This window comes from Lycium barbarum, chromosome 12 (genome assembly GCF_019175385.1).
Source record: "Lycium barbarum isolate Lr01 chromosome 12, ASM1917538v2, whole genome shotgun sequence".
In the NCBI taxonomy this organism is placed as follows: Eukaryota; Viridiplantae; Streptophyta; class Magnoliopsida; order Solanales; family Solanaceae; genus Lycium; species Lycium barbarum.
The window spans coordinates 88,117,192-88,189,280 of NC_083348.1; the positions used below are offsets into that span (position 1 = coordinate 88,117,192).

A 72,089-nucleotide genomic window follows, 5' to 3' on the forward strand; every position below is an offset into this window, starting at 1 on the left:
TTGTAAGAATTCATAAAATTCAAATCGCCTCTAAATTCAAGAAGAAGATAGTACACTAACAAAGATTATTAGTAGTTTAGATCCATCCATAATCCTACACTTGCATAATATCTCATGTACAGCTTATAACACCTACGATTGAAGAAAGAAAGTAAATAACATATTGGTAGTCGGTAGACTAATAGTGATGCAAGGATTAAATAATTAGTCAAAAGATTTGAACTTTCAATTTCAAATTAAGCGAAGGCCAAAAATTACAGACCAACAATTTGAGAGGCAAAAATTAAAGACCAATGCCTTTCAAGGACAATCCGCGCAAAAAATAAAGACCAGTGCCTTTCAAGGACAATCCGCGCAAAAAAAAAAAAAGGACTCTAAATTACCCCCAAATGCGTGTCCATCAAATCATTTCTTTTTCACGGTTTATGTTAAATCTAATAATTAAAGTTTATTAATTATTTAACGGGAGAAAAAAATGCTCACTTTTGATAAATTTAAATGACCAAGTTGCTTAGTGCAATTTTTGTTGTTGAGATTTTGGGACATGACGAAACTTTCTTAGTAAACCAATAAGAAAATAACGCCACATACAGTGGAATAGGGAATATCGACTTTTGACTTGGTCTATATCTTGACTAATTGGCTTTAGAATTTATGGAATTCCACAACTCCAATTTATGGGGTTGATGGAGAAAGCAGTGGATTAAAAAAAACCGCCAAGGTGGGAAAATTGTGGCTGCTACTTGCTCTTCTTTGAAATTTTCAACTTTATATGGTTCAAGAAAATGAAATCCAGCTAATTTCTTACAATTACCTTATTTTCTTTTTTTCCTAAAGTTTGAAATTTCAGTCCATAGTGATTTCTCTTGTATTATGAAGTTAAGTCGAAAAAGAGATTTAAAAGTTAAAAATTATGTTTGGACATGAAAACACAATTGAAAATTTTTGTTTCAAACATCAAATTTCAACTTGAAACAATGGATCAACACTGAAATTTGATTAGCGGTGCAAAAAGAGTTTATTTGCCCATGTCTCCATCTTAAGTTTGCTAAACGGCCTATGTATGTTTCTAACAACCCAATCAAATAAAGCAGAAAGAACATGGATACACCCTCAAAGTAAACTATTTACACAATCATACCTCCTTTACTTTTAATGCCACCTAAAATATTTACCTGGTCACCCTCATTTTCCTTTCATTTTTTTTGGGGCTGATATCATCACGACGTCACTCCGGAATCAAAATGCCCCCAAAAAAATCATTTTGAACCAAAATACCCCAACAAAAAAAAAATTACAAAAATATCTTTAGCGCAGTATTTTACTGTGCTAAAGAATTTTTTTTTTGCATAGCGCAGTATTTTACTGCACTATAGCTAGCACTAAAAAAAAAATTTGGTAAACTTTTTTTTTTGCAACACTTAGTGTGTTTTTTCATACTTTGACCAATGATTAGTCATGTGTCAAGACTTCGAACCGTCAATATTTTATATAGAACCTGATATTTTTTTCTGCGTACAATAATGTAGGTCCAATACATCAAGGATACGTAGGCGTTCGGATAGTCATTTTAGGGGTTGAAAAGGTGCCCGAAGTAAGTTTTGTTTGAAAAAACTTAGTGTTTTTTTCATACTTTGACCAACGATTAGTCGTGTGTCAAGATTCCGAAACGTCAATATTTTATATAGAACCTGATATTGTTTTCTGCATACAATAATGTAGGCCCAATACATCAAGGATACGTAGACGTTCGGATAGTCATTTTAGGGGTTGAAAAGGTGCCCGAAGTAAGTTTTGTTTGAAAAAACATAGTGTTTTTTTCATACTTTGACCAACGATTAGTCGTGTGTGAAGACTTCGAAACGTCAATATTTTATATAGAACCTGATATTTTTTCTGCGTACAATAATGTAGGCTCAATACATCAAGGATACGTAGACGTTCGGATAGTCATTTTAGGGGTTGAAAAGGTACCCGAAGTAAGTTTTGTTTGGAAACTTTAGCGTGTTTTATTTTTTAAGATTTTGATTTAAGCGTGTTATTTTTTAATCAAGACATAATTTTATTTTGAATATAAATCTAATTCAATTTGATAAAAAAGTATTTAAAAAATATAGGGACAAAAGCTAGTTGTAAAGTGGTCAAACTTTAGATGGTCATAACTTTGCGCTCGGACGTCCGATTTACGCGTTTTTTTTTAACTTGCGTATTTTTTCGAGATCTATGCGGACAAACTGCCACAAGGCGGTTTGGCCGAGCCGATTTAAAAAAAAAACACCTTTTATCCTATTCAATTTTAATTTTCTCCCAAATTGGCGTGAAATTTTCAGTTTTATTTACTTATAATATGATGATACGCAATAGATTTCAACGTAAAAATCCCGGAGTAATGTAGCTGTGAATGTCAATTTCACTTCTGTGGTTTATATTTTTGAAAATAAAGCTGACTAATTTTCTCGACATATAAAGTTGACTAAAATAACCTTACAGTCAAACACTAAGTTTTTTCAAACAAAACTTACTTCGGGCACCATTTCAACCCCTAAAATGACGATCCGAACGTCTACGTATTCTTGATGTATTGAGCCTACATTATTGTACGCAGAAAAATATATCAGGTTCTATATAAAATATTGACGTTTCGAAGTCTTGACACACGACTAATCGTTGGTCAAAGTATGAAAAAACACACTAAGTGTTGCAAAAAGAAAAAGTTTACCTAATTTTTTTTTAGTGCTCGCTATAGCGCAGTAAAATACTGCGCTAAAGATAGTTTTATAACTTTTTTTTTATTAGTATTTTGGTTCACTTGATTTTTTATTGAGTCATTTTGGTTCCGGACTCTCACGATGTCAGCGCTGCCGAGTTGCCTTTTCACGTGGCACGTGCAGTGCGTTAGGGATTTGCTTTGTTGCTGTTTTGTCTTTTTCTTCTTCTTTCTGTTTTAATTTCTTTTTTTTTTGGGGGGGGGGGGGGGGGGGGGGTTAATTTTGTCCTTTTTTTTAGATATTTTTATTTTACTTTTCAAAAATAAAAATAAATACAATAAATAACTATTTTTCGACTAATAAAAATATTACATAATTAAACAATAACAAGAAGTAATTAAGAAAAATATTAAAATCATTAGCTTATGTATTAAAACCTAAATTAATAGAAAATCTATTTTATAAATCATTTTTTTCTTTTTCTCCTCTTCTAATTTTATTAATTTTTAAAAAATAAATATTTTTTTCTTTATTTCCTATTTATTTCATAATCTAATTCTACACGTTTTGGCTCCTTTTTATATAAATAAAAAAGATAACTGATAAATTACATTTTTTTAATAATATTATTCTATCTCTCGTAAAACAACTTGTTTTAGCATTTAGTATACCAAATTAGTAGCAGTTGAAGTATACTATTGCAATATACTATGATACCCACATGATATATATGATATATCATATACTGACAGGGTATCATAGAAGATTGAATCATTTTTTTCAAAAAATACTACTCAGTCCTATATGATACCCACAAGGTATTGTAACATCACGTAAATCTGAGTTAGGTGTGAATGTGTAAAAACTAGTATTGAGATGATATTTTAGCTATATGAATCCATTCGGGATGAATTCGGGTGACAAACTGTCGTTTTGAAGTCAAACTAAAAAGTGGAGTTCTTAAAGGCTTCTAGATTCATCTAAATCTAAGACAGTCTGCATTTATGGCCAGTTCTAGGGTATTTCCGTTGGGAATTTGAGAAAACTTAAAACATGAAAGTTGTAGGTCTCTCAAATACCTTTCCAACCATATAAAGTGGGGCTCAAACGGAGCTACGTGCAGGGATTTATGATTATTTTACTGAGCAAATATCGATTGTCGGAAAAATGTGTTGGGCGTGCATCGCGGACCCAACATGCAAAAATACAGCTGCAGACCGAAAAGAAATATGATCAAGTGCTGGAGCCGCGTTGTGTGGCCAACATGGATCCATGATCAAGTGCTGAGCCCGCAATCTGAGTTAGGTGTGAATGTGTAAAAACTAGTATTGAGATGATATTTTAGCTATATGAATCCATTCGGATGAATTCGGGTGATAATCTGTCGTTTTAAAGTCAAAGTAAAAAGTGGAGTTCTTAAGGGCTTCTAGATTCATCTAAATCTGAGACAGTCTGCATTTATGGCCAGTTCTAGGGTATTTGCGATGGGAACTTTAGAAAACTTAAAACATGAAAATTGTAGGTCTCTCAAATACCTTTCCAACCATATAATGTGGGGCTCAAACAAAGCTACGTACAGGGATTTATGATTAGTTTACTGAGCAAATATCGATTGTCGAAAAATGTGTTGGGCGTGCGTCGCGGACCCAACATGCAAAAATACAGCTGCAGACCAAAAAAAAAAAATATGATCAAGTGCTAGAGCCGCATTGCGTGGCCAACATGGATCCATGATCAGGTGTTGAACCCGCGATGCGGGCTCAGCACGGAATAGAGAATATTTTCTGGTTCCGAATTTTCTTTAAGTCCTACTTTGTTGTGTTATTTCCCACTTCGTTTCAAATCAATATTTTTGAGGAAAAGAACCCTAGAAAATTCTCTCTAACCCTAAGGCGAGTTTTCACTCAATCTTGATCATTCCTACACCATATCCATCCCCTCTTGATAGTAAATCGTCTCTCTGAAACCATAAGTTCTTGAATTCTCAAGAAGAAGAAGATAGGGGTGTGTGGAATTCGTCTAAGAGGTAAAGTTTCTGAATTTAATAAAGTAATGGGTTAGAGTAGAAAGTTCTACAAGGTTGAAATCCATTAGTGATTCAAGAACTCGTTTTTAAGGGTTACGAAAAACCCTAGTTTTCAAAATTCTAAGAAAACTTCAAGAAACTATTCAAGTTCTAATATTTATCATCTAAAACCATTGTATGTGATTGTTGAATCTTGGGAATTCCGTTTGGTAGCATTTTAGCGGGATTTGAGGTATGTCTCTTTCAAAAATCCTTTTTGACTATCAAGGTGATTTGTATGTCTCTTTTGAACATACTCTATTGACCGGGTTTTACGAAGTCTTTGGTTGTGGTCTGTGTGCGTGAGGGACAAGTCCACACTAAACCTTGTTTGTACTATATTAAATATATGTATTCATGATTGTTTTCCTATCTAAAGGATTATTGAAAATTGAGATATAAAGCTTTGGTACTCAAACTTGAATTACCCCTTAAGGGATGTTTGAACTTGATAATTGGAAAGCTTGCCTATTCATGTGAATGCTCTTTAATGGATTGTGTTGAAACTTGAAACTTGTTTGTGAACCCGATTTCTAAAACTAAAATGGCTTGATGTACCCCTATAATGGGATGATGAACATAATCCTTAATGAATAATGTGATTATCATTATATGACTTGTGATTCGGCTTCTATGCAATGATTGGAGTGATTCGGCTTCTATGTTAGGATTGTGATTCGGCTCTTTTGTCATGATTTATATAGTTTGTGTTTGGCCTAGCTACTCAGGAGGAAGGGTAGTCACTATGGATCCTAGTGGGGTTAGCCTAGCCATTCGAGAGGAAGAGTGGTTATTGAGGGTTACACACCCCGGTGTGGTACTTTTATGCTATTGAGGGAGCCTTACATAGTCATCCCTTCTTTCTATTGTCTTGGGCTTGTATTGGCATGTGTTATACTTTGGTTGCCTGTGGGTGGCTTGTTTCGTATCTTTATTGCCTGTGATGGCTTGTTGACTATAATGAACTTGTTTGCCTGTGAGTGGCTTGTTGATGATATTGAACTCCAAATGGAAAGACTCAAATTGTAATTTACGGCTTGATGGATTGGAAAAGATATATACATCTGTCTTAATGGTTTCTTTTGATGGTTATAAAGTTAATGGTTTATCTTGTCTCTGGATTTCAGACTGTTTTTATTGAAATTATTTTACTAATTTTATTACATTATTTTGCCATTAATTATTATCCCCGAGACACTCACTGAGTACCCAATACTCAGGCATACAATTGTTGTTTTTTATGGTATGTTAGGTAACGAAAAAGAGCAGGTTCATGATACGCATACGGAGTAGGAGAACTTGCTACTTTCCAGACTTATTGGTGAGCCCACACCTTTGTTCGTGGGACATCGTTCCATCGTTATTTATTTATTTTAGTTTTTGGGTTGCGTCCTGGAGTTAGATACTCATTTATTCATCATAAAACCTCCATAGATAGTTGTCAGAATTGTGGGTAGATGTTAAAGTCTCCTATGACTTTTGAGGCGTTTGCCACATTCATAACTAATCATTTATATTAGACTTCCGCTGATTTTGTTTCGTAATTATGATCTTAATTATATTTAGTTATTTATAACTTGTTTAGTTAATTAATGAAAGATTGTCGAAAAAAGACTTGACGTTATTAAATTATAAGGTACTTCCGATGTTGTTCATGACATCGGATGCCAGTCACGTCTAGGGTGGGTTTTGAGGCATGATACGTATATCATATACTAACTGGGTATCATACAAGACATGCCAGTTCAGTTCTTAAAATAATTCATGATACCCACATGGTATATATCATATACTGACAGAGTATCATAGAAGATTGGATCTTTCCTTCAAAAAAAATACTACTCGATCCTCTATGATACCCACATGGTATATCATATATTGACAGGGCATCATAAAGGGCTGACAGTTCATTCCTTCAAAAAAAATTCAATCCTCTATGATATTCGCATGGTATATATCATATACTGACAGAGTATCATGGAAGATTGGATCTTTCCTTCAAAAAAATACTACTCGATCCTCTATGATACCCACATGGTATATCATATATTGATAGGGCATCATAAAGGGCTGGCAGTTCATTCCTTCAAAAAAAACATTCAATCCTCTATGATACTCGCATGGTATATATCATATACTAACATAATATCATAGAAGGAATCATTTCTTCAAAAAATACTACTCAGTCCTCTATAATACCCACATGGTATATCATATACTGATGGGATATCATAGAGGACTGATAGTTCATTCATTCAGGAAACGTACTCAGTTCTCTATGATACCAGCCTGGTATATACCATATATTAAAAGGGTATCATAAATAGCAGATTCATTTCAACATTACTCAGTCCTCTATGATGCCCACACGGTATATACCATATATTGACAAGGTATCATAGAGGACGTTTATTTCTTCAACAAAAACACTCTTCACTCCTCTATGATACCTACATGGTATATATCGTATACTATACTGAAAGAGTATCATAAAGGACTGGTTCATTCCTTCAAGAAAAACACAACTCAAGCCTCCATGATACCCATAATGGTTATACTGATAGGGTATATGGATGACTGAGTACCCCATGATATATCATCTACTCAAAAGATATCATAGAGGACTGAGTGTTTTTTAAGGAATGAACTATTAGTCCTTTATGATACTATGTCAGTATATGATATACCGTATAAGTATCATAGAGGATTGAGTAGTTTGATATTTTCATTTTTATATCATTTTTAGGGAGTTATATTTTGTAAAAAAGATTAATTTTTATATTATTTTTAGTAACTTTTACTTGTGTTAAAAATAAAAAAATAGAGTCATATTTTAGATAAAAACATATTTTCTATTATTTTATATTTTAATAAATAAGTAATTGATTTTAGTATTTTTTTAATCTTCTTGTTAAAGTCTTATTTAATTTTTATATTTTTATTAGTCTAAAAAGAGTTAGTTAATATTTTTATCTTTGTATCTTATGTTTATCTTAAAAAAAACAGAGAAAAAACTAAAGTAAGAAAAAGATAAAAAGCAAAAGACAGAAAGATAAAAAAATTTAGGGGACTAGCAGTTCATTCTTTCAAAAAAAACATTCAGTCCTCTATGATACCGACAAGGTATATATCATATGTTGATAGAGTATCATAAAAGATTGTAGCGTTTCTTCAAGAAAAACACTCATCGGTCCTCTATGATACCCACATGGTATATACCATATGTTATATACTAACAAGGTATCATAGAGGACATGTTCATTCTTTCAAGAAAAACATAACTCTCCTTGATACCCACATGGTATATATTATATCCTATATACTAACATGGTATCATAGAGGACAAATTCATTCCTGCAAGAAAAAACATAATTCAATCATTTATGATACCCACATGGTACATCCTATACTGAAAGGGCATCATAGACGACAGACCCATCCCAATATTACTTAGTCCTTCCCCTATGATGCTCACACGATATATATCATATACTAACAGGGTACCAAGATGACTTATTCATTTTTTTCAAGAAAACCATGCCGCAGTCCCCTATGATACCCACATGGTATATCATATACTAATACTAACAGGGTATCACAGAGGACAAGTTCATTCCTTCAAGAAAAACACAATTCAATCATCTATGATACCCAAATGATATATCATATAGTAACAAGATGTCATAGCGGATTGATTCATTCCTTCGACACACAAACACTTCTCCGTCCTCTATGTTACCCACATGACATACATCGACAAGGTATCATAAAGGATTGATCCTTTTTTTTTTTTTTAAATCTCAGTCTTTTATGATAAGGCAGTATACCATATACCAATAGAATATCATAGAGGATATGTTTATTCCTTCAAAAGAAAAAAAAATTATTAAAAAAAAAATAACAAACAAAATAGAGATTAAACTTGATTTTTATATTTTAATTTTTTATATCATTTTTAGCAAGTACATGTGAATTTGTTTTTTAAAATAGTCATATTTTAGATATAATTTTTTTTATTTTTCTAATATATATATATATATTCTATTAGTTTAGTTTTTAATAACTAAGCTAGTGACATTTATATTTTACTTAATTATTTCTTGTTATAATCTAATTACATAATTTTCATATATTTTTTATTAGTCTAATAATAGTTAGCTAATATTTTTATCTTTAAAGAAAAAGACAAAAAGAAAAGAAGGAGAAAAACAAAATCAAAAGAAGACGAAAATTGAAGAAAGAAAAAAAAAACATAAAGCAAAATAAAGAAACTGACTAATTGAAAGCATTAATTATTGGGAACTACCCAAACCGACGAAGGGGCTTGTCGGCCCATATGTTATTGTGAGGCAAATGGTGCACTCGGGTAATTTGTTTTAGTTGCACAGGTAATTACGTGATTAGAATAGTGGGGGGGGGGGGGGGGGGGGATTGCCCTTCTTTTGGGTGATCTTTAAATTTTACTCCTCATATTTGTGATCTTTAAATTTTGTCTTTCGATTAAAATTTATGGGTTCCGGGTTCGAATTTTCAATCAATCAAAAATTTAATAAAATTTTGCAAGGCGGAGTTTAAATTTCGCTCCAGCTTTAACTAAAAGTCTGCCGGAGGGGGCAGACTTTGCCTTGAGGGATATATATATATATATATTTTACATTTTAAGGTAAACTTTTAGTTATGTCTTAACTAAAAGTGTGCCCCATAAGACATAACTAAAAGTATGCTCCATAAGACGGAACTTTTTCTTAAGGCATAACTAAAAGTCTGCTTTATAAGGCAAAGTTTAAATTTCGCTATGCCCCCTCCTGCAGACTTTTAGTTATGTTTAACTAAAATTCTGTAGGAGGGAGCAGACTTTGCCTTGAGACATATATATATATAAACTTTTCAAGGTAAACTTTTAGTTATGCATTAACTAAAAGTGTGCCTCATAAGACATAACTAAAAGTATGTTCATAAGGCGGAATTTTTTTCCTTAAGGCATAACTAAAAGTTTGCCTTATAAGGCAAAGTCTATGCCTTAAGGAAAAGTTCTTGTCTTATGTGACATATTTTTTGTTATGCCTTAACTAAAAGTATGCCCCATAAGGCATAACTAAATTATGTTTAAGGAAAAGCTCTGCCTTATGAGGCAAACTTTTAGCTATGTCGGATCCGGCATAACTTTAGTTTTTCCTTAAGGATTGTATGCCGGATCCGGCATACACGCCCCCAACCCTGTCTTGCGTTTTTTTTTATATTTTATGTCTGAGCGGGGATTGGAACCCAGAACCTCAAATATTCGCCAACCTTTTCAAACGAAGGGCAAAATTTAAAGACCACAAATATGAGAGGTAAAATTTAAAGACCACCCAAAAAAAGGGCAATCCGTGCAAAAAAAAAAAAAGGGGGTATATCCGGGTAAATATTTTGCTCTTCGTGGGTAGTTTATGTTGTTTTCCCTCAAATAAAAGCAAAAACAAAAGAGCAACAAAAATTGCCTTGAGCCCGAATTCTCTAACTAGCTGTATAATTTAGCCCAGAAACGCAACTGCTCTCTCTGCTTTTGAACACATAACTTCTAATTTTCTCGATCTATCTTAAAAATCACCATCACTATAATGAATAACAAATAAAACAGATTTTAAACACAATAGCACTACATTTTAGGATGCCTTATCCATGAAAACAAAGGACAAACAATTCAGGAATAGAATCAATTTGAGAACCTCATTTCAAATTTCAACAAATCCTTACACACATTTATGCTCATATAGGAGAATAGGGACCTCATAGGGAGTGCGGAGTGCTTTAAACTGCAAAACTTATGACTGAACAGGAACTTTGACCTGAAACTTCTATCAACAATCCCGAACATGTCTCTTTAAATTTTCGAGCCCTGACGTCTGCTCCTTGAAGTTATTGGATTTTCTTTCAGTTATGCATTTGGAGTATTTTGTTTGCCTTTACTTGATTTATTGTGGAAGCTGGACTATGACGGTTCTGCATTTGTTAAGATGTCCGTGAAGGACTATTGTAAGGACGAAGAAAATGGTGAATATTTGGTGTTTGTGAAAAAGACCAGAGTGAGGAAGAAGTGAGAGTAGTGACGGAGGTGACTGACGGCTTCAGAAGATGGAGTAGGGAGACAAAGGTGAAAACGGGAAGGAATTTTACATGGCTAAACGTTTAAAAGTGGGGGAGAGTTGTTGTTCGGATTCAAAGTTTGAAGTTTATGAATTCTTATAATAATTTCAAATTAATTTAGCACGATAACTGAGTTCACAATTGAATATTTACAAAGTTTTAATGAAATTTTCCGTGCATGTACGGAATATGAACAAAAGTTATTGGGTCCCAGAAGCCCGTACATAAAGCTTTGGATCCGACCCTCATGCTCTTGTAATGTAGAAGAAGATGGCCATGGGTGGTAGAGAATAAAACAGAGAGATGGTGATTTCAGGTGTGAGATGGTGGAATAGGGGTGGTTAATGGTGGTGCTTGGAACGATAGTGATGAGGTGGTGTTCCGAGATATATAGTGTCGTTGGATGGAGATGAAGGGGAATGCACCGGGTTAGCGAGTGAGGCGGCTGTCTAGTCGTCCAAACATTTGACTGAATTTGTGCAAGACTGTAAGTGGTCGTTTGGTTTGAGGTATAAAATGGGTTATACCGGTACTAATTTTTATACCACGTTTGGTATAAGGTATAGATTTATCCCGGGATTATTTTATACCTTGCATCAAACGTGGTATAAAAATTAGTGCTGGAATAACTCAACTTATACCTTCTTAACCCACTTATACTGAGATTATTTTATACCATCTTTCAGATGGTATAAAATAATACCAATTGATGGGATAAATTAGTCCCGGGATTATAATCCCGGGACTATTTTGACTAGCAACCAAACAACCACTTAGGTATTTGTGTGTGTGTGTGTGCACGTATTGTGAAATTGCAGAGAGAAAAAAAAAAGGATTAGTAATCATGAAACAAATAAGTCCGAAACACAAAATTATTAATTAATCAATTGCAATATTCCCTTACTAATTTGGTGGTTTGAACAACTAGCAAAGTAATAGGAAAGCACAGAAAAACGCTATTATGTTTAAGGATGTTATCGGGGATATAACTCAGTTATTGACGCCTCATTTCGCGATAAACCAATTGATTCACTTTTAGCTAATTTGCTTGTCTCTGACATCCTTGAATTGGATTCTTCAATAAGTGGAAGACTCAAAGAATGGCTATTGAGCATGAGCAATGTGGATGTATCTCATTACGTCACGAACTGATCCTGAGCTTCTTGTCAGCATGGGGTCAATCAAATTTGAAGCTGTTCCTTCACGCCAGTTTGACCAAACCTGTGATAGTTCAATTCTAGAGTCGGACAAAATCATAGATCACACTACTCTAATCCATATTATACATTTCTTGAAAAAAATTCATTCCTCTTGAGAACGACATTTGAAAGCCTTAATTATGCTAATATTTGTCTACAATTAATTTCTCTCTTAAATGTTTCAATTAATTAAAGCTGCACTAATTAGAGTAGTAAGGTTGAATTTGGAAACAAAAAAGGCGATGCCTTCTTCTTAATTTCCTAAAGGTTAAAATTTTGGAATAAATTTAGTTTACCAAAAGACTAATATTTGAGAGGCGGAGGGAGTAACATATTTCATATAATACATGTTGCAGGTCTCCATTAGTTTGGTATTGAGTTGCACTTGATTGAATTGACACGGTTACTTACATAGCTCAGAAGGTCTTTCATAAATTCTCCATTTCTGAAACAAGTGTTTCTTTGGCAACTTACAATTTCTAGAACTAGAACTCCAAAGCTAAAAACATCTGACTTAACTGAAAATTGCCCGTGCATTGCATACTCTGGTGCCATATATCCACTGCAAAACCAAAACAAAAATTGCAAAACATTGATCTCTAAAAATTCCGCAACTTAAACTGTGTTAAGTTTTTCTTGTACACATGTTAAGCACTTCCATCAGCATACTAAGGTAAAAAGGCCAAAAATTCGATTTTGTCGCTTAGTAGTCCAAAGTCCAAACCGGGTGGTCAACAAGACAATTAATATGCTGCAAAATCGGCAGCTTAGGAAGTAGTACAACGTGAGTAGCAATTTACCAAATTGGGTAGTTAAGGGCTCCTGTAAATAATGCCTGTTTTAAAAAAAAAATTGTTTTTTGTCGTTTCTTAGTGAGAATGTATCTCACTGCAGTGTGAAGACCATACTTGAAATAAGCTTCATTTTCATCATCAGATATTTGCAGCTTTAGTGGTGAGCGATGACTAAAAGTTATGAAATTTGTTTACTATGTGCCTAACACAACTGACATTAGTTGTGTGAGGTACCTTTTTGTGAGACAAAAAATAGACCCACATCTTACACTAATGGATTCACAACTTTAGGTTAATTTCCTCACGTAACTAATGTCAGTTGTGTGAGGTACATATTAAAAATTTTCGAAAGTTACACATATTTTTAGTACATATATTGCTCTCCAACCTTCACCCACCACCGGCAGTCAACCTTCACCGCAACACCACCACATAACCTTCTTCTTCGCAATAATCCAATCCATTTGAATGCTTTTTAATGAAATTTAAATGACGAAGAATGAATTAAACACTCATAATCCAAGACTTAAGATTTTCAATTTCAGATGTATCTTCGAGTTGGGGAAGAAGCTCTCATGGAATCAAGTAACTGAGTAATCACATTACATCAGTTACTTGATTCATCAGTTAACAACTTATTTTTTTGTTTAAGTAAGTGCATCACGTAATCAAAATGCTGTGTATTAGATACAGTCGAAAATTGTTTGGGGTGTCAGAGGTAAAAACGTATTAAGACAAAGTTATATGACCATGCATCTCGAATTATACTAATTCTTAGGAACAATCAAACTCCTAGTTCAAGAAAATTGAGATAACCATTTTGTAAGAAATTACCATAACAGTATTCATCTTGAAAATCCTGGTAACATTTCAAGGGAAGATTTGTTTTTAGCTCGAGGTTTTTATTTGCAAAATTGTTAAAGAATGCTTCCTGACGATAGGAAAAATGACAGTCCATCTAATGAGAGATGTAAAACTTACTAGGTCCCAACAATTCTATTTGTGTTGCCTTGAGTTTCATCCAATGTAACTAGCCTTGCCATGCCAAAGTCTGCAATTTTGGGATACATTTCTACATCAATTAGAATATTACTAGCTTTGAGATCACGATGAATAATACGAAGTCTAGAATCCTCGTGAAGGTAAAGAATTCCACTAGCAATGCCTCCTATGATTTTGGATCGCCTTTCCCAATCCAGTTGGCTACGTTTAACTCGATCCGGGGATAACATGAAATTATATAACTTAAAAGTTAAACTTCTATACATTAATACTATAAAAAAAATTACTTCATCAAATAAATTAAAAAATTACCACAAGTAATTTCCATAATAGGTACAATTAGTTTACTGAAAAATAAGATAGACATGAGACAACATATATGAGATAGAAATGTCAAATTAAGCTGACAAAATAGATATTATTTAAATCATACGTGTATCTATGTTAAATTCACAATTGTTGATGCTGAAGCTCCATAGTTGATAAAAGGTTAAGCAATATATATCGAATAAAAAGTGGTCAAGGCTCGCATTGGGAACAAATTCATAGACGAGAAATCTCTCTGTTCCATCTGGGCAAAATCCCAGCAACCTAAGCAAATTCCTATGTTGAAGCTTGGCAACCAAAAAGACCTCGTTTTTGAATTCTAGATCACCTTGGCCTGAATCTGCTGACAATCTTTTCACTGCTACTTCTTGTCCATTTGGAAGTTCGCCCTGAAACAGAAGAGCACAAATTGAAAAATCAACAACAAAGCCTCAGTCCCAAGCAAGTTGGGGTCTTTTGTATGAATCCTCACGTCTTGTTATGCATCAAGTAGGCCTAATCACCTTGTACATAGGACCAAATCCGCCATGTCCCAATTTATTCACATTTGAGAAGTTATTTACTGCTGCTCTAATTGTAGAAAAATCATATTGCAAGGACTCTACTTTGCTAATGTCATCACCGAGTGTACCTTCACCAAAGTAGTAATAAAAATTTACAACAAATATTTAGTGAAACATGGTCCAAAAAACAAAACAAAAAAAAAAAAAGTGAAACATGGTCCTAAAAGTTTAACTTTCCTTAATCATATTGTCTAATAATATTCTATGTTGTCTTACCTTGAATTTTGTCCGCCAGCTTCCTCTTTCGTTTCTTCATTAAGATGACAAAAATACATACATTAAGAATAACAATCGTAACAGTTGGCACAATGATAGCAATGAGGGGTCGAGCTGTTTTATCATCCTTCGCTATTGGAGTTGTTTTATCATCATTCCCTGTCGGAGTTATTTTATTATCATTCCCTACAAAGACACTTCAAGTTAATATCATAGGAGTATCTGATAAGTTGGTATTTTACCAACTTATTTCTTCTTTAAGCTTAGACTTTTGCAATGTTTGATTGAAAAAATAATGCATTTAATATCGTTTACTTCTATTTTATAGGTTTATGTGATTTAGAAGTGATCGGAATAAACCAAGCGAAAACAAAGTCAAAAAGAGGCCAAATTGAACAAAAACTGCACAGTTTTGCAAAACTGTCAAAAGTGAACAGTTTTGCAAAAACGGGACAGAACTGCAAAAAACGGGCAGAACTGCAAAAACGGAAATCTGGGGCATATTTTGTCATTTTTGAACTTGGAAAAATTAGGGCAGCTACAAAAGAGAGAATTGGGGCATATCATTATCATCTTTGGCACAACACACAAGTTCTTGGAGGCTAGGGTTTCATCTACACCATTGGAGGGGAAGATTGGAAGCACTTTAATGAGATATTTCTTAATCCTTTCTTCAATTCCTTGTTTTGTATTGTATATCTAAGTGTGTAGTATTTATTCCATTACTTGAATCTTGTTTATGAAAATATTCTTGATTAAAGTTTGGTTTGAAACTCTTGTTATGCTTATGTATTGAATGATTTTTATTCCTAATGAAGTGGGTTATTGTTTCTTTAATTAATCTCGCTCTTGAATGTTTCCAAAGGGATTAGCTAACCCTAGGACTCACCCATTTACTTTGATTGAGCTCGGAAGAGGAAATATAGGTTGAGAAAGATTAATTAACAAGAATTTGGGTCATTAAACCCATCTAATAACTTGAGCTCGAAAGAGGATAGTTACTTGAGGTTAAATTGATTGTGCCCAATATCACACTCTAAGGCTTGGAAAAGCTTAGAGTGAAATTCATTGATTTGGTTGGAAGACTTTCAATGAGATTTAGAAATCATTATCTATTAACATAAACCCGATCTTAGTTGTAAAATTGTAAAATACATTGGATCGTTACTTGAGAGTAATTTCCCTTGTATCCATGCTTGTGGTCATTGATCATTTTACTTGCTTTCTTGGTTAGTTTACATTTTTGCATTAGTTATAATTTTCCAAAAACCAAAATATCATCTATCATTTGGCTTTAGCTTAGTTGCTGAAAGTTCCTTACTTTCTTAATCGCCTAGCATATTGTTCCCTGTGGGATCGACCCCGACTCATAGTTGGGTAAATTATATTGCATACGACCGTGTACACTTCTCTTTGAGGAGTGGATTTGGACGTTATCAGTATCGGTTTTTAACTACTCCTCAAATGGAAAACTATTATCTTCTCTTCTCAATTTGACTTGTCCTACTACCCTTTTCGGGATATCTATCTATCTATCTATCTATCTATCTATATATATATATATATATATATATATAGATATATATACACACACACTCTGAAACTACGAATAGAAAAGATGAGAAAAGATGGCGGTACCTCTCTTTGGTCAGTGATTCTATTTAGGCTAAATACCTAGATAGCCCCTTAAACTTGAAACGTTTGACAAAAGTGTATCTTTTAAACACCCATATATAAAGTCAAGTGTGTGAAATACACTTGCTCATGGTGTGTTAAGTGCACCAATTATTGTATGACACATGTGAATTCAAAAGGAAACAAAAAAACAAATATAACTAAAAAATGCATTTTTAAAAAACTAAATAAAAGTATGTAAAAGAAAAATAATAACTAAAAAGGAAAAAATAGTTTAAAAAAGGAAAACAAGAAACTTCCAGCCACTAACCCACTCAGTTGCGTTGCCCTCACCCCACCATCCACCACTTTTCCATCTTCTTCCCCAAAAAAGATCTCGGCTCTCCCGTTAACTTCAGTGAATCAGATCACACCCTCAGACCTTCCCCACTGTTTAGTACAAGATTTCATATTTTGAAATATCCATTTGTTGGGTGTAATGCTTAATTTACAATATGCACATTTAAAAGATTAAAATATTTATTTGTAGTATCATATTTTATTGGGTTTTCTTCTATAAAATTATGTTTTTTGGTGATATAGTAATAATATAATTACCAAAAAAAAAAAGGTCTTGTGAAGCTAATAGTGAATCTGAAGACATCGGTGAAGAAAGAGTAGTAGAAATAATGAGACCCACATGGAATAATTTTTTGAAATGTGAAAAATGAACTAACATAGGTAAAGAAATTTGAGTAAAATTTAACGAGAAAAAAATCAGAATTCAAGTCACTCGCTCGCTCACCTTTAGGTGTAAAACATGTGTTTTGCCGTGTCACTGTGATTTGTTTACGAGACACACTTTTGTCAAGTTCTAATGTCTATTTGGTCACTTGTTGAGTTTGAGTGTCTATCTTATAAAATGTAAGTATAAGAAGAAAAAATTTACGATGGGTGAGGTACAACCAACAATAGTTGTGTGAGGACACCTTTATTTTTTGACAAGTGTTTTTGTGGGTCCCCCTTTGTTAGCACAGTTTCTCTCCCCCTCATTTCCTCTTATTGCCTTCCGTTCATATATACTAGTATACGTACCCGCGCGGTCCGCGGTAATTTAAAGAAAAATAATCATAAAAAATGCTAATATAAAAAATGCTAAGTTATTCATTTGAAATAATAAAATTGATCAATTTTTATTGTATCACATTAACATATTTAAATTGACTATGAAATATTAAAAAAATTGTTAATAAATAACTTTTTAGTAGTGAAATTACAATTAGTACATAATATCTTATCACAGTTGCAATTATTTTAGATGTTTTGATATGAAAAGAATAATATTACTTTTATCATATTCCATTGACTGATTTTGAAAAATAATCAAATATGAGATGAAAAATAATTGTATTGTAGTTGGACTTTGCCGGACATATCAAAAAAGTTGTGTTTGGACGTGTTTGAATTATAAGAAATTTCGAGATTCTTATTTACTTGAAAGGGTAATCTAGAAATAAATGACTCACTTTTATTTTCATAATTAATCGATTTAAATGATATTTAACTTTATATTTTTAATCAATTAAAACATGCGACTATAGTTCTTATCTTTCATTTCAAATTTCATCTTTTTGTATATCAATTCAATTTTAACAAATAACTACACTCAATTTTAAAAAAAAAAACTTTTCTTCCAATTCCAATTCGAACACTAAAAATACTCAATTGTATCAATTCCAAAAGTTCTTATTCCAAATTTTAAAATTAACCACAGTCAATTCAAAAACTAAGCACATGCAATTTTATTATATTGCTTATTAATTTTATCAAAAATTATCATGTGACTCATGTATGATATTTTTTACCGCAAACACGCGCAGGAATGGATTTATATTATATGGCCAACTCCCCAATTTAAAATAGATGTATACACGTTTCCTTTAAAAAATATAAACGGTTAATTGAATTTAAATTTAAATTCAAAACAACAACTAATTATCATTAACCTAACTAATTCTATTATATTGGTATTCTTCACAATTGCATTCAATAATATTTTTGGTGCAGAACAAAAACGGGAATGAAATATAGATAATAGAATTGTAATATTATTCATATACCAGGCTATCCTTCATGGAATTCACGCATTCATATACCAGGCTATCCTTCATGGAATTCACATCTTATTGGAAATTGGTTCCTTTCAAATCAAAGTGATCTAGAGACTACAATAGTTCGTACTTAAACATTACACAAACTAAATCTATCCCTTCTTTTAATTTGAACTTCATCTCTCTCACTTCTCTTCTTTATTATACTGATCTCCGATATATAAAATTAGTGATGTCAACAACTTTTCGTAGCATAGCCTGATCACACCCACTCTTTTGTTCTGTTTGAAAAATAAATAGATCATTTGCTCAGGCCCAAGTACTGATCCAACTTCAAGTTTTTCGCCAACATCCTCGGCCTTAAAGTAAGCAATCTGATATTGAATCGCCTTGTACTAATAAATTGTATAATAATCTACATCAACAATATTGAACTGAAATTTTTTAAAAAGGTAATGATATAAACATGTATTTTGTTCTATAAAAATAGTTGAAACTTCTAGCATGACGTACCTATTGATTATACATAGACTTCGAACAAGACTTTAAGAGATCAACATGTTATGCTCATAACTTTGACTTAGATTAAATTTTCAATGATACAAAGAAGTTTTAACTGTATCAACAAAAGGCAAGTAGTAGTTTAAAATTTCTGGACCTCATACGTATAAGTCGAACGGAAAGAGCAATATGGCAATGATATCAAAAGAAGTTGAAATGCACCAGCAAAAACAACAATAATGAATTAAGATAAATTATTGTGATATAGGTACCTCCTGTATTTTTCCCTTGCTTCTGGTGTCCTTTTTTGTTTTGTTCTAATGTAGTTGCTTTCATAATACCCGCAAACACAAACAAATACACAGACAAAAAAAAATGGTGCCTGTTTTGGGGAAACTGAAGGCTAAAAACATGTTGTTTCACCTTTGTTATAAGATCACTATTATTTCCTAATTAGTTTAGAAGAAAAACATAGATGAGAAAGATATAAGCTACTATATGTATATAGTAGCCATAAGCAAATCCAATGTCTAGAAAATTGTTTTGAGAAAATAATTTTTTTATCTGACAGTATTCTTGGTTGTGGGGATGATAAATGATTGCCCTGCATATTAAACAAATTCTTGTTGCTCTTTCAAAGCATGCAATAAGAAAAGAAAATAAGAACAAAGATGTGAACAAAAACTGATAGCACTGTTTGAATTATACTTAATTATAGTTTTCAGTACTGTTTGTAATATTTGATATGGGTAAGCATCTATCCTGAAAAACCTCTAAAGACGAAAGGTGCAACAAATCAAACAAATACGTGGTGCAAAAATATGACAGAGAGAAGCAACAAACATTTGTATCCCGAAAAGAACAATAAATATAATGTTCTCCAACATTATTCGACTTGTCAAAACTGCAAAAGCACAAATAATAAAATAGACTAAAGACAATTGAAGACCTCTATATTGTCACACAATCTGACTGACATTTCTATAACTAAATAAATGTTATGCAAATTCCAAGTAAAAGATGATTAAGAGAAAAAGAAGGGGTTATGAATTCTTGCAGCCACACCAAATATTTTACACTTTTCACTGAAAAGTGGAGTATATGTTATGCCCTCATGGGTGTGTAATATATATGTGTGCGCATGTGTAACCGTGTGTTGGGTTATGGGAGAGATTATGTGATAAGGCATGCGGGAAATGGGGAAGTTAAGCAGACGTGAGTGAGGCTTTGGGTTTATTTAGGTTAGTTACTTTTTTTATTTTGGTATTTTCCTTATTTTATCTATTAATTAGATAAGATTAATTGGATTAGACAAAGTGGAGGAGTTGTAATCTCCAAAATTATCAGTTTAAATTCAAATTTTAAACCTTTTATCTTCCTATTAATTTTTAGTTATCTTCGAATTTGATTAAAATAATTAACTCTTGTAAAAATGATATATTTGAATTCGAAAATACTATAATTACGATATACTCCTAAAAATACTAACTTTTGACAAATCATTCATAGTATTCCAGTCCTCACAACTGCTCCGTGTGGTTTCTCCTACAAAATGTAGTCATTCTAATTAGTACGTGTAGATAATCTATACATGTAAAAATTGGAAATCTAATTTATAAAATTCCTATTTTAAAATTTTGAATGAAACATAGTAAGAAAAATTACAGAATTGAAAATCTAATATATAAAAATTTTATTTTAAAATTTTGAAGGAAACATAGTAAAAAAAAATACAGCGAAAAAACATGACTCCCCTATATATATTAAAAAAAAAGTAAAATAAGCTTAAATTTAGGAATCGGTTGAGAGTTTAGTTAATAATAATTAAAAAAAATTACATTCAAATTATACAAAGTTGTGGATAATATCTAACGTAACTTGAAAAGAAAAGAAAAACCATCCTATAATTTTTTTTTCAAGTAAACAAATAATAAAGTAAATACACAGTAGCAACATGTATTTGGAAAAGAAAAAAAAAAGAAGAAGAACATTAGAGACATAGAACGTGCTCACCCCCATTATAGGATGATTGTGGGTTTGCTTGGCACTAATATTTTGGAGCACGTCATTTTTAATCTAATTTTGTATTTCTTAATTGTAAATCAGTACATTTAAGTTCAAATGCAAAAAATAACTAATATTAACTAATTAACTAATTTTTATCCTTAAACTAAACTAATTTTTATCCTTAAACTAACACATGGTATTCTCCTGCACTGCCACTTGTCCTAATTCTATTGCAAACTATTCTCTTTTTAATAATATATAGTATACGTACCCCGCGCGATACGGAAAAGTGTTTGAGGAAAAAAAAATCATAAGAAATTATTATATTTATTTTCTTCACCATATTAAAAATTATATTATTATTTTTTTTGGCAATAAAAATGTGAATTATTACCATACCAACAAACCAACCATTACACCTAAGAGAGCACTCATAATCTCAACCACCTACTATGTAGGGTGCTGAGAATTGGTGAGCCTCTGAAGAAACTAAGTACATAATGAGTCAATCAAATGAACAAACTTCCTACCCTTCTTGGTATTCCTATACATGTTAAGCCTTTCCCTAATTAAATTTTGTATCTGCTGTAATAAGTAATTGCACTGTACACTTTGTGATTTCTAGCAATCCAAATGTTGCAGATAGTGGCACCATATATTACAGCTAGCACTTCCTTTCGAAATCCGCTCCAGTGTTTACCTCTTATTCCCGTCAAAGTTGCTTTGAAAAAAAAAAAACTGTCTAAACACTGCCTTCATAAACTTGTAAATAAGAATTGCCCTGGTGCAGTCTTCTCGGCACGAGCAAAAATAAAATTTTCAAATGTCTTTCAACTTAGAACTCCCATAAATTAGAGAGAAAATGACAAATAAATATGGTTTAGTTATGAAATTATAAGTAGTTCATAAATATGATCACATATGAGTACAGATGGCAACAAATACAAAAAAAAAAAAAAAAAAAAAAAGGGAACAATAGCATCGACTTATGTTTGAGAATGAGTTAAGCCCATCCATATCGTGTGCCAGCTGCTTTAAGTGATTCACCAGTCTGGTGCCATAACCTTTCTTGTTCATAACCCTTCCTGTTCATATGTCGTAACTGCACGAAGAGCTCTCCCCCCAAAACTTCTAGCTACAATATGAATAAGAAGAAGTGCACCAACAAATATTAAATAAAATAAAATATCACAACAGCAATTTACACACCTCTACATAGGGGGAACAATTCACTACTTGGAAATATCCTGTATAGAATTGAAATCTGACACATTCACTACTTCAATTTTTTCATAAATACATTAAATATATACTGTCATTATTTTCAATCAGGTTTACCATAGATAATGAGTGTTCTTCCCACAAATGGAATATAACTTCTTTCTAATGTCAGCAAACTGTTATCAGTAAAAGAGCCACGAGAACACAGTAATATTGCATGTAGCTGCACATGAATAGATGCTAGATGGGCTGCAACAACACATAGTAAGCTTATTCACTTAAAAAACTAACTAATCAATATGTTTGAATGAGTTTCTATAGATTGAAGGAGTCATAAGTCCCTAGTTCTTGGTTGTTCTATCCTGGTTCTTGCAAGACCATAGTGGAAAGAAACCTAGCTGATGTCTTCTTCTTTCTGCTTAACTGGCTCATGAAATCTTCTCTGTTATAATCACTTGCTTGTCCTTGTTGGTAGACTGTTGAAAATTGTGTAAATTTGGCCATTTTTCCTTTTTCTCAATTTTGGAATGGATCATTCCAACATTCATTTCCTTGTGGCTTTAAATCACCTTTCCTTAAAAATTCTTTATTTGGATATACTATAGTCTGCTGACCTTCGAAATTCATTAAATATAACATGGTTGAGAGAAAAAAAAATCTGCAGCAAAGTGGTTGTCAAAAATCCATGATTCAATTATCAAAACTCATGTTTGATGTGTTAACTCTTCTATAGCATGCCATTTGCACAAAGCAACCTAAAACAAATGAAATATTTGGGCTTCTGGTAGTGTTGATGGAAAGGGTTGCATGAGAGATGTGCGTCGTTACATTACATATATAACGTTTAATGAGAGAGAATTGAAAATTAGCAGACCTATTATAAAATGAGTTTTCGTAAGAACTATTTTAAGGCCTATGATCCAAAAGTTACTAGTCTTACAATCCTAGGTATTAGGGGTGGTGCTGGGGAACATAGTTTAAACCTCGACCAATTAGATTTTTCGTGCTTCAGGCAGTTATGCATCTGAGACATCCACATGACTCCCGAAAGCGTTGAAAGCAAAAATCACAAACTTATGAAGCCAAATGCACGATACAAATAATGGCATAAGGCTTAAGAGTCAATTATAGACTTAGCATGACTACAATTAATATGTCATCAGCTTTAACTTGCATAGCTGAAGGCATTAGGATACCTCCAAAGAAATCAACACATGCGCAAGACATCACCAAAAGATCTCTCTCTGGCTAAGAGGTTCCAACACAATGTTTAAAGGAAAGAGTTCCAAATTTTTCCACAAGATTTTCTTCTTTAGAGCCAAAACTCTTCCATTTTACACGTTCTTTTTAAAAATAATTCACTTTACACGTTTCCTATCATAAAATTGTGTCTTCATTTAAAAAAGAACCCCAACAGTCAACAATAAAAAGGGTAACTGCTATAGCTTTCCTACTTTCCTCCAATATTGGCCCCAAAGTTAGGCTTTTTCACTCTTTGAAAGTTTTACATGTAATTCTAATGACAGCATTTTCTTAATTTTGAGTGGTTTTCATTTATCTCTTGAAATCTAGTACCCTAGAGTTTGATTTTAATAGTAATATGAGTTTAAAAATAAGTTATTGCCTCAAGAAAGGAAATAGAGTTTTACATTCTGCTACTTTTTAGACATTTCGAATGCACAAAAAAAAAAAAAAAGAAGAAGGAAATACTACTATACAGATAACACTAATGAAAGTAAGAAGGCAATGGAAGTATTACACGACAGTGACTGATGTAGAAATCTCGGGCCAGAAGTAATCAACAAAGGCTTTGAGATTGGAGAGAGCGTGGAGTTTCAATTGGGAGTGACTTTCATTCAGCATAGCCGGTAGACTACCGTTAGTACAGCAGATGCTCCTTTGCTAGCCACTTAACACTTCCATATGAATATTATATTAGGCCACCAACTCTTCCTCATTTATTAGCGAATTTAAAACCTAATTATTGGCAAATAGATTACGATCTGTATATCCATTTCTACTTACTTCACCTAAAAAAGAGATATAAAGGCTTACTACTACACATTGCACTCCTAAAGCTTCAAACTGCAATACACAAAGAAAGCAGTTATACTTTAAATCATTAAAGAGCTTCTACAAAATAAAACCCGCTAATCAGCAGAAGAAGAAGAAGAAGAAAGGAGGAGAAGGAGAAGAAGGAGAAGAAGAAGAAGAAGAAGAAGAAGGAGGAGGAGGAGGAGAAGAAGAAGCATAAATCTCACCAATGCACAATTTATCATTAAAGAGCTTCTACAAAATAAAACCCGCTAATCAGCAGGAGGAGGATAAATCTCACCACTGCACAATTTACTCCAATTCCGGATCCTAAAAGCCTCAAACTGTTCAGCTATTTGAATAGCAAACTCTCTGGAATACATAAAGAAATCAGTTGGAAAACTAACGACAAATTCAATTTACTTTAGCAAACGAACAGAAATGTGGGGAAGAAAAAAAGACAGAGTAAAATGAAGGGCTAGAGTAATTGTCAAGCGAACAACCATTTCACAAACATGTGATTAGTTATGCACCAAAATAGTTTGTTACTTTTTTTAAAAGAAAAAAGAGAAGATATCTACCTTGCCACGGCGTGCGCATGGTATTAGCCAACAAAGTTCCATCCATATGACAATTTATTCACTAAATTGCAGAACACAACTATTGCTAATAGTCACTGTAAACTGGTAGGAACAATGTATTGCTAAACAGGCATCCACACCTAAATGTTGGCTTTTTTTTTTTTAATCACTTAAGTCTGGACAACAAAATACTTATATAGTAAATTATGATTGACAGTTGCGACCAACCACACGACACCCAAAAAAAGGATTCTGAATGAAATTATAATCTCGGCTCTGTGCCTCATACTCTCTGTAATGAGGCATTATAAGAACCGGGCTTGGTCTATCTTTGTTGTAAAGTAAGATGACGTTTTTCTTACTACTGAAAATTCAATGAATTGGAAAAAGGGGAGATTAAACACTTTCTCCGGTGTTATATACAGACGAAGCAGAAATATTATATAAAGTAACTTAAGTAATAACTATTTACTGTGCAAATTCTGCAAATGTAATAACTTGCAAATTCAGCAAATTTCATCAAATTAAGAAGGAAAAAAAAAAGGACTTATAAAGTTAACTACTAAATATGCAATTTTTCACTGTTTGTGCCGTTGAAATTGAGGAGGGAGGGATATAAGTCAGAAGAAAATGAAATGGATGGCCAGAAGAGGATAAAGCACAGAAAAGAAGCAGTGACTGTAAAATTATCTTTCCTTCCTCACAACCTCAAGCACTTAGAGAAAATTCACGAGAAATTCAACCTGGACCATTATAGATCTGATGGTACTCATGTCCCAATTCACATCCTTTAATGCATTATTAGTTAGACATTGCTCCGTAAAAGGAGAACTATGACACTCAAGTATTGGCAGAGATGTAACAAAGAAGAACACATAATAGGTTGCTAATACAATATTCCCCCCTGCAATGTTCAAGTACGTATGATGTCATATGATGCTTCATCAAACTTGTTACAGGTCGCCATTGTAGTTTATTCCAAGTAATTTAAATGTTTAACGAAAAGCATATAGCCTCTGAATGCACCTATTTTAGTATGAGACAATATTTCTTTAACCATTTTCACCATCACCTTGATGGTCTTAATGGAACCACATCTCAGTTATAAGGATATTACCTATTGAAAAAGTTATTTGGTAATTGACACAACTGGCTAGACTAAAAATTCCACCATGTTATAACTGGATTTAAGGTACTACCAGATGAACTATATAAGATTTCTATTACTTCTCAAATAGTACCTTCATAGGCTTAAGAAATTCTGTATTCTTATTTGGTTTTGCCAAACGTTAATGCAAGAAAGTTGATGTTAAAAAATAAGCCTAAGTCATAGAATTTGCAGTGCAGAACTGATGCAAAAAGCTAAACCAATTCTACTCTAAAATTACAACAACATGAACTGCACCTTGAAAGATTTTGAACGACAAATGGACAAATCTAAATCTGAAGCCATGGAGTATGACCTATCGGCTACATCAACTTGGTCCAAATCCATGAAAGCATCACATTGGCAGATATATCCCTATAACAATTAAATCTAATAAATATTGCATGTAGAGATTAGGAGTAGATGAAGTAATTTAATGTTCTCCTAAACGAATTGCAGAAAGAGAGTATTGATATATTGTATCTGCTATATCAAAATGAAGGGGATTGTGACTTCATGTCCAAAAGTGGTCCTTTCCCACTTTGCTAGTCGAAATATCAATCTTACGTTTACAGAATTTTTAAGGACTGTTCATGAATTACAAATCATATCACTCACCTCTTGTAGTCCAGAATTCTTGTAGATTATCATTCCAAACTTGCTTAAAGCAAATCAAATTCCAATCTTGTTGAAAGCGAATCAAATGGCTTTTGTGCAAAAGGACATTTCGAATAAAATTAACCCAAATGATAAAATTTCGATCCTCAAATTAAATCGCAAAAGGTCTCATGGAAAAGAAGCAAAAAACATCTCCAAATCAAAACAGAAATTAGAGAAAATACACAATATAATAGTAACCACTTTCTCTGGATTTCTATTGTGGGAGTTTATGCATTTCACTCTTAGAAGTATGAGAAGACAATTTTCTTTTTTAACTTGTGCAAAAAGGCAAAACGTGGGTGATTGGAAGTTTTAGGTTTTGAGAAGACGTGGGCTACTGGGGTTAGTTTTCCTATTCATATGCTAAAGGGGGTTTAGGGATTTTGTTAGTTACCATATTTAGAGAGAAAAAAATTACCAACAACCCACGTACAAAAAAAGCCTCACTTGAATTAAATATTGATATTTATTTATTTTTAAATTCAAAATAATAACTAATAACTAATTAATAACTAATCTAATCATTTTTTGTCCTAAAACTATCCTGTTTTTAATAATATATATATAGATATAGATTTGCAGTTCATTAGTATTTTGGTTTTTTGTTTCTTTTTCTAACACTGCTTTTTTATTTTATATCTCAGTCCCTTCTCTCTGACTCATATTTTCGCAACTCTTTTTCATACTCTTATGAAGAAGATAGAGCGATACCACCATTAACTACTTTGTACCCTTTTCCATCCATTCATACTCTTTTGTGTTTTTATTAATTAACTTGCTTGGCTCTTTCTTTCATTAATCATTGTGCCCCTCAACTAAATCAATTAAAAAATTAATCCTTGTACCCCTTAGCTAAATCAACTTTAAGAAATTAACCCTTATACCTCCGAAAAAAAAACTTTGAAAATCTTCATTTTACATCTCAAGAAATTGAATCAACCCCAAGAGAACCTCAAAAAAAAAAAAAATCTCAAACAAGGAACTCACACAAAATGTATATTTGCGGTTACATATATTCATGAAAAATTGAACCAAATTAAAGGCTGGATCAAGCCGAAGAAAAAAATCAACACTTTTTAAATTGGTTTGATTTAGTTTTTAATTTCAAAAACTGACATAATTAAGTTTGGTTTTGGTTTTAAGCAAAAATAACATAAAAATTTGAAAACCGACTGTATAGATACTTATTTAATTTTTTAATTTTTATATATAAATCTTTTGCCTTTTGATTTGTAATCTATGTATTTACCTTCATAGTAATTAAAAAATTTATACTGCTGTTGTAGCGGGTTAGCGGGTCTATTTTTTTCGATTCGTATTTGCACTTGTCTCTTTAAAAAGGAAAGTGTCCCAGGAAAGTACGGTTGCCAATCGTACCGGGAAAAAGGAAAAAATATACTTCTACGTAGATGGTTCTCTAAATGGACTTTATTTTAGAGTCGTCACCTAATTTTCAGGAAATTAGGAAAATCAGTTCGAAAAGGGTTCATTCAAAACGGTTAAATTTTAAAAGAATCCTAATCTAATCAAAGTTCGGGTAAGGGTTCTGGTGATCCCCGAGGAAGGTGTTAGGCACCCTGGTATTAAGGATCCGTAAAATACGGTTGACCTACGGGTTCTAATAGTATGTCTTTATATATATAAATTGCTTGTGATAAAAAACTGCTTTTTTTTATATATATTTCTGCAAATCAAGATGTGTCATTTATGCAAAAATACTCACTTTTCAAGAAATGAAAATGGTAGAGTTTTGCCCAAAATTAAGCATTTTGGGTTTCGGACTAGAACAACTAGGTTAAAGCCCGAAGGCGTTAACCTAAGTAGAACACTACGTAAGCCCACCCAAGTTTAGAAAAAGGTTTTTTAGTTTTAAGTTTTATAAAAAAAAATATTTTTTGGCATAATATTATTATCCATATTTTATATTTTTTAGATTTTTATCCTTTTAGTCCAAGCTAATCCAAAAAATAGTTTAAGTCCAATTTTGTCCAAAATGTCCATATCACGGTTCACAATCATTTTTGTCTCTAGTTCGGCAAAATTAATCAAGTCTATTATTTTGTCCCAAAAATTATTTTTATATGCTAATAGTTGTAAAAATTAGTTTTATATTTAAAAAATGGGTTTTTGGCGACTCTAATACATGACAATTTTTAAGGGTTCCAATAAATCACATTTAATCAATTTTGACAAATAAATAGTAAAGAGATAGGGGTTGGGCCGACCAACCCAACAAAAAATGCATAAGTAAATATTTCCGCTCTAAATTATGTTCCCTTCCATGATAGGGGTTGACTCGATCTAGAAATGTTAGTGGCCTTGAAAGACCCACCAACAAGTTTGAGAGGTCACAAAAGATAGGTGTACAAAACATTAGTAATAGGTCGAGGTCAATTATTTAACTTACAAAGCCAAAATGAATTATAATGCTTTTAAGTCAAGCCCATAATTATCATACTTATAAATAAAAGGACAACTTATGCAAAAGGCTTAATAGTTGCTATGAATTAGTAACACAAGAACTAAGTTTTTTTTTTTTTTTTGCATAACTAGAAAATGTTAAATTTGACATTACATAATTTTAGCACAAAATTAAACATATCAGTTTTAGCCAAATAATATCTGACCCCCCCCCCCCCCCCCCCCCCCCCAAAAAAAAAAAAAAAAACATAACCCGTGTCTTGGCAGAATTAATGTAACTTAACAGATTTAAGGATTTATTCCATAATTAAAATAACTTATTACCTTCCATTTAATAAAGACACCAATTAATAATCCCTATAAATAAGCAAAAAGACAAATGCAGAGAGGATAACTTCCTTATATAGTTCATCGAAAAAACTTCCTCTATATATACACATACAAGTATACAAACAATCTATGTTCAGAAAAAGAATGCACACATCTTTTTAAAAATATAAAAAAAAATATTAGATGTATGTTAAATTAGTAACCGTGTATTTTATGTATATATATCTAGAAAATATATGACATATTTTTTATATCCCAAGTATATATTGCTGTAATTAAATTTTAAGTGGTGAATATATCACAAATATGTTATATATGAGCAAATAATTTTTTTTAAGCTTGTCATAATCCTGACATATTTTCTGGTATAAATGTTTAATGTCATAAACATACGAGGAATATACCATAAATTTTGTAATAATTTTATGTATTAATTAAGCATAATTATGCATATTCTCAAAGATCTTACTTATATTGTACTTATACCATCAAAATAAAATAAAAACATGTTTTTTATGATGTTTTATCATCCAACCCCTAATTTAGTGGTATTAGCATTTGTGGAAAATAGAGAAGAGGGAGAGAGAGAGAAAATATTATTCTAGCATTTAATCCGAATTTAGTTTGGGAAGAGAGAAAAGAGGAAAAAAGAATTTCTAGCATTTAATTCCTAATTTAGTGGGAGAAAGAGAGTAACATTCATCCCTTCATTTGGGACATTACCCATGTTTAATTATTGACTAAATCTGTTATATAATATGTTATTTTTGAAATATTTAAAAAGTTCTAATATGAATACAAATAACTTTTATAAAATGAATTGCAATGTATTTTTTTTTATATCAAAAGCTAACAATATTGAATAAATCATACTAAACCTACCAACACAATGTCAAAATTCTAACTTAAGCTACTCTTTTTTTTTAAATCAATTTAACTAACCTAAAATCACTTAACATTGTCTAAATCAAACTTCTAATTTATTTTCATTTTTCAAATAGTAATAAATTCATAGGATACTCATTTAATCATGTAAATAAAGTTAGGCTAGCACATAATCCTTTTCAACTATGCAAGCAGCATAAATAACATATAATCATAGCTAAAAAAAGAAATAAAGGATGGAATAAGAGGTTACTGTTATACCCCATTTTAACCGAAGTCAAAATGGCTTACAACATTCCGGTAATTCCGGGGTTAATTAAAGTTAGGAGAGTCGCCACCTAATTATTTATGGTGAATTAGGACACCTACAGTTCATTAAAGTTATTTTCTAAAGTTAACTCCGTTTTAATGTCTACGAAACCAAAAGATTCTAGGTAAGGGTTCAATTAATCTAAAGGGAAGGTATTAAGCATCCTTTAAGATTCATTAACAATGGTTAACCGATCAAACTTATATTTAATTAGGCTATGTGCTAAGCATAAAATAAATATGTACATATGCTAGATATCAAATTGATGTTTTATTGCGAAAATCCATTTAAGTAAAACCAGATAGTACTGTAATGATTTTATAAACTCAAAAAGCTCCTTTCCCGTTAAAACAAATGCAGCATCGGATTTATAGCCTAAAGGCGATTTGTATTCAAAGAAAGACTAGATTTGTTCGTTAGAATGAGGACTAGTTTGCAACCTAAATTATTTCAGTGAAGACATTTAACCAAATTCCAACCCAAGGGTGAATGAAGATAACTAATTACCTGCCCAATTTCATTTACATTTTAAATGTCTTATTCCAAGTAAAATGCATGTAGTCCATTATTATTAACTACGGCAGAACCTTAAGTGAGACTTGGCTATGAACTATGTAGTGACTCAGGTCTTAATAGTCGGTTACATAAAACACGGAATAAAGGTTGGTCATACGAGAAAAATAACCACACCAACAGATAGACAAAGATGGTATCGTAAAATAATGAAAGCCATTTTCGACTTTCACATGCGATAGGAATGCTCTGCAAAATGCCGCTTAGGCAATGTAAGAGGGAGTTGATGATGAGTGTCGTGCTGACTTCGTAAGAGGTGTCGTTGAGTCTCAAATGAAACTCTTCGGCTCTGGTGTACATGCAAAACAAAGTAAAAAAAAAAAAAGGAAAAAGATTAGAATGAGAACCAGATTTGGATATGAAAAATAAATAGACGAGATGAAACCATTAGAATGTGACCCGCAAAATATCTAACAAGATTCAAAGAGAAACAGGAAATAAGAAATAAAAAAAAAAACTTTGGCTTCAATGAATACTTTTTCCCCCTTTGGCGGTAAATGCTCAAGCAATAGGACCACACGAAGTTAAATATAAACACAACTAGAGGGCGAACTTTTAAATTGTATCTCTTGATAACATCAATAGTACACAACTGATACAATTTGCCAACCCCTCGGGCTCTCATCGACTTACCAGACTTAAAAGGAAATTCTACACTTAAATATTTGTACTAGCTTGAAAAGTTCAATATACTTAAACCCTGCAATTCCTGTGTGTTAAACCAGTTCAGTTAAAATAAGACCTAGATGAATACACAGCTGATCCAGCTCCCTCTTCATCTGACTATGAAACTGACTGTTTCAACATACCAAACTTGAAGAAAATTCTCCAGTTATATTTTTTGGTTCATTTTCAATCATTGAAGCAAGTATTTGTAACTCAGTCTCTAACTCCTGAACACCCATAGTGGTAAATATAGAACACGAACTTAGGTGAATTCCAAAGCCATATTGAACATTACAGATTGTCACATTCAAGATTTAGCCTATGAACACATTGTTAAGAATTTGGTTTAACTTTAGTTTAACTACATTACTTAAATGCTCAAATCATTTTTCTAACTGAACTTAAATATAAAGATCACATCCAAAATATATGAAAGAAAATTCCCGACAAGTATTTAACGCGATATTTCAAAGAGAGAAAACACGTCTCTTATTCAGCAAAGTTCAAACATAGAAGAAGCATTTTGACGCCAAAAAAAAAAAAACGATTACTAAGATGCATACTTATATGAATATTTCAGAACTCATCGAAATTTTGAGTCATGGTCTTCCTTCAACAGAATGCGATGTTTCGACAGAAATGAAAGAAGAGCAAGATCCGATATTACCTCTTGTGGGTGCAGCGAATGGGACGTCGACGGTCTCGAATCTACTCTCTCGTCATGAAACAGATTCGAAACTCGAGTTGGAAAAATTAGAATACCTCTGTTGTGGTTAAAGTTCTTTTGGCCAAGCAGCGATGAGAGTTGATCGAGTCGTCGAAACCTTAACCTTTCACCACAGATATCGTATTTCAACAAAAGTGTTTTCTTATTTAAAGGTTCAAGACCAGATTGAAAAAAGAAAGCTCGAAAGCTTTGTAAACGAACACTTGCGTATCACAAACAAGTATTGAGTGGCGGCTCCCTCTTTTCTCCTTCCCCCGCGGCTAAGAGTATAAGAGAGTATTTATGGAAGAAAAATGTAGGGTTCCTCAAACTCTAAAATTCAAAATTGTAACCTAAGGAGTCACGGATGGCAGCAAAGGGGCAGCTTTGTTGGTGGACGTTAGTTTCACCAAAATGGTGCAACCAATCTGTTGCAATAGAAAGAACGAGAGAAAGTGGTAGAAAGGGGAAAGCCTTTTTATTTTTTCCGTTTCACGTGAAGGAGATGGCTTTAAATGAGGAGAAACTTGTATGAAAATGGCGGGGCAACTTTTGTCCATAGTTGATGGAGCTTTGTCATTTGCTCAAAATGGAAGGGAGGAAGATGAATGACTATGCGGCTGCTGAGGAAAACTGAAAACCTAGTTGCTTATATTCATTTAAGGGTAGTTTGGTTATTTGGGGTGGTTAAAGAAGGGGTAGTGTGGTCTGTTCAAGGACCTGGCGGGTTTGGGCCTATTTGGGCTACTAACTAGACCGAAAGCTGTGTCATCCGAATAGCATTTTAAGCTAAAGTATGGTCTATTGATTGGTCTTGTAATGGCTAAAATGTTAAAGCCTATTTTAGGACTTAAACTCCTTTTTCTTGTATTTCTTTGAGCTTCTTATTATCGATAACTTGGGAGATATATGGAATTAGTAATTAGTAGTAATATTATATAATTCAATATTATTAATTTACTAACAATTGAAAGCTATAAATATATAGGTAATGTAATAATGCAGTAAGAAATACCATCTAACTTAACTTTATGATTGATAGGTAATAAATAAGCAGTAATGTTAATAAATAATAATAACAATATTAATAACATAGTAGTGAATAGAAAATATTTAGTTTATCAATAACCCGAGAAATAAATTGGAATAAAGGAGGGACAAAATCGGGTGTCAACAGTTACCTTTTGATGGGGCAACTTAAAGATCAAAAGGAGGGATTGAGTCCACCAAATTCAAGCACCAACACTTCACAAATCTTTGAAAACCCCTTTGTCTTTTTAAATTTTTTGGATGATATCCATATTCTTCTATGTATATATATCCATCGTATTTATATTTTGTGGATTTTTAGTAAGAGAGTGTATAGGCTACTAAGTTTTTGAATATATAAATCAAACCTTTTTTTTTTTTTTTTGGTTTTGCTAATTTTCGAACTCCTTTCTTTGTTTTCTTTTTTCCTCTCTTATGTGTGGTTTCAATAATGGGTTTTTAGGTGGTGAAAATGGTGAAGGTAAAAAATAAAGTGAAAGAAGGTGGTGATATTTTTTTTATTGCTATGGGTCCCTCTTTTTTTTTTTTCCCTCATCTGATACCATTTTCTAGGAAGATGGTGATGAATATTTTTTGTTTTCTATTGTGTGGTCCCCCTCCCCCAAAATAGAAAGATAAAATTTCCCCTTTTTTTCTCTCTAAAAAAAATGTGACGTCCCCTATTTTTAGTGTCTATCCCTTCTATTTGTAGGCAAGCCAATTTAGAATTTTATGGACAAAAATAGGCCACGTGGTCATAGCTTTTCCCCAAAAAATCCTTATTCAAATTTTCAAAAATCATCCAACTAAGCATTTAGAATTCTATGGATAAAAACAGGCCACTTGGCCGTACCCCCCCCCCCCCCCCAACAAAAAAAAGACCTTATCCAAATAGTACCAACAAAAGTACAAATGGATAAAGTCCCCTGCTTATTTTTTATAAAAATGTAGCATAGTTTTTATATAGTTTTAGGTTAATTAATCTAATACGCCCCTCGTAAAATAATATTTCGACAAAATAAAAATCATAATACGTTGTTTTAAAACACGACCTTCAAAACGAGCCCAATATTGATATACTTCCGAGTAATATTTAAAAATATGAAATATGCGGTAAAAAATGAGCCGTAATTCATACGTCATTTTAATTAACAATTTTCCCGGGTTAGACGGAGTGGGATATGTATCTTCTTTTCAAATCATGTTTGTGAAATTAAATAACTCGTAATTTTTTGTAATCGTTAATTTTTATGGAATAATAATTATATGTCAACTTTTGCAATTTTCTCGGGATTTTTAAATTTTTAATTTTTTTAAGGGCATCTTTACTCCGTCTTGGACTGGAAAATTTGAAAATTAAAATACGCATTTTATGAGGTGAAAACTAGAGATGGATTTTTGACCCTTTACAAACTTCTTTTAGTTTTATGACATTTTTACAAGAGATATTCATTTTTTACACATGAGAGATCTGAAAAAAAACATATAAGAGATCTGAAAAAGACATTTTCTTCTACTTAAATTGTAAAAGGCCAAGAGATCTTATTTCTTCCTAAATTTTCACCGTGTCTTGATCTTGTTCTATTATTTAATTTGTGCAATGGCGAGTAAAAAAATTACTGTAAAAAATAAAAATTACTCTATGTTTTTCAAGCTCAGCCAAATAGAGATGAGTTGTTGGTTGGAGATTTGGTGGGATGTGTGGGAGGGAGGGGGGGGGGGGGGGGGGGGGGTTGGAAGAGAAAAAGAGAAGTTATAATGAAGTGAGACCCATAATGTGCACTTGTCGGAGCTCTCACACAACTATGAATCTATGATATGACATATTTCACCCACCATAAAACTATCTAAGTATTAAGCCTTTATTTATCTTCTTTTTGTTTTTCCTTTTTTTTTTTTTTTGACAATTTTCCTTATTTTTTTTATTTTCTTATTGTACAAGAATAAGTATGGCAATTACTACTTCTCCATTCGTTCATATTCTTTAATGTAATAGTTTAAATTTCTCAAAATTTGCTACTACACTCATTCCTATTCTTTATTGTAGAGATATTCAAAAGCCTCGATATTTACTTCTCAAGTTTTTGCCTTTTCTTTTAACTTGGTTCTCCTTAGATATTTGCTTTCTTCCTTTTGAAAGAATGACTGGATGTATATATGTACTTTCAATTAATGTCGGAGATGAAAAGTATTGTCACAATCAATAAGAAGTTGAATGAAGTCTTTTCATTTATATAATTGCAGACTTTACAATATTGCTCATATAATTTATCTTTAACTCAAGTCAAATTTTGTGTTATGACCGTGATGAATTGTGTGTGATCTTATCTAAAATTTTAAGTTATTAGACGACAACAGTAGCTACGAGCCTCACACAAGTAGAGGGGGAACTTAAGTTGTTACAGATGATATATTTTATTTACTTAATGATGTTTCACTACATCCGTTCACATGCATATCTAATTCTTTTTTATGGTTCAACCACGTAGAAATACTTTTGATGTGTCTACTCTTTTATCATATTTAATACTTTGTAACCATCTCCTCTATAAGTTTAATAAAATTAAATTTTATTGTTAAATAAGGAAAACTTATAATAGTATTTACTTAGATACATATGTCTTCACCAGTGTCATCAAATTGGAAAAATGTAATTCACATGCATGGTGGAGCTTCCCGCGGCCGAAAGAACGTTGAAGATAATAACTCCATTAATGAGCTAGAAGAGAAGAAGAAGAAGCAGCAGTTGTGTTTTGCTGTTTGTATGTCAGCACAAATACAAATGAAGCCTTTAGGCTTTGACCCTCTTTCACGGACTGGGCTTTCAAAAAGTATTGGGCCATTTCACACAACAGACAACACAACTCACAGCAGCCCACTCTCACAAAGCAAGCCTTTATTTTATTCAGATCTTATACCTAGTAAATATGGTACCTAATTTTCCTATTATGCCCTTTTATACATTGTAAGGAATAATTAGTGATAGTGACATAGGACAATGGGATAGTGACATAGGACAGTGGGACAGTCAGTGGGAACAGAAGCATGTTTCTTTTTATTCCTTTTGTCCTTTGGTTTTGTATATGTACCGTAAGATGGATGATAAAATAGACAGAGGAGAATCATTTGTTCTCAATCTCCTTCATGGTATCAGGGCATTAAGGAACATTTTCCTTTGCTTTTTCTCACTATTTTATCACTTGTAATTCTCAGCCTTTACCATGACTGGGAATGCAAATCAAACAAATGAAGGTAACACTTCAGAGCAGTTTGTGACTAATACAGCTGCTGATATTTCAAACCCCTATTACTTACATCCATCTGATTCACCAGGTATGCAATTGGTGAACTCAATTTTTGATGGAAAGGGGTATGCAGGTTGGAGTAGGGCCATCATCATAGCTTTATCAGCCAAGAATAAACTTGGAATGATAGATGGTAACCTCACTGAACCTGATTCATCATCTGCACATCATCAATCTTGGTGTAGGTGCAATGATATGGTCATATCATGGATCCTTAGCTCACTTTCAAAAGACATTGCACAGTCTGTCCTTTATTCCAAAACTGCAAGAGAAATATGGAAAGATCTATCAACTAGGTTTGGACAGTGTAATGGTGCAAAATTATACCAGTTACAAAAAGAACTTAATGATGTTGTCCAAGGTTCTAATGACATAGCTGGTTATTTCACTAAAGTAAAGAAAATATGGGATGAGTTAGATGCACTAAATACTTTTGATCACTGTTCCTGTAAATGTACTTGTGGAGGAAAGGTAAAAACTGTTAAATCTCATCAAGATGGGAGATTAATACAGTTTTTGATGGGTCTTAATGATGCATATTCAGGGGTTAAGAGTAGCATTCTCATGCTAGATCCACTTCCCTCTATTGGACATGCCTACTCTCTGCTCATGCAAGATGAGAAGCAGAGAGAGGTACATGTTGCAGCTCATTCTTCTGAGGCTGCCTTCTTGGTCACAAATCACCAGAAGTTCAACAACAACAATCAAAAACAGAGGTTTGGAACAGCTGCAAAATTCAAACAGAATTTTGACAGGAACTATGATCAACAGAAGGGAGGATTGTTTTGTACTAATTGTAAAATGACAAATCATGTTGAGGAAAATTGTTATAAGCTGGTAGGGTATCCAACAGATTTCAAATTCACAAAATCAAAGAAAAATCAATATCCTACTCAGCATCACAATCAGTACTCTGGTCATAATGCAGCACAAGGAGGGAAGCAATACCACAACAACTATAAGAACAATATGCAAGCTTCGGGATTCAGTGCTATTGAAACATCTAATGCAGAAAATATGAACATGATGGACCAGATTTTTCAACTGCTTCAAGAGGTGAAACTTGGTCAACAGAGCAATCAGAACTCTGATGCCAATACTTCTGCCAACTGTGCTGGTATAATTACACCTCATTTTAACCCTGCCTTTTTTTCCTTTTTATCACAAATAGATTCATCTTCTTGGATATTAGACTCTGGTGCTTCTGAGCACATGACCTATGACTTAAACCTTTTAACAAACATTACCCCTTTGTCTATGGTGTTATATGTTAGTTTGCCTAATTCTCAAAGGTTGAAAGTAACTCATAAAGGGAGTGTTGCCATATTTCCAAATCTGGTCTTGCATAATGTACTCTTTGTACCAGATTTCAGGTTTAACTTACTTTCTGTTCACAAGTTTACCACACAATTTGACTGTTTCTTATTTTTCTTTTCTTGTGGTGCAATTTTCCAGGCCCCTTCAATGAAGAGGCCAGTGGTTCTTGGGGAGGTTAAAGATGGACTTTATCTACTCAAGCCCAATCAAGTCAAGCCTAAATCAGTCAATCCAGTCAAGTCAAGCCAACATAATCAAGTTCCTGAACAGTTTTCCAGGGATAGTATTAAGTCTAGTTCTGTCTCCTTTTCTTGCAACAGTGATGCTCAGTCTGATCCTGTTTTTAGTTTTTCCATTCCCAATGTAAGCCTATGGCATCAGAGGTTGGGACATTTGCCCATTTCTAGTATGAAAAATATGTCTAAATTTTCTTTGACTTCTCTACATACTTTGTTCCCTTGTGATGTGTGTGCAAAAGCAAGACAAGCAAGACTTCCTTTCCCAGACAGCACTATTTCCACCAAAGCTATATTTGACCTAATCCATGTGGACACTTGGGGACCCTATAAAGTGGATACTTATGATGGGAATAGGTATTTTTTGACAATTGTTGATGACTTTAGTAGGAGTACATGGACTTTCCTTCTAAAAACTAAGTGTAATGCCTTTCCTACTTTACAGAAATTCTTAGTTTTTGTTGAAAGACAGTTTAATAAAAAGGTTAAGATCCTTAGAACAGACAATGCCAAAGAACTAGGATCCAGTTTGGTTAATTCAGAATTCCTATCTTCTCAAGGTATTATTCACCAAACTAGTTGTGTAGCCACCCCTCAACAAAATGGAATTGTTGAGAGAAAACACAAACACTTATTAGAAACTTGTAGGGCCCTTCTTTTTCAATCACATTTGCCTATGGCGTATTGGGGGGAGTGTCTTTTGACTGCTACACATCTAATCAACATGCTGCCCTCTAGAATTCTTGGCTTCAAAACTCCTCATGAGATTTTATTTTCCAGAAAGCCAAATTATGACTCCCTAAGGACTTTTGGATGTCTATGTTTTGCTAGCACACCATCTCAATTCCGAACCAAACTTGACTCTAGGGCAATGAAATGCATTTTTCTTGGCTATCCTTTTAATCAAAAGGGATACAAGCTTTTAAATCTCTCTACAAATAAGGTTTTTGTTTCAAGAGATGTAAAATTTCATGAAGGGATTTTCCCTTTTGCAGATTCCCCACCTGATTCACCTTCTATTTTTCCTACTTCTACTCCTTTTGATTATTTCTATTCACCTGATTTAACACCTACTTCACCTGCACCACAGACTGATCCTAGTCCACCTTCCTCTAATGATGCTATTCCCCTTCCTCATCCTGCTCATCTCCTGAACCCTGCTTTTGAGACCAGAACATCTTCTAGAGTGACTAAACAACCTAAGTATTTGGCTGACTATATATGTAATGCTGTTTTTTTAACTGATCTAACTTCTTGCTTTACAGCCCCTATTACCCCTACTAGTTTGCCTTTTTCTGCTCTATCTAAATCAAACAAATCCCTCATCAATTCTGTTTGCCTTACACCACCTGAACCCACTAGTTTCTCTAAAGCATCCTTATACCCCTGTTGGCAAGAAGCTATGGCAAAAGAGTTTGAGGCTTTGGAAGCTAATCACACCTGGGACATTGTTGATCTCCCACCAGAAAAAAAGGCTTTGCCTTCTAAATGGGTTTATAAAATAAAATACAAAGCAGATAGGACAATTGAGAGGTATAAGGCGCGTTTGGTAATCAGGGGTGATGTGCAAAGAGAGGGAATTGTTTATAACGAGACATTCTCACCTGTCGTCAAAATGACCACTGTGCGATGTCTCCTGGCAGTTGCTGTGAAGAAAAATTGGTCCATTTTCCAATTAGACGTTAACAACGCTTTTCTTCACGGGGATTTACAAGAGGAGGTGTATATGCAAGTACCAGCAGGTTTACCTGTTTCTGATTCTAACAAGGTTTGTCGACTAAAAAGGTCTTTATATGGGCTTAAACAAGCCTCGCGATAATGGTATGAAAGGCTAACTGGTGCCTTAACTTTCAAGGGATTCTCTCATTCTTTTAATGATTATTCCCTTTTCTACAAAAGGACTACTAATGGAGTATGCCTCGTTGCGGTTTATGTTGACGATATTCTCATAACAGGTGATGATAAAGATGAGATTGCTTCTGTCAAGATTTTTCTTAACTCTGAATTTCAAATCAAGGATCTAGGTCTGGCTAGTTTTTTCTTGGGTATGGAATTAATCAGAGAAAAACAAGGCCTAATCGTCACACAAAGAAAGTTTACCTTGGAATTACTTTCTGAATTTGACTGCCTTGATAAAAAAATCAGCACCTTCACCTATTGAGCCTTCAACCAAGCTTCGTTCAGATATTGGAAAGCTCCTACCAGATCCTACAATTTATCGCAGATTAATAGGGAAACTAAATTTTCTTACTCACACTCGTCCTGACTTAAATTTTGCTGTGCAACACTTAAGTCAGTATATGCAGACACCAAGAGTACCACATCATCAAGCTGCGGTACATTGTTTACGTTACCTTGTTGGCACTCCTAGTTTGGGGCTTTTCTTCCAATCAGGAACTTCTTTCGACATTGCCGCCTTCTGCGATTCTGATTGGGGATCTTGCCTCGACTCACGACGATCTGTTAGTGGGTTTTTCATCAGTCTCGGTGGTTCTCCGATTTCTTGGAAATCAAAGAAGCAATCTTTGATTTCCCTCTCCAGTGCAGAAGCTGAATATCGGTCTATGTCTCGTGTAGTCGCGGAGTTGACTTGGTTGGTTCGCCTTTTGTCAGATCTCGCCATTACCCCGTCGCTTCCAATACCACTGCACTCCGACAGTCAAGCTGTCTTGCATATCGCCAAGAATCCCGTCTTCCATGAAAGGACGAAGCACGTGGAACTCGATTGCCACTTTGTTCGTGAGCAATTCTTAGCTGGGTTGATTTCTCTCCATTTTGTTCCTTCCTCTTCTCAATTGGCTGATGTTTTCACCAAACCGTTGCCTGGTCTTCCGCATCGTACTTTGATTAACAAGTTGGGGGTTTTATTCCACCCCTCCAACTTGAGGGGGGTGTTGAAGATAATAACTCCATTAATGAGCTAGAAGAGAAGAAGAAGAAGCAGCAGTTGTGTTTTGCTGTTTGTATGTCAGCACAAATACAAATGAAGCCTTTAGGCTTTGACCCTCTTTCACGGACTGGGCTTTCAAAAAGTATTGGGCCATTTCACACAACAGACAACACAACTCACAGCAGCCCACTCTCACAAAGCAAGCCTTTATTTTATTCAGATCTTATACCTAGTAAATATGGTACCTAATTTTCCTATTATGCCCTTTTATACATTGTAAGGAATAATTAGTGATAGTGACATAGGACAGTGGGACAGTCAGTGGGAACAGAAGCATGTTTCTTTTTATTCCTTTTGTCCTTTGGTTTTGTATATGTACCGTAAGATGGATGATAAAATAGACAGAGGAGAATCATTTGTTCTCAATCTCCTTCAAAGAAACGGAAAGTATCATAATGGAAATTGCACCTAGGCCCTATGATTCTTCCACCACTCGTGCCATTGCAGGGACTATTTCCATAACCCTCACTTAAGCAATCCAAGCAATTCTGAGGAGATAAATCAGGAATACACTACACAAGTGCATATATCGCTGAAAATTTGGAGCTGTTGCAATACCAATAGCAAATTTTCGAAAGGAACCACCATTTGCAGCACGATCTATTAAATTTTCCAATAATTTTCTCAGTTCCTGATTAAATTCCTCCGGTTTTGAGGCATTCTCAGTTTTGCACCAGGCATATAGAGTAGAAATTGACTTAGTTTCTATAATAGGTCGAATTGAGTACTGCAACGAACATCCATCATAGCTACCAACAGCTTCTTTTTCGTTAGGACAAAGCTATAAAAGCTTTTGAGCAACGTTTTTCACGCAATTGCCAACGTTTTTCACGCAATTGCGACATTCTTCCGTCTCCAAAAAAATGAAGACTTTTGAAATTTGTGCTCTAAATTAAGCCTCAGATATTTGTGTGGTTGTAAATTATTTGTGGATAACAGCAAGCCACCAAGGTGGGAAATTTTGGCCGCTGCTTGCTCTTCTTTGAACATTTCAATTGTAAACGATTACAGAAAAAGAAATTCAACTAATTATCTAGAAGTACCTTTTGAAGTTAAAATTGTATTTGAACGTTCAAACTTCAAATTTTATATTTCAAGTTTGAACATGAAATATGGATCAATTGAAAAAAAATATTTATTTGAAATAATCGTCAATCATTTTTTTTTAAAATATGTATAAACAAACGGGTGCTTTGCAATGGAAGCTGCCGCATCCTGCACGAGAAAAGGCCATAAATAGTCCCTTATCTATGAAAGTAGGTCTAAAATGGTCCCTTAAATATACATTTACTGGTTTTAGTCCTTTAACTATCCAAAAACTCATCAAATTTGGTTTCCGTCTATTTTTTATACAAACAGTGTACATACCCATAAACCTTCATGAGATTAATCGTTAAATCATTGCTCAAACTTATATTTCTCTCTCCCTGCTTCTTTTTCCTCAAGTTCCTCTTGTTCAAAAAAAAAAAAAAAGCATTCTAGCACTGGTGTCGCTCTCGAGTCTTTGAAATTCGAAAAGACAAACTCAGGCACACATTTCTGTAACCATTCTTCTCAAACACTATTAAAAAACTGGCAAAAACTGACGGATTCCGTCGGTTTTTTCAATAAATTTTTAAAATTTTTTTTTTAAGAAAACTGACGGACTGCGTTGGTTATTTTTTGCGCAAAAATGCGCAAAAAAATATAATTATTTTCTAAAATAAACCGGTGGAGTCCGTCGGTTTTTTATTTTTATTTTTAATTTTTTAATTATTTTTATAAATTAAATCAATGTAAGTATATAAACAAAGAATACCAGTGGTCTAGTGGTAAAGCCCTTTAATGCCAAGGAATATACTCGGGTTCGATTCCAAGTTCCTACATTTCATTTTTTAATTAAAAAAAAAAAACTGACGGGAGTCCGTCGGTTTTGAAAAAAAAAATAAAAAAAATTGAGGCTTTTCGTCGGTTTTAACCGCCGCGGTCCATCGGTTACGAAAAGCGAGAGAGAACTTGAGGAAAAAAGTTGAGGTTAAAGAATGAATTTGAGGAAAAAGAAGCAGAGAGAGAAATATAGGTCTGAGAAATGGTTTAACAATTAATCTCACGAAGGTTTATGGGTTTGTACGCTGTTTGTATTAAAAAAATAGACGGAGACCAAATTTGATAAGTTTTTGAATAGCTAAAGGACTAAAATCGGCAAGTGTATAGTTAAGGGACCATTTTAGACCTACTCCCATATATAAGAGACTATTTATGACCTTTTCTCCATCCTGCACCCTTGCAGCGTAAACAATGTTCACTTTCTCTGTTTTTTTTGTTTAAAATAGTTCAGAGCCAGTTTTTTTAAATTTTGGTCATAACTCAAACAAGAATTTCTTTATTTTTTAGAAATAAAATTAACACAAGAAGGAATTGCATAAAATACTTTAAATTACAACCTTAATTAAAGATGTTTGAAAAGAACATGAAAACTGTAGTTAAAGAAAAGTTATTGGCACTTCAAAATAAGATATTGACCATAATATTTGGTCTGGGCACGGATTGTTTTTGGTGCATCGCTAATGACGCCGAATCCACTATCCCATCAATTTAATGATGTACATATACACAGATTTGGTGATGAACATCTAAATACCTACCAGTAGATTGCACTATTTGGGGAGAACTTGGTATCATAGAATCTGCACATACAGAAGAAATGAAATTAGGCTGTGCTTTGCTGAGGTAGAAAAGGTAGTAAAATTGGAAGATTAGAATGATCAGCAATTTCAAGAAACCCATAGTTGTCTATGCATACCTTAACGTGTCAGAGACAAGTATAATAGAAGGCTCAGTACATATGCAACCGCTTAAATTTATCAATTTTTTTTCATTTAGACACTTAAACTAAACACTTACCTATTAAACACGGGAACTCATACAATACTGTTTCTATTGAACACAATTTTCGCAGCAACCCCAAATTCTTTATGCGTGAAGTTCAAATGATGCTGATGTGGCAATGTTACAAATTTAGAAAATGACACATCAGAAAAAAAAAAAAACCTTTTCCCCCACCTCCCCTAGGACTCCTTCAAAAAACACCCCACTCCGACCTCCTGTAATACCACCAAACAGCAAACCACCCCATTTGTTATTAAACAACTACCCCATAGCAATTCAACTTCTCACTCCAGTGTATTTCATTTCAGATTCTTTTATACATCTTTCATTGTTATTTTACACTTAATTTCTAGCAGAATTTTGTACAACAAATCTCGATAAAATGATATCTGTGGATTCATGGGATCAAACTTGAACAAATGTCAATCATGCATACCCAATAAAACCTTCAAAGGATTTATGAATAGGTGTTTCGATGGACGTGGAAGTGGATTATGTGTAAGAAATGAGTTCTTTGTGCGGAAGAAAGAAGAAGGTGATGGAGAGAAGAAGGTAGCGGTGGTTTTAGGGAGAAGTGAGGTGATGGTGGGACCCATGAATCGTCCTTCTTCCATTATTTGATGCTCTGTTTAATGACACAATTGAAAGAACAACACGAAGGGACCAAAAATTTGATTAAGCTAATTAGCTCAATTCTTCGCTGGTGACTGCTTCTTATTATTTATTTATTTTTGGTAACCATTAAGTTCCACTTAGTGGGATATTTTATTGATAATAATAAAATGTACTAATATTTACATAAGTTTGTAAAAACAAAACAGAAAAGAAAATTCTAAGTGACTGCTTCTTAATTAAATTATAAAGGGACAAATTAAATTTGATATTGCTGCTTCCTAATTAACCATTGCAATTTTGATAGAGGGGAGTGAGACAATTTTTATATGGTGATGGGGAGAATAACTGCGAAGAAAAATAAAAGAAGAAGAAAATGCAAAAAATAATATTTGGAGGTGGAGAGAGTCGTTGCAAATTGAGGTTGAAGGAGACATAAGTAAAAAATAAAAAAGATTAGGGACTTCCACTCTCAAAAAAGAGAGTGTATTACACGTGTTATGCCATGTCAGCACATTGTGTCCAATAGTAACAATATTATATGAGGTCCGGTGATTAATAGGTAAATCTTTTAGTTCAAGTGTGAAAAAAATTGAAAAGTTTAAGGGCCCGCATATGTATTAGACCAAGAAAATATAATAACCATTTTCTAGAAAACCCATGCCCATCCATCTGAACCCGTCCTCACTGAAAAAAATGGAGTTTCTCCGGAAAAAGTTGTGAGACCCAGATCTGATTCCTTTTCAAATGAACTTTTCTTCTTTCTTTTTAGATCAGACAATTTTAATTTTGAATATGATGTGTTTTGGTAGAAGAGATGAGGGAGAGAGAAAGAGAGTGGTGGGCCTTTATTTTCTCCAGTGAACATGGTGGTGATGGTGTTCTCTAGATTTGAAAAAGATAAAGAAAACTGTGGTTGAAAAGAAATGGATATTAAACGTTAAAAATGAAACTTCAACGGTGGTTGGTAGAACAAGTTTGAAGATGAAACTTCAAATTAAGACCAGTAGATGGAAAAAACACAATGACGGTGAGAGACATGACATAGATGAGAGCACAAACTCAGATTGTAGTTCACAACACAATAGGGAGGAAGTGCAAGGAACAATTGGGAAGAGCAAACAAAAAAAAGAAAAAAGAAAAAAAGCAGTAGCCAGAGTGTCGGAGAAGACGACTACAGTATTCCAAACTTAATTTTTTAGTTTATTTAATTTAAGTTATACTTCAATGAAATAGAAAAGATGAAATTTTTGCCAAAAAATAAAAAATAAAATTATTATTGAGATCCAATAACACTCCTGAGGAAAGTGAGCAACACCTTTTTTGTCATGTCAGCATTTTGTGTCTAATATGACAGTTTTGAAATAGGTTGAGTGTTCAACTGGAGCAACTTTAAATTTAAGTGCTCAAGTCAAAGAAGTAGACGATCACGGGTGTTGACAATGGGTTTGGCCTAATTTTAAAAGGCGTTTTTGTGAAGGTTCTTTCCTATTTCCACAATATGTGGGGACCTTTCAGTACCATCTTAGAGCCTGTTTGGATGGACTTATGCCTATAAGCTGTTAAGCTAAAAAAAAAAAAAATTGGGGTAGTCTAACTTATTTTTTTTTGCTTATAAGTTGTTTTCAGCTTATAAGCTGCTTTAGATAAGCTAAGTCAAATGGACCCAATTATTTTTTTGAGCTTATTTTAAGCACAAAATGACTTTAAGCTGGCCAGCCAAACACTCAAAAAAGCTGAAAACAGCTTATAAACAACTTATAAGCCAATCCAAACGGGCTCTTAATCTATGAAGAATTGAAAATGACCACTTTTTCTAAAGCTGAAAATTTGCTTTCTGTTATAAAAAATATATATGAATGTCCATAGAGTCTAGATTTTCCACATGTCCTAAAAAGAATAGGTACATGTACATTTGGTGGCATGTATGAAATGAAGAAAATGAAGCAAGGTACATGTACATTGGTGACATGTATGAAATGAAGAAATGAAGCAACACAAGTTTGATTTTAACTCTTGGTGTTGTCATTGATGACTTTATCAAGAGATTTACCATCTCTATAAATAGATGGTTAAGTTCTCAATTTGTAAGAGATATCAACAAGAAGTGAAATACAATCTCTCCCTCCTTTCTACAAAGTTATTAGTTTGCTTCTCTTGTTTATTTCCAATTATATAGTTTTATAACACGTTATCAGCACGAGTCTCTAATCTTTTATTTGAGTTTAGCCCATATCGGTACTACCGTCTTTGTGTCATCCATGCCTTACAGAAAATCAAGGTATTGTCCTACCCATCTAAAATAATATACTTATGTAGAAGTTTTTGTTATTTAAGGGGTTGCAATTATAAATCATCCGGGAAACGGTTCACGACGGTGTATGTAATCAAGTATTGTTTGCAATTCTTCATGAGGTTTGGGTATCTAGTAAGTTATACTTGTATCTTATAATAAAAACAGTTTCCATCACAGGTAAAGTGATTTGAGCCTTTTTGCTTATTATTGTTGGTTTAATATTTTTAATTCACTTCTAATGTTACATGTTATGTTTATATATGCGTATATCATGATTAATTTGGTACTTGTTTTTAGAATGATCCCAGAAGTGACATTCATACTTCACAAGTCTAAAGTATCACTAAATTTATTTATATTTATGGATCACGATCATTGGAAGTGATGATTCATATATAGGCCTCCATATTGTGATTTATATTGAAAATATGTTAGAGAAAAATCTCTACATTATATGCATATCTCGATTTGCTCCTGAAGTAACAATATCTTAAAAGAAATTTTAAGCTATCACAATTTGATATGCTTAAGGCCTGCACGTTCAGATGATTGTGTTCTATTTTTGAAGAATGGGAACTTTTGATATAAGCTATAAATATAGATCCATTCCCTGAAGTGAATGCGATAATATGTAGTAAAGCCTATAAACATAATACGTGCATTTGATTGTGAAAATATCATGATCCATCTCCAGAAGAGATAATTATTTATTTACAAGTATCATGACACTAGCAATGTCCAAATAATATCTGATTATGATAAATAAATTGAAGTCTCTTGAAGATGTTATATATGATAATACCATTCATCGTAGATCGTAATTGGTATGATCGGAATACTGTAGTAGACCTGAAGTTTACTATAATAAAAAATGGTTATCATATTGAGACTACAAATGATCGGAATATTAAATATCTTCAAGTTACTATGGGTAAGAAATACACAAGTGAAATGTTACCCGAGCATGATGAGATCACATATCACGATAAACCAGAAGTTTATTGATATACAATTTCATGCAATAGTAAACCAGAAGTTTATTAAAAGAAATAGCACTCGTCATAGTAAACTTGAAGTTTACTGGTACAGATAATTTTATCAGTTGACAAGACCATTTTGATCGTCCTGATTTAAATCTGATGTGCTAATTGAGTATTAAAAACATATTGAAGAACTAGAAGATTCTTTAAGAATTTGTTTGTGTTGCTAGTTCTCATGATAAGTTGATTACACCAGCTAATGTTGGGACTGAATCCCCAAAATTCTGAAAAATATAAAAGGTGAATGTGGGCCCCTTCACCTGTAATGTAATGTCTTAAATAAATGCATCTATGAGACGGTCTCATGTATGTTTATTGTCAACTGGCAATTTGACATTTACGAAGTTGCTTGCTCAAAATGATTGAGTTGGAAGCACAATTTTCAGAATATGTAATCAAGACAATCATCTTGATAATGCTGGTTTATATCTAAGTTGGTTTGGCATTAGATGCCTCCATAATACAGTCAAACCATTGCTTATGAGAACAGAGTTTCAGATGTTGGTCTGAGATATGATATATTGCATACAACAACACTTGTGTGCTTCAGATCAATAAATTTTGATAAATTCTCCTCTCATATTTGGTTCAGGGTCAGGAACTAGATATTTTCATCTTTTAGCATTTGATGTGCGGTACATGATTAATGGATATACCATGATGCACACAAATGGATTTTCCCAAAGACAATGGGGACATATGTCACTAAAATAAATGGGAGAGAATAAGCAGCTAAGAAATATGTTGTGAATTATCATCAGTATGATCCTCAGATAATTCAAGTCAAATGCTGGAAGCATTTGCTGACCCAACTATTTCATATTTCATCTGCAAAATGCTCCTAATGTCCCTGAAGGACAGAGTCTACAACATGCATGGAGCATGGTAGACCAATCGGTTCCAAATATAATAATCCTTGAAAAAAGGGAGGAGCAAATGATCATAATAAGGAGGCAAAGTGCTCTTGAAGAGCCGACGACATAACACTTCATGAAACCTTATGCGAGGTTCAGGTACCTGAAAATAATGAAGTGATGAGATCTCAGTAAGTTATGTCGAATTGCGAACCGATACAACATGATATCTTGTCGACAATATTTTGATACAATATAGCGCAATATTGTAAAAGATTGTGAGGATCTAAATTCTACGTCAATTAAAGCATGCTGACTTAGAAATTATTATCAAGTGAAATGACGCATCTTGGTAAGCATAAAGCTTATTTGACCTGCTGTCCAGACACCAGAAGATGTCATATCATTTAAATAGAAATAGATGTTTTCACATCCTATATGAATTACTTGACAAAATTTATATGAAAATTTCTTAAGGATTCAAAATGCCTGAAGCATATACAAATTCTTGGGAAACTTGTTTATAAATCCTTAAATGGATTAAATGAATCAAGGCTGATGTACTGAAATCGCCTTAATGAATATTTATTGACGAAGGGTACCAATAAGATCATGTTTACCCTTGTCTCTATATGATAATCAGAACCTTTCATATTATTATGCAAGTTGATGACTTGAATATTATTGGAGCTCTTGAAGAGTTTCCAAAAGCACTTGATTATATCTGCTGAAATGAGAAAATTGAAATGGTCCTGAAGTACCATATATTTGTGCAGTTGATGCATTTATATATCTTGCTATAACTACAGGCATGATATAATTTACTCCAACATGGAGTTATTGAAATAGATCAACTGCACATTGCAAATGAAAGCCCTGATATGAATGTATTTGTCCTAACCAATACTGTCAAGTGTTTTGGACATACAGGGTATTCATCTGATCGACATAAGAATTCAATCCAGATGTTTTATCTATTTTCATGAAGGATTATTGTCATGACAGTCAAATCATAGAAAGACAACAAGAGATTATGAAGCAAGTCATGATGTACTTGTCCTAATTGCAACAATATTATACGGCGATGATGCAACTCTATCTGAGAAAGGAAGATGCAGATCATCAATCAGTTCGTCAAATGATCATTTGACAGATCTGATAAAAACTCTGTCAATCTCAAGATATGATAAGTTGGTATACAAGATTTGTTACATCATCGTCAAGAATTATGTGATGCTTTAATCAGGGGGAGCAAATACGCACTATACACTTTTTCCCTTGACCAAGGTTTTGTCCCATTTGGGTTTTCCTGGCAAGGTTTTTAATGAGGCAACTCTCAAAGCGTATTATTAGATATGTGTACTCTTTTTCCTTCATTAGGACTTTTTCCCACGGGGTTTTTTTCCTAATAAGGTTTTAACGAGGCATGCCATCTATTAATGGTTTGAAGCAATCCGGGCGCATGTGGTATAACCGCCTTAGTGAATATTTGTTAAAGGAAGGCTATACAAATGATGCAATTTGCCCATGTGTTTTTATAAAGAAAGTAAGATCGGAGTTTGTTGTACTTGTTGTATATGTTGACGACATAAACCTTATTGGAACTCCTGGAGAGTTCAAAAAGGCAATTGATTATTTAAAGAAGGAATTTGAGATGAAAGATCTTGGAAAGACAAAATTATGCCTTGGTTTGCAAATTGAACATTTGACAAATGACATTTTTGTCCATCAATCTGCCTATACAGAGAAAGTGTTGAAACGGTTTTATATGGATGAAGCACATCCATTAAGTACTCTGATGGTTGTTCGATCACTTGATGCGAATAAAGATCCGTTCCGACCTCAAGAAAAGAATGAGGAAATTCTTGGTCCAGAAGTACCATATCTTAGTGCAATTGGTGCACTAATGTATCTTGCCAATACCACAAGGCCTGGCATAGCATTTTCAGTTAATGTGTTAGCGAGACATAGTTGTGCTCCTACAAAGAGACACTGGAACGGAATTAAACACATATTGAGGTATCTAAAGAGAACTATCGATTTGGGCTTATTTTATTCTAGCAATTGCAGTCCCGCTCTTGTTGGTTATGCCGATGCAGGGTATTTATCTGACCCACACAAAGCTAAATCTCAAACAGGCTATGTATTTATTTGTGGGGGCGCTGCCATATCTTGGCGATCTACAAAGCAGTCTATTGTGGATACCTCATCAAATTATACTAAGATAATAGTTATTCATGAAATGAGCCGTGAAGTTGTGTGGCTGAGGTCAATGATACATCTCATTCGAGAAATGTGTGGTTTAAAATGTGATAAAATACCCATAATCTTATATGAAGATAATGCAGCATGCATTGCCCAATTGAAGGGAGGATTCATAAAATAAGATAGGACAAAGCACATTTCACCAAAGTTGTTCTTCACACACGAGCTCCAAAAGAATAGTGATATCAACGTGCAACAGATTCGTTCAAGTGATAATATGGATGATTTGTTCACCAAGTCTCTACCAACCGCAACTTTCGAGAAGATGGTGCACAAGATTGGAATGCGAAGACTCAAATATTTGGCCTGAAGTTCTCATCAGGGGGAGTTAATACATGTTGTACTCTTTTTTCCATACAAGGTTTTGTCCCACTGGGTTTTTCTTGTAAGGTTTTTAATGAGGCAACCAAAATGTATATTATTAGAAATATGTACTCTTTTTCCTTCACTAGAATTTTTCCCACTGGGTTGTTTTCTAGTAAGGTTTTAACGAGGCATATTATCTATCGGACATCCAAGGGGGAGTGTTATAAAATATATATATGAATGTCCATAGAGTCTAGATTTTCCACATGTCCTAAAAAGAATATGTACATGTACATTTGGTGGCATGTATGAAATGAAGAAAATGAAGCAAGGTACCTGTACATTTGGTGGCATGTATGAAATGAAGAAATGAAGCAACACAAGTTTGATTTTAACTCTTGGTGTTGTCATTGATGACTTCATCAAGAGATTTACCATCTCTATAAATAGATGGTTAAGTTCTCAATTTGTAAGAGATATCAACAAGAAGTGAAATACAATCTCTCCCTCCTTTCTACAAAGTTATTAGTTTGCTTCTCTTGTTTATTTCCAATTATATAGTTTTATAACACTTTCTTTTATTTCATGACATATAATGGAATAGAGAATGTCAACTTTTGACTTTGTCTATATCTTTGGACTTAACAAATAGGCTCTTAGGATTATAGAATTCAACAACTCTAAATTATGGGGGTGACAACATTGGATAACAAAGACGCCACCAAGGTGGGAAATTTTGGCTGGTACTTGCTCTTCGTTGTACATTTAAACTTTATATGACTCCTAAGAAAAATCCAACTAAAATTTTCACATGTACCTTATTTTCTTTTTTGGTAGTATTTTAAATTTCACTTCATAGTGATTTCTCTTGTATTTTGACTTCTAAACTCCCGGTGCAAATATCTTCATATCTTAAGTGATTCAAAGTGAATTCACAAAGCAATTAGGAGGCCTTTGGACATAAATAGTTGATTTTTTTTAAAAAAATTAATATATGAAATTAAGTTGAAAAAGAGCATTTGGAAGTTAAATTTATGTTTGGACATGAAAACACAATTAAAGTTTTGTGCTTCAAACTTCAAATTTCATATTCAAGTTTGAAGTTGAAATAATGGACCAATTTGATAAACAATTACTTGAAATATTCTACAATACTTTTCCAAAATTTGAAAAAATATGTGTGGACAAACCGGTGCTTAGCAGTGGAAGCTGCCACATCTTACAGCCTCACAGCGCAAACAATGTCCACTTTCTCTGGTCTAAAGAAAAGTAGTTCAGATAAATATTTTTTGTTTCTATGGAAAATTTTCTTCTTTGAATTTTGGCAGGAAAGGAAATATTATTGTCAATATATACTTTCCTTCCTACTTTAAGAAAATTCAATACATGAGGAAGGAAAAGCCTTTTGAGGCATTTAAGTGGGAAGAGTTTAAGCCTAAAGTTGAACTACGAAAATGCCCACTAAAAACTAATCATTTTTCTCTTCACTAAAAATATTTATTAAATAAATAATTACACCTAAATAAAACTGAAAACATGATTAAAACATGCCATTTCCCACTTCTCAATGAGCTTTAATTATTGGTCCATTTAGCTTCTACATCGTTAAAAATCTTAAAATCATCCGTTTACAACTACCAAGGTAAAAAGCAAAATGAGATGCAAAACATGATCTAAAATACTTATAGAAAAGTTATTCCCACGTCTCATTTGCAGCAACATTTAAAATTTGCTATAAATTGTTTTTATTATTAAATTTTAAAATGTTATTATTGTAATGCTTGGTCAGCACTTAATGCTACTCAGTTATAGTAATTATTGGTTAATCAATAGGAAGGATAAAGAATATAGACAAGTTTTGGGATAGATATTTTACCACGGTGTAAATCATTCCACCTCCTAAACTGAAAAACTTTGGGTTTCCTTCGTTACCAAATTAACTACATAATGACTAATCATTATTGTCTTATTTGATATCTTAAATTTTGCTTTCTAATCAACTTATATAAATAGACTTATTTATCTACAGTATGCACAACCCTCCTCATTAGAAGAAATAGTAGAGGTTATCTGCAAATTTTTGTACCGGATACGTTCATTTTCTTTGGTTACTTTTTGTAAGTATTCATGAAGATATGTATTCTTTTTCATGCAATTTTTGTAAGCACCACCCTCTATCATTATTGTCCTTCCAGAATAGAGGCGATGAACCCTGGACACACTAATATTTTTTTGTAATGCTTATTAATACAATGAAGCAGTTCAAAAGTTCAAACTAAAATGACGTGCCGCACTTGCTAGGATAGTGAACGTTGTATGTAGTAGTAGTATTTTGCAACATTATGTACTGTGGGTACATCTCAAAACTGATTTGTGGCAGTTTACTTCTGCAAAAGAGTATTTCTTTACCTGTGCTTCTTTGTCTTTGCCTTTTTATTTATCTTCTTTTCCTTTTTAATTTATTCCAAACATTCCTATCTATATATTCAATTATCTTTGAAAGAAGTCTATCGAAATAAATGCAATGGGTATAACTTCTGTAATGACGAGCCTCAAAAATCATTGCCAAGGATCTCTACTTCTATTTTAATTTGGAGGTTCCAAAAATATTCTTTTTCCTGTTTGACATTTCACTTTGCACTTAGTGGAACATACACCAAACACTATATGAAGTAACATATAAATATACTAGATGTTTGCGCCTAATAATATAAAAGTGTAACTCCTTATATATTTTAACAGCTACCTAACCAAATTTTGTTGTTTGATTTTGTAGGTTCAGCCAGTATATAATCATTTGTCGTTAAAAAAAGAAGGCATTTGAATAACATGATTGCTCATAACTTTCAGCTTGTACTTTTCCACTGTAAATTTTCTTTTTACTCATTTCTATATACTATTTCGGACACACGTATCCAAAGACTAGTATAATAAAATCATCATGAACTAGAACACACCTTTTGTAAGCTCTAATTTTTATCTATAAGTTAGATAACTATTTTTAAATTATGCATTATATTAAAAGATTGTTACTTTTAAATATAATAAAGTTTACAATAATGGCTAGCTAGACTATGTGTAGGCACATTTTTTTAATACATAAGGTATAGGGCTAGGGGAAGTGAAACTGGGGGAGGGGATTACAAGGTAAGAAATTGAACCCTCACCAATAAGATAAAAATTTAAGTAACTAACCGACTAAGCTACTAAGGTCCCCTAAGCACATACACTAGAACTAGCATTAACAAAGAAAATAAGTAAACTCAGAGAAAAGGTTATTATGTCTTAGGATGTTAACGAGGAGATAACTCAGATATTGATGCCTTATTTCGTGATGAACCAATAGATTTACTTTTGGCTAGTTCACTAGAGTTTGTCATTCTTGAATAAGCGACATCTCTGCGCTAGTATTGCTTTGCATATAGTACGCAGGCCCTGAAGGCACTGGAAGACTCAAAGAGAGGCTACTGAGCATGAGAACAATTACTGCCATGGTTGGTCTATCAACCATATTTTCTTGAACACACAATAAAGCAATGTGAATACATCTCATTTTGTCTCGAACGAGTCCTGAGGTTCCCCTCAACATTGGATCTATAAAATTTATAGCTGTTCCATTCCGCCAATTCGACCAAGCCTGCGATAGATCAACTCTCATAATAAGACGAAATCATATATCATACTGAGTATTACAAGAAACTTAAGAAAAAACACTAAATAGCCTTACTCATAAAAGTATTTGTCTTCAAAAATATAAGAGCATTTGTCAAGTTTATGTTAAACATATCACTTAATTAGCGCTCAACTAGTTGGAGTAGTAAGGTTGAATTTGAAAAAGAAAAAGTAATAGTAATTGATTCTTGTTTTCTAAAGCATAAAATATTTTGGAATAATGTAATTCACCAATATTTGGGAGGTAAGAGATAAACATATTTCATACTCCATAATGCATGTAGCAGATCCCAACTAGTTTAGGATTGAGGAATACTTGATTGATTGACCAGTTACTTACATAGCTCAGAAGATCTTCCACGGATTCTCCATTTCTGAAACTAGTTTAGGATTGAGGAATATTTGATTGATTGGCTGGTTACTTACAGATCTCAGAAGATCTTCCATATATTCTCCACTTCTGAAATAAGTGTTTTTTTGTCCACTTAAAATTTCTAAGACTAGTACTCCGAAGCTAAAAACATCTGATTTGACTGAAAATTGCCCGTGCATTGCATATTCTAGTGCCATGTATCCACTGCCAAACAAAATTCAATTGTTAAAGTTTTTCATACACATATTTTGCACTTCTCATTGACAGACTAAGGTAAAAGGCTAAATAATCAGTTCTGTTAGTTTAGTAGTCCAAGCAGTGGGATAAGCAAAACTAAATGAACTGTCAAAACAGGGAACTACATGGTTCATTAAGGAACTTGGGCATTTTTCAATGAACTTAGGAAGTAAAAAACATTGTGCTGCAATTTATATAGCAAATTGGGTTGTTATGGACTCCTTTTGATGTCTGTTTTTTTTTTTTTTTTCCGCTCCTTCCGCGTATCCTTAGTGAGAATGTATCTCACTGTAATGTGAAGACAATTCTTAGACCATTGATCTATTCTTAGCTGAGCAAACAACAAGTTTTGATGAGTTAAGACCTATATCATATAAATTGCTGCCGAGAGATCATATTTAATAAACCACTCTGAACAATAAATTCATATGCCGAAAAGAAAAAGATTTTTTTTTTGTCTAGACAGAATCAAATTTAGCCTATTCATTTCCAGAACTCTGCTTTGGCAGAAGATCATACTTCTAGAAATGAGCTTCATTTTATCATCAGAGATTGCAACTTTGCTAATGACCAAATTGAGAATAGAACTCTAGATATTTGACTATTCATCTCGAATAACACAAATTTTAGACACCACCAAAGTCCTAGCTCAACAATATTGAGGTAACCACTCCTGAGGAGATTACAATGACATGCAAACTCCGTATTCTAATAACAATTCAAGGAAAATTTTCTTTTGTCTCGAGGCAGCATTTATTCTTGCTAAATAGTTAAAGAAGCATTCCCAGTGGTATGAAAAGTACCATTCTATCTGACGAGAGATGTAAAAATTACTAGGTCCCAATAATCCTGCTTGTGTTCCCCTGAGTTTCATCCAATGTAAACAGTGTTGCCATGCCAAAGTCTGAACTTTTTGGATTCATTTCTGCATCAAGGAGATAGCTTGAGATTACGATAAATGATCCGAAGCCTAGAATCCTCATGAAGATAAAGAATTCCCCTAGCAATGCCCCCTATGATTTTGGATCTCCTTTCCCAATCCAATTGCCTACGTTTAATTGAATCTGCGAACAAGATGAAGAATATAAATTACGAGTTAGACTTCTATACATTGACAATATAAGACTTTTAATCTTAAGTCACTTAGACGATTACTAAATGTAACTGCTCATAATAAGTGCTATTAGTTTTATTGTAAAATAAAGCAAACAACCAGACAAGATATCAAATTACATTGACAAAAGAAGTGTCGTATTAATTAGGTTGTTAGTGTATGGAAGTTAGATTCATAAATTATTGATGCTCAAGCTCCATACTTGATATAATTAAGCAATGCATACCAAATAAAAAGTGATCAAGGCTTGCATTGGGAACAAATTCATAGACAAGAAGTCTCTCTATTCCATCTAGGCAAAATCCTAGCACCCTAACCAAATTCCTGTGTTGAAGCCTGGCAACCAACAAAACCTCGTTTTTGAATTCTAGATCACCTTGGCCTGAATCTGCTGACAATCTTTTTACTGCTACTTCTTGTCCATTTTGAAGCTTACCCTGAGTTAAACATATGAGAACAAATTGAAAAATTATGAATTGAAACGATAAAATTATAACCAGTATTCTTGTTCCAACTAGAGTGTTATGCATTAAGGAGTTAACTTGTAAATGTCAGTGGAAAGAACTTTTGTGCTATAGAAGTTAAACTCATGGAACAATATGTAAGCTTAATCACCTTGTACACAGGACCAAATCCACCTTGTCCCAACTTATTAGCATTTGAGAAGTTATCTGTTGCTGCTTCAATTGTAGAAAAATCATATTGCAAGGATTCTGCGGTGCTAAAATCATCCCCCTGTGTACCTTCACAAACATAGTAGTAATAGGATAAAACAAATTATTGAAAGATAGGTCGTAAGAATTCAACTTTCCTTAATTATTGTTTGTTTATAGTTTAAGCTTACTCTGAATTCCTTTCACTCGCTTCCTTTTACACCTCCTCATCAGGATGACAGAAATTCAAATAATAAGAATAAAAATTGTAGCAATTTGCACAACGATAATGATGATTGTTCGTGCTGTTTTATCATCCTTCCCCTTTGGAGCTATTTTATCATCCCTCCCTATAGGAACCGTTTTATTTTCATTCCCTACAAAAAAAAAAAAAAGACTTAAAGTTAGTATAATATCAATTTTTAACTACTACTGATGCGAAAATAATTTTCTATCTTCCAATTTCCAATCCACTTAATACAATTGCTCCTATAATATAATATGCTCTTCCTTAACACAAGTCAAAATTTGTGGTCATTTGGATTGTGTGATCATCTCATCTACAGACTTAAGTTTCCATACATGGTGCACTTTTCTTTACTTAATATCTTCAAACACCTTCTTAAGTGCGAGCCTGATTCTTTATTATGAGCCAAACACTCAGTAATTCTTCTTGATAGCCGGTGAAAAGTGAAATTTGAATCTAGAACCTTATTTGCTCTGCTCTACTGATTACCATATTGAAATTGTGTTACTATCTCATCTGAGAACTTAAACAATTTGAGAAGGTGGACTTTTATTTACTTAATTGTGTCTTCAATTGTCACATCAAAATTGGACATTGATCAAGTTGGGACGAGCAGAAGGAACAATAAAAATGTATTCACCTGCAGGTGGCGGAGCTTCCAGCACCACATCCTTGAAGAAAATGTAACTTTCATAACGGAAGTTGCACCTAACGCCTACTGTTCTGCCACCCCTCTTTCCATTGCAGGGACGATTAGGCATATCTCCATAAGCGCCAGTTAGACAATTGAAGCAATTCTCATGAGATAAATCAGGAGTACACTGCGCAAGTGCATATACAGTCTGAAAATCTGGACTTGTCGCATTACCACTAGCATATTTTCGAAGACCACCATTTGCAGCACGGCCTTGTAAACTATCCAATAAATTATATACTTCCTGATTAAATCCCTCAGGTTTTGAGGCATTCCCACTATTGCACATGTAATATAGAACAGAATTTGACGTAGTGTCCAAAATGGATCGATCAGAGTACTGTAACGTACAATTATCATAGCCACCAAAAGTTTCTCTTTGGTTAGGACATAATTGTACAAGCTTTTGAGCAACATTATTGACACAACTGCGACATTTTTCTACCTCCACATCTTCTCTACATAGCACAATAGCACTGACCATGTCGGAGTTTTGACCAATGGAAGCATTATAGAAACCATATTTATCCATATTTGAGGAAAGGGAAGAGAGGAGCGAGTTAAGATTTTTCTGGTATGCACTATTTTCAGTATAGTTACCCTTGTCACCATATGAAGCGTATACTAAATCAGGCAGCTGTGCTAGGATGAGATCGTGAAGATGTATATGCAAAAACTGTTCGCAAAGTAATCTGTATAAGTTTAAATAAAGTTTCAACACAATCTGTAAAACACTTATTAAAAATAGATTACACAGTATAAAATACTTAACAGTAAAATACTTAAAACCAGTAAACTACAGAAACTGGAAAAATGAACAGAAACAGTGTTGGAAAAATAAAAATATTTTTCAGAATATAATCGAGGCCACTTAGTTCAAAGTGTGTCCTTAAGGAAATTATTCCCCTCACAGTACTCGAGGTTGATGGAATATGCCCTCCCAGGATAGAAAAATTATTTTACCAGAATAGTAGTACTCCAAATTCCGATAGCGGCGAACCACTCAATGGCAGTGTATCACACAGAATAAAACAAGAGAGTTTTGGAGAGAAAGGTTTTATTTTGTTGCAGAAAACTCGTTATGAATTCTGGAACAAAACAGGAATTTATAGCAGTGATTCTGAATGTTTACAACCATTCAGATCAGTCACCAGGTTTTTGGAGGGAAATTCGAAAATATCCGGGAAGGGGAAAAACGGACCGGGTCGGTCACAAGTCGCGGGTCAGGGTCGATCCGCATTGGATTAATTAATTAATTAAATAATTAAAGAAAAGTTTGTACAAAAAGATAATCAATCAATCGATCTTTGACAAATCCAAATCCAAAGCGCCAAAGCCAAAGCCAAAGCCGAAGTCGAGCGAGAGGGGTCCTTGCCCCCTCAACCCTTTTAGCTACTAGAGAAGGTGTAATGTAATATATACACCTCTCTTTTTCTCTCTTTTTCCTATGTGGGACAAATGCTTTAACCAAAGCAAAAGGGACCTTTTACATTCCCTTCAATTTTCATCCTATCATTTCCCATTCACCAATATCAAAACCCAACAATCCCCCACATGAATGGGGAATGGCCATAATATAAAAGAATGCGCGGACAAGTGTGATATACAAACGAAGATTGACTGCATCTGGATAAGTAGGTTTCCCTTTGAACTTTCCGTAGTGAACTTATATCGGATATACTCGATCAATCGGTAGATTTGATATCTTTGAACCGTCGAACTTTGTTGTATACCTAGACAACATAAGTCACACAATCATCCCTCAACCGTTTATAGTTCTCACGGTTGTGTTCGTTTCAGCCATGAACACCGCCTGGTTTCATGAGTGCATAGAGAATGGGCCTTCACTGTCATTCCCTTTTAAAGCGGCTTACACTTAACACTCACATAGGTGATTTCTAAACATGTGGTCCTATAGCCACATTATCTGGTCATACACTGCCAGATTTAGATAATCATTAAAAATCTTAATACTTTATTAACTCATTAACAAGCCATAAAGTTTTATCCTTATTTCTGAACATTGTCTTCATCCGAGAATGGGTTGAGTTATTTGACAATGTTAAACCGTCAGTCACAACTTTGTTTGATCTCCTTGAACCTAGCTCTTGGGATCTCCAGTCTGCTAGGTGGAGTTACCGCCATGATGACTTGTGCTCGGCCTTAACCCCATTCCCATTGATGATTTACTAACTCCTTCTCTAGATAAGCCTTTTGTAAGCGGATCTGCTACATTATCTCTTGACTTTACATAGTCAATCATGATAACGCCACTAGAGAGGAGTTGTCTAACGGTATTGTGTCTCCGTCGTATGTGACGAGATTTTTCGTTATACATTACGCTCCCTGCCCTACCTATTGTTACTTGACTGTCAAAATGTATACATATAGGAGCCAAAGGTTTGGGCCAGAATGGAATATCTTCTAAGAAATTCCGGAGCCATTCAGCTTCTTCACCGGCCTTGTCTAAAGCTATGAATTCAGATTCCATAGTGGAACGGGCGATGCAAGTCTGTTTGGATGATTTCCAAGACACTGCTCCACTCCTAATTGTGAAAACATATCCACTCGTGGATTTAACTTCAGACGATCCAGTGATCCAATTTGCGTCACTATATCCCTCAATCACTTCGGGATATTTATTATAATGTAAAGCATAGTCTTGAGTATGTTTCAGATACCCCAAAACTCGTTTCATTGCAATGTGTGTGATTGGGATTACTTGTAAACCGACTCAGTTTGCTAATAGTACATGCTATATCTGGTCGTGTACAATTCATGATATACATCAGACTTCCCAACACTCTCGCATAGTCCCCTTGTGATTTACTTTCACCTTCATTCATTTGAAGTGCGTAACTCACATCAATTGGAGTTCTGGCAATCTTGAAATCCAAGTACTTGAACTTGTCAAGTACTTTCTCTACATAGTGAGACTGTGATAATGTTATACCTTGTGGAGTTCTATGAATTCTGATTCTTAGGATTACATCAGCAATTCCTAAGTTTTTCATGTCAAATTTGCTAGCCAGCATGCGCTTTCTAGCATTTATATCTGTCATATCTTTGCTCATTATCAGCATGTCATCAACATACAAACAAACAATGACTTCGTGGCCTGGAGTGTTTTTAATGTAAACACATTTATCACACTCATTGATTTTAAAGCCATTTGCCAACATGGTTTGGTCAAATTTAGCATGCCATTGTTTGGGTGCTTGCTTAAGTCCATAAAGCGACTTTACAAATTTGCACACTTTCTTTTCTTTACTAGGAACCACAAAACCCTTGGGTTGTTCCATGTAAATTTCTTCCTCCAAATCACCATTTAAGAAAGTTGTTTTAACGTCCATTTGGTGAATTTCAAGACCATACACGACTGCCAGATCTACTAACACCCGAATGGATGTTATTCTTATTACAGGCGAGTATGTGTCAAAATAATCAAGACCTTTTTTTTGTCTATAAGCTTTGACCACAAGCCTTGCCTTATATTTGTCAATAGTGCCATCAACTTTCATTTTCCTTTTAAAAATCCATTTAGAACCTAAAGGCTTGTTTCCAGGAGGAAGATCAACCACTTCCCATGTGTGGTTATCTAAGATTGATTGAATCTCACTATTGACTGCCTGTTTCCAAAATGCTGAATCAGAAGATGACATCGCTGCTTTAAATGTTTGAGGCTCATTTTCAAGCAAGAATGTCACAAAATCTGGTCCAAAGGAAATAGATGTTCTTTGATGTTTGCTACGCCTTGGATCCTCTTCACTTGGTGTACTTTCCTTTGGTTCTTCCCGCGGTCGTTTGGATCTTTCACTTGACGACTCACATGCAGTTTTATACGGATAAATGTTTTCAAAAAATTCAGCATAATCTGATTCAATTACCGTATTAACATGAATTTCGGGGTTGTCCGATTTGTGAACCAAAATCAGACAAGCTTTGCTATTTGTAGCATAGCCAATAAAAAAACAATCCACAGTTTTTGATCCGATTTTTACCCTTTTGGGCAAAGGAACTTGGACCTTTGCTAAACACCCCCACACTTTGAAATATTTCAAGTTGGGTTTTCTTTCTTTCCATAGTTCATATGGAATAGATTGTGTTTTGTTGTGGGGCACCCTGTTGAGTATTCGATTACCTATAAGGATAGCTTCCCCCCACAAGCTCTGCCGTAAACCAGAACTTATTAATAAAGCATTCATCATCTCCTTTAATGTTCAGTTTTTCCTTTCCGCAATTCCATTTGATTGTGGTATGTAGGGGGCAGTAGTTTGATGAATAATCCCATATTCTAAACATATCTCTGCAAAAGGAGATTCGTATTCCCCACCCCTATCACTTCTAATCATTTTAATCTTTTTATTCAATTGATTTTCGACTTCATTCTTATATTGCTTAAATGCCTCTATTGCTTCATCCTTACTATTTAGCAAATAAGCATAACAATATCGAGTGCAATTGTCAATAAAAGTTATGAAATACTTTTTCCCACCGCGAGATGGTATTGACTTCATATCACAAATGTCAGTGTGGATTAAGTCTAAAGGATTTGAATTCTTTTGAACAGACTTATACGAATGCTTAACAAACTTTGATTCAACACATATTTGACATTTAGATATATTATCCTCAAATTTAGGCAATATTTCAAGATTAATCATTTTCTGCAAGGTTTTGTAATTGACATGTCCTAAACGAATATGCCATAAATTATTTGACTCCAATAAGTAAGAAGAAGCAGATTTTCCATTAATACTGTCAACAACCATTACATTAAGTTTGAAAAGGCCCTCGGTGAGGTAGCCCTTTCCTACAAACATGTCATTCTTACTAAGTACAAATTTATCACTAACTAGCACGCACTTAAACCCATTTTTCACGAGTAGTGCGGCTGAAACTAGGTTCTTCCTAATTGTTGGAACGTGCATGACATTATTGAGAGTCAGCACCTTTCCGGATGTCATCTTCAACCGAACCTTTCCATATCCTTCAACTTTGGTTGTTGCAGTATTTCCCATGTTTAGCTCCTCTTCGGGTCCAGCGAGAGTGTAGGTTGCAAATGCTTCCTTAACGGCACACACATGTCGAGTGGCACCAGAATCAAGCCATCACTCCTTTGGGTTACCAACCAGGTTGCACTCAAACAACATTGCACACAGGTCATCAATATCTTCCACCATGTTTGCCTGACCTTTGTTTTTCTCTTTGTCCTTCTTGGGGGCACGACAGTCGGGAGCTTTATGGCCTGCTTTACCACAATTATAACAGTTGCCCTTGAACTTTTTCTTGTTAGGAACCTTCTCCTTTCCAAAAGGCCTCTTCCTTTTCTTGTTCTTTTTTGGAGCAGCATCTTCAACGACATTTGCCCTTCAATCGGTGAACTCTTACGGTACCTCTTCTCAGCGGTTTTGTTATCTTCCTCGATCTTGAGACGAATCACAAGATCCTCCAACTTCATTTCCTTTCTCTTGTGCTTAAGATAATTCTTGAAATCTTTCCATGAGGGCGGCAACTTCTCAATCATTGCAGCCGCTTGGAACACTTCATTCACTACCATACCTTCAGCAATAAGGTCATGGAAGATAATTTGAAGCTCTTGAACTTGGGTTCCAACGGTTTTTCCATCCACCATTTTGTAGTCTAGGAATTTGGCAACCACAAACTTCTTCAAGCAAGCATCTTCAGTTTTGTACTTCTTTTCAAGTGCACTCCATAGTTCTTTGGAGGTCTCTACTGCACTGTAGACGTTGTACAAGTCATCTTCTAAGGCACTCAAAATGTAGCCTTTACACAAAAAATCATCCTGTTTCCAAGCCTCAGTAACCATGAACTTTTGGTTGTCAGGCATGTCGGCGGCAGGCACGGGAGGGTCCTCACTGGTGAACTTTTGCATACCAAGGGTGGTAAGCCAAAAGAACATTCTTTACTGCCATCCTTTAAAGTTGGCACCGGTGAACTTCGCAGGTTTCTCAGCCGGTGGCACAGCGGTACGGGTTGTAGGAGTAACCGCTAGTGCAATATTCGCAGAGGGAGTTCCAGTCTCAATTGCCATTATTTCTTTGTCATTGTCAAATCGACAAACTGTTTTAGTTAATAAAACCAGAATAACAATTAAATCACAAACTTAAACGATGAAGATTTTATTTCTTCAAATTGCAGTATAATTATGAACTTTGGTATTCCAACAAAGTTTTTATATCTTCGAGTCAGAATACTACTATTCATATGGAGTAGAAAACTACACAAGTTTTAATCTCCTTAAACAGAATACAGATTATAATTTTATATGTAATTTCCTTAAGATCGTTTGCAAAGTAATCAGTATAAGTTTAAATAAAGTTTCAACACAATCTGTAAAACACTTAGTAAAAATAGATTACACAGTATAAAATACTTAACAGTAAAATACTTAAAACCAGTAAACTACAGAAACTAGAAAAATGAACAGAAACAGTGCTGGAAAAATAAAAATATTTTTCAGAATATAATCAAGCCCACTTAGTTCAAAATGTGTCCTTAAGGAAATTATTCCCCTCACAGTACTCGAGGTTGATGGAATATCCCCTCCCAGGATAGAACGATTATTTTACCAGAATAGTAGTACTCCAAATTTCGGTAGCGGCGAACCACTCAACGACAGTGTATTACACAGAATAAAACAAGAGAGTTTTGAAGAGAAAATTTTTATTTTATTGCAGAAAATTCGTTATGAATTCTGAAACAAAATAGGAATTTATAGCAGTCGGAGGGAAGGGGAAAAAAAAGGTGTAGTGGACTACATTTGAGTAAACAGAAAAAAGTGTACACTTTCTGACATATGAAATCAAGGAAGAGAAAGACATTGATATTTTAAGGCTAGCTGCGTAGCTCAGAGGTCTTACCCTAGAATTAACACTGTTGGATTGGATGCAAAATTTAAAGAAAGAAAGAAAAAGACTTTTACGATCAATGATCTTAAACATGCTATAAAATTAATGTGATTATAGAACTATATTATTAAAGAAAAATTGAAAAGTATAAAAATAAATTATATTCAATATAAAAAAAGATATCAAATTTCTTTCAATCAGACTAACAATTTCTTCTTGAAATAATATAAACCTATAAGAAAATAATGCCACGTATAGTGGAATAAGGATTGTCGACTTTTGACTTGGTCTATATCTTGACTAATTGACTCTTAGAATTTATGGAATTCCACAACTCCAATTAATGGGAAAGTAGCGGATAAAAACAAGCCGCCAAGGTGGGAAAATTACTTGCTCTTCTTTGAACATTTCAATTTTATATGATTCAAGAAAATGCAATCCACCTAATTTCTTACAATTACCTTATTTTCTTTTTCCCTAGAGTTCGAAATTTCACTGCACAATGATTTCTCTTGTATTATGAAGTTAAGTTGAAAAAGAGATTTTGAAGTTAATAATTATGTTTGGACATGAAAACACAATTGAAATTTTTTCTTTCAAACATCAAATTTCAAATTGAAGCTGAAATAATGGGTGAATACTGAAATTTGATTAGCAGTGTAAAAAGTGTTTATCTGCCCACTTCTCCCTCTTAAGTTTGCTTAAGATTAGCTAACAACTAATCAAATAAAAGCAAGAACAAAAGAGCAACAAAAATTGCCTTGAGCCCAAATTCTCTTACTATAATTTATCCCAGAAACCCGACTGCTCATTTCATTTTATTTATCTTGCTCCACCCTCGTTTAATTCACAATCGATTTCCAATGACCTGTTCTTAAACAATCCTTAAAATAAAGCTTATCTATCATGACCAAACCAGTCTCTGCTTTTGAACACAAAACCAAACTTCTAATTTTCTCTAACTATCTTAAAGATCACCATCACTATAATGAATAATAAATAAAACAGATTTTAAACACAATAGCACTACATTTTAGGATGCTTTATACATGAATTGTCAAACAATTCAGGAATAGAATGACTTTGAGAACCCCATTTCAACTTTCAACAAATCCTTAAAATTCATTTATGTGACCATGTAAGAGAATAGGGAAGACTTATGACTGAACAAGAACTTTGACCTGAAACTTCTATCAACAATCCCGAACATGTCTCTCTAGATTTTCGAGCCCTGATGTCTAATCCTTGAAGTTATTGGATTTTCTTTTAGCTATATGCATTTGGATTATTTTGTGTGCTTTTATTTGATTGACTAGTGAATTTTTCGCGCTTCGCGCGGTTAAAAAGATTTAACTGTATTTGCGAGATGATCTTCTTCTAATAGTTTAAAAAATAATCAAAAAATGGGTTGTATATAGCTTTGTTTTAGCATATCCAAATTAGGAAAAAGCATTCAAAGCAAGCTACATACATTATAAAAAGTAATTATATTACTACACACATGACAATTTATATAAAGTCATAAATTTTGTTCATCTGACTAATTAAATAGGTTGAACTGCTTCATGTACCAAGTGTAATAGAAATAACAAAAGAAAAAGGCTGGAAGGAGAGAGATTTTCGGAAATACTTTTTAGATATAAATTAAGGAAAAAATTTAAAAATGTCAGTAGATAAATACATGGAGTTAAATACGTATTTAATTTGGTTCCTTGAAAATTTAAAATTTTGTACTTTATAACTTTCTCTTAAAATGTATAATATAATTAAAAAGATTAAAGAAAGAAAAGAAAGCTTCGGAAAGATCTAATTTAGTTAACAATGTCACGGTGAGAATTTTTGTTTGCTCCTTCTTCTGTTCTTCTATTTATTTTTTCTTGGAGTTGTTTAATTTTCACTTCCTTCTTCTAAATTTTTTTCTTTTTTTCCGCCTTGCACGCTACTTCTCCGACAAAATTCAAAATCACCCCATCTCAACAAATTTATCCTTAGCACTTAGTAGTATATATTTCTTCATATTTTCCCAGATAAAATATCCACCGAAGAATTAAAGAAATGTAACCAAAGTTAAATATATCCAAAATAAAAACCTAACACATACCATGGTTGGTCTATGGAATGTTAAATTAATGGAACGTGAAAGGATAAAAGAGTTACCATTACAAAAGGCTTCAAGTAAGGGGAGCAAAACAGGAATAAGGAAACAGGGCATTTCAACCACGTTACATGAGTATGGAATTTCAGTAACCACAAAAGCAACATCCAAGAAATGGAACTATATATCTGTCTATTCGCCATGAAGGAAATCGACCAAACCAAATTATTGCGGATGGTCTTGGCCATCAGGATCCTTGTATCTTTTTTTTTTTTTTTTTTGAGGCTAATTTCTTATAGAACAATTAAATTGACAGAGAAGATTTAAACAATGAAGCTATGTTGATGACAAAGCCAGATTGATCAATATTTCAAGAAGGAGGAGAATACAGTATTTACTATTGATCTATTAAAATAGGTTGTTTAGTTTGAATGCATCACGGCTACAATGAGCGGTTGATAGGGATCATAGGTCTACGGCTCTTTGGAAGTGACGGAATAAGCATTCAGTTAATCCTCCAAGGGGTGTGACTTCTGTGCAGGGGAAGGGACTTTTGAAAATGTTACTTGGTTTAAATAACCAAGTTACTTCCTTTTTTCCTTCCTCATAAATTACAAGTGATAGGAAAATTTTGATAAGTAGTACTTCCGTGCTGAATGTGTAATAGTACCAAGTAATTTGTTTATATATAGGAGCTAGAACTAAGCCTGTCAACTAGTTTTGGTTAACCGGTTAAAACCGGTAACCGGGCCGGTAAAACCGGAACCAGAACCGGTGGAACTGGTTTACCGGTTCCGGTCAACCGTTTAATACATACCGGTCCGGTTTTGATTTTTTTGGAACCGGAATCGATTAAACCGGAACCAGATCGGTTAAACCGGTAAAACCGGTCGGAATTAAAAAAAATAAATTAAAAATGTAGTCGTTGGGACATGGGTTGGACCGTTTGCCAACAGTCCATTTGCAAAAATGGCCGTTGCCAAACGATTCCAAGCCCCCATTTTGCCCCCCCCCCCCCCCCCCCCCAACCCCCCAAACTTTTTTTTAACACTTTAACCCATTTCCCACCCCTATCCATTTTCATTTTAATCCACACCAATTCACTCTTCTCTTTCTCTCAATCTCTCAATTATAGTTACTTTACAACAATTAGCCACTTTAAATTTCTCTCAATTAAATATTATAAAGTCTTATTCTAGTTTCAATTATTAATTTTGCAATTATAATATTGTTGGTGGAGTTGGTGATTTTGCAACAATCCGAAGTAGCTTTGGTGGATTTGTAATTCTAGCCGTATTCACTTTGTTGGAAATTAGTCCGACAATTTGGCACCTTCGTTCCAACTCTATCTTTATTTTTCGCTATTTAATTTACGCAATTTAATTCTAGCAATTTAATTTGTTGCAATTTATTTTCTTGTGATTTATTTGAGTGTGATTTAAATTAATTCTATTTAATAATGGCGAAGAGATTTAGACGTGGTGCCAGTAGTAGTGGTATTGTTAGGGGTGGGTTTAATGAAGAAACATTTGTGAACGAAACACTTAATTTAGGTATTGATGTTGGTGGAAATAATCCACTTTTAGATCATGAGGCAATGCAACAACATTATACCGACACTTCTAATGAAATTGATGATGATGATGAAACACAAGCCCCCGAAAATCTCATAGGAGATACAGGTCCTGCACAATTACATACACAAGACAAACCGCCTAGAACTCGTAAGCCAACCGCTAAAATTTGAAAATTTATGACTAAGGATAAGGAAAGCCAAACAGCTAAATGTATCATATATGGACAAGTATTTGCTTTTAGGTAAGGAACTAGTAAGGATGGTGGAACGGGTACACTAAATAATCATATGAGACTTAAACATATGGATGTTTGGGGAGAGCAAACGAGTTCAAATGTGGGGGGTATTCAAATGACGATAGACCTACGAACCGGTAAATTTTTTAAGTATAACAAGAAAAAAGAGTGTGTAGAAATAGCTAAAATGGTAGCTTATGATTGTTTACCATTTTCCTTTTCTTCGGGTTTAGGGTTTGTTACTTACATTCAACGTTGTTATAATCCGTTATTTGAGGGTATTCCTAGAAGTACTTATAGAGTGGATGTTATAGATTTGTATAAACAATATAGATTTTATTTGCGCCATATATTTAATTCTTTAAATTGTAATGTTTCTCTTACCGTCGATTTGGGTTTTAGTCTTAACAAGTTAGATTTTTTTGCTATTACATGTCATTGGGTTGATGATAATTGAGTTATGCAAAAAAGAATTATAGCTTTTTTATATGATGAAGGGAAAGGTCGTCATGATGGAAATTTTTTAGCGGATTCAATGTCCGCTATTATGAGATTTTTTAACATTTATAGAAAAACACTTTGTATTGTTTTAGATAATGCTTCTAATAATACAAAGGCGGTTGGTCTTTTAAAAAGGGAATTGAACCCTCCGCTAAAAAATATTTTTCATGTGAGATGTAGTTGTCACATTTTAAACTTAATTGTTAAAGATGGTCTTGAGTGTTTTGAAGATTCTATTCAAAAAGTTAGAAATGCGGTCGCGTTTGTTTTTTGTAATGCTAATAGGGCAAAACTGAGAGATTTTAAGAATTCTTATGTGAGAAATAGCCATAGACCTAGGAAAATTCAAGTAGAAGTTGAGACTAGGTGGAATTACACTTACATTATGCTACAACAAGCATATGAGTATAGGGTTCCCATACAACAAGTTCACAACAAATATAATATTAATAATGATGATTGGTTAAATATTATGGATTGGGAAGATGTTAAGGAATGTGTTGAACTCTTACAAATTTTTTATAATGCAACTCTTGCTTTTTTTAGACAATTCTATCCCACCGTAATCGGAATTTTAGCCTACTTAGCGGAAAGAGCTAGAGTTTTACAAGAGTATAAATATAAATCCGGTTATCAAGCAACTATTTTTAATATGACAACAAAATTTAAGAAGTATTTTTTTTCCATCCCAACTTTATTTATATTGGGTTCTCTTTTAAATTCTTGTTTAAAAATGTCTTATACTAGAGCATTAGTTAATCAAATTTATACATTTTTAGAAATTGAATCAAATTTATACACTTTTAGAAATTGAATCAAATTTATACATTTTTAGAAATTGAAGAGGGAGTTGAGCCATCTTTAGCTGAAGCCGAGCTCGCTATTGATGCCGAGTTTAGAAATTTTTTTAGTCATTATTCTAATTTGAAAGAAAATGCTACACCCATTGCTCCACGCCCTACTACTTCTCAAAGTAGCAAAAAGGGCTTGTCGGGTTTGTCGCATTTAAAAGTTTTACATTGACATCCAACTCCTTCTTGTAATGCAAACTTTGATGAATATCACCTTTATTTGATACAGCCAAATGTGGATATCAAGGAACTAGATGATTTGGACGTCTTAGCATGGTGGAAGAAATACAAGGCAAGTTATCCGATACTTTCAAGAATGGCTCGAGATATCCTTACGGTTCAAATATCAACCGTGGCTTCGGAGAGTGCATTTAGCCAAGGAAGACAACAAATTGGAGACCATAGACACTCATTATCCGGATTTAGCTTGCAAGTACTAGTGTGCATTCGCTATTGGATTAAATCGGAGCGACTTAACCAAAACTTAAAAGCGGTGGAAGGCGAAGAGGAAGAGATTGAAGATTTGATAGCAAGTGGAGCGGACCAAATGGAAGATTTTGAAGATATCTCCATGACCGAATATGATATGGGGGAAATTAACCAAATGATTGACAATTGGTGATTTTATTATTCTACTATTTCTTTGCAACTCATGTATTATTTGCAAGTTAAAAAAAACTACAATGTTAAAAAAAAACTACAACTTGCAAATAAATGTTATCTATGAATGAATAAAATATATGGCTCATTGAGCTTTCTTCTATTTACTTGTGTTCATATTTTTACTCATATTAAGTTAGGAATATACCTAAAATATACTAAGAATATACTTATAATATACATCTACTTAAATTAAAAACTAGAAAGTTATATACTTGAAAAATAACTAAAATATACTTATAATATAAATATACTTAATTTATAAAATACGAATTTATAAACTTAAAAAAAACTTAAGCTATATATAACTTAAGTTATAATATATAAGTTATAAGTATACATATAACTTAAACATATGTATATATATATATATATATATATATATATATATATATATATATATATATATATATATATATATATATATATATATATAAGTATATTCTTAGTATATTTTAGGTAT

At 33.5% G+C, this 72,089-nt stretch overlaps 1 long non-coding RNA gene and 2 pseudogenes across 1 annotated transcript; all 3 read right to left on the minus strand.

The window, feature by feature from the left end:
* Positions 1 to 11,873: 11,873 nt before the first annotated feature.
* Positions 11,874 to 44,370, minus strand: LOC132624618 (cysteine-rich receptor-like protein kinase 44; annotated as a pseudogene).
* Positions 31,429 to 33,503, minus strand: LOC132622532 (uncharacterized). The gene is made up of 2 exons (XR_009575925.1): positions 32,729 to 33,503; positions 31,429 to 31,684 (listed from the first exon to the last, which is right to left on the minus strand). It is a non-coding gene; the product is annotated as an uncharacterized LOC132622532 (long non-coding RNA).
* A 10,743-nt stretch (positions 44,371 to 55,113) lies between the features above and the next one.
* LOC132623428 (cysteine-rich receptor-like protein kinase 44) lies at positions 55,114 to 64,771 on the minus strand (annotated as a pseudogene).
* Between the last annotated feature and the right edge of the window lie 7,318 nt (positions 64,772 to 72,089).